Consider the following 72,089-nt stretch of genomic DNA (forward strand, 5'->3'; position numbering starts at 1 on the left):
CTCTGTTCTGGATTTTAAGTTGACATCCAGTTTTTTCAAAGTTCCTAGCTAAGTGCTTCATAAATATTGGCTGATAAATCGGTGTCTGTTCTTTAGGTGATAATAACATCACCTGAAATGGTTAAGCTGTACATAAATATATTTATACTGACACTGACTTCTAGTTTAAAATGATGCGAAATGAATATTCATGTTTATTTCTCTTCTTTCCCCGATGCCACTGAAACGACAGTAATTTTCTTCAAAGGCATAACAACATAAGAGAATGTCACTGGGTCAGTTGTTTGAATGGTTACTGCTTTAGCAAAGAGGAGAAACCTAAGTGCCCCCACAGGGAGAAGCACGTCTGTTTATGCTGAAGAACCTCAGAAAAGCTGAGAAATTGGGGGCACCAAGGACCTCTGAAGGTAAGGGTGAGAGTTTGTGCTGAAAATGGGGGAAAATGTAGAAAAGCTATGCAACATAGTTACATCCCAAGGACTCTTCTCATACGCAGAGAGCCCAGGTGACTATCCCATAGAAGGCACAGGGTATTAAACGCAAAAAAATCATTTCAGAGTAATTCTCAACTGTAGGATACTAAGGGGAAAGATTTTCAAACTAGAAAGTATGAAACAGATATTATTAAAATGCAGTTAAGTTGTAAGAAGCTCAAGTAGAATACCTGCTTCTTAAAAAATTGAATTCAAAATACTAGATTCGAGCCACTCATACCCCAGAATAATCAAATGTTTTGCAATTATGATCTTCAATCAGCTGATAGGGTTTCTTTTAAGATGAAAATAAAAAGGGGCACCTGGGTGGTTCAGTTGGTAGAGCGTCTGATTCTTGATTTCAGCTCACGTCATGTCTCACAGTCGTGAGATGGAACCGAGTCAGGCTCTGCCCTCATAATATGCCTCCTGCTTGAGAGTCTCTCTTTCCCTCTCTCTCACTCATTCTCTCTCTCTCAAAATGAAGAAACTTAAAAAAATAAAATAAAATGAAAATGAAGATTTCTAGAATTAATAGTAATATATGCTCAATATGGAAAATAAACACAAGTAGAAAGAAGAAAAAAAATCAGTAAGCTTACCCTCCAGATATATCCATAGTTAACATTTTGGTTTATTTTTTTCAAGGTCTTTTTTTTTTAATTTTTTTTTTTAACGTTTATTTATTTTTGAGACAGAGAGAGACAGAGCATGAATGGCGGAGGGTCAGAGAGAGAGGGAGACACAGAATCTGAAACAGGCTCCAGGCTCTGAGTGGTCAGCACAGAGCCCGACGCGGGGCTCGAACTCACGGACCAAGAGATCATGACCTGAGATGAAGTCGGCCGCTTAACCGCCTGAGCCACCCAGGCGCCCCTCAAGGTCTTTTATATAAAGCTTATTTCTGTGTTAATACATAGTTAGATTGATTATCATATTATGTGCAAAATTTATCATTTTCATCTTATTTGAGTAATTAACATTTTAATGAAGCATTTCATAATCCATTACAAATATATATGTGAACATACCTCTTTTTTGGGAGAGAGAGAGCACACGTGCATTAGCACGAGCAGGGGAGGGGCAGAGGCAGAGAAAGAGAATCCTAAGCAGGCTTTATTCATGGAGCCAGATGTGGGACTCGATCTCACGACTGTGAGATCAGGACCTGAGCCGATCTCAAAAGTCGGATGCTCAATAGACTAAGCCACCCAAGTACCCCTGTAAATACAACTCTTAACATCAGTAATGTGAGCCTGTGTCCTAAAAGGTATTTAACCTAATATAATGATACGTAAGCACATTCTAAATGTTCTTCTTACATAGTGTAGTATCTTTTTGCTTAAAATCTTTCTTCTGTGTTGTGAATTACCTCCTTAGGCTACTTTCCGAAATAACAACCTTTATGGAAACCAATGGAAAATGAAACGTGAACAGTTTAAATATAACTTCTATTTAAGTGAGGATGAAACAGTTAAACAGCAAAACCTTAGCAAGGCATCAAAATGACTGTTTTCTAACCACACTGCTGCCCCTGAAGGACAACTGATAATGACTCTCGGGAAATAATCATAGCATAGAAAATATCTAAGGAAGCACAACTAGGGCTCATCATGAACGGTAGAGGCACACTCTAGTTATATCTATATTTGTGTGGTTTTATGTTTCACTTAAATGTATTTACATGTATCGACGCTTAAGTTAACTGGGAGTATGGACATCGTACATTCTGAAGTATGGTCGTTAATTTTTCTTAGTTCATCGTGTTGTTGTTTTAAATTTTTGAATTTATAGAAACGGTAGACGTTATTAAGAAGAGATACCGGAGCCAGTTAGCAGCGCCTGGCTCTCATAGCGAAAATTCTGGTGCCAAGTAACCAGGCTAGGTACGCAGCACCCTTTACTAGATGGTGCCTGTAGGGGTTGGCTTTGCTTTTTGCGGTATGTTGGAAGTGTGAGTGGCGAGCCGCGCAAATCGCAAAATCTGCAGTCAGATGATTTGGGTTCAAGTTTCAGCCTGATCATTACCAGATGTACGACTGTGGACTAGTTAGGTAATCCTTGAAATTCACTTGGGAGATGGTCCTGATACCTACCTCACAGACTGGAACTGCGGATTAACTGAGATGTCAGTGAAAAACACCCCAGGGGCAATAAAGTCCTGTGCATACCTAAATTGTTGCTGTCATTACTTCTGTCCTCTGCATCGTGCCAGCACAAGGTTTAGTGGGGACTGAGCAAGGGAGAGGTCATTGGGAAAAGAGCCAGAAACTCTCCTCACTAGCTCTGAAAACATACTCAGCTGGAGTGTTAAGAGCAGACTGGGGTTGAAACCATCTGGATCATGGAATCTCTTTGGTTCTTCTTTGGTGGAAGTCACACTGGAAGGTCCCCTGGTTGCCCTGGCAACGGTGAGCATTCTGATCTGACCCTGTGCCTCTCAGAATATAGTTAACAACCAACATTATGCCATCCAAATCAAAAGGTTGATCTAACATGCTTGTAATTATTTTTAGGGGCACCCAGGTGGCTCCGTTGGTTAAGTGTTCAACTTTGGCTCAGATCAGGATTTCGCAGTTTGTGCGTTCGAGCCCCGCATCAGGCTCTCTGCTGACAGCTTGGAGCCCGGACCCTGCTTCAGATTCTGTGTCTCCTTCTCCTTCTGCCCCTCCTCCTCTTGCACTCTGTCTCTGTCTCTCTCTCTCTCAAAAACAAATAAACATAAAAATTTTTTTTTAAAAAATAATTGTTTTTGTCCTATCAATTTCCTGGTATATATGTAACAATTCGGTTTTTTTGGAAGCCAGTAAAATGCACTAACATTGTTCCATATAGGCTAAGATTATTTCACAAGCAAGGTTAATACTACTTAAAACTGATCTACTAAATTAGGAGGCAAAAAGGGGAAAGGTATGTTTGACTGTGCTATCCTTGGCATAATGGCTTATTTGGATCTTTGTAGCTAAAGCCCACAAACTCCAGAAGTGAAGTCTTTGATCTCATTTTATGGTTTTTAATCAACTTTAGGTGTAATTTACATAAAACAATAGAAACATTAAAAACATACATTTTTTAACTCCAGTAGGGTTGACACACAATGTTAACATTAGTTTTAGGTGTGCAACACAGTGGTTCAAGAAGTTTATTCATTATGCTATGTTCACAAGTGTGGCTATCATCTCTCACCATACAGCACTATGACAATATCATTGACTACATTCTTTATGGATTTTATCCCCACGACTCATTTGTTCCATGACTGGGAACCTGTATCTCCCACTCCTCACCCATGTTGCCAATCCCCACCACCCCACCCCTCTAGCAGCCATCAGTTTGTTCTCTGCCTTTATAGTTCTGATTGTGCTTTTTGTTTGTTTGTTTGTTTTAGATCCGACATATGAGTGAAATCACGTGATATTAGTCTTTCTCAGTCTGACATATTTCATTTAGCATAATACCCTCTAGGTCCATCCGTGTGACCACGAATGTCACGATCTCATCCTTTTTTATGGCTGCATAATATTCCACTGTATATAGGTACCACATCTTCCTTATCCATTCATCTACCAATGGATGTTTAAAGTTTTCAGTTTGATGTGTTTTGATAAATTTATACACGTGTCATGTAACCCAAACCCAATCAATATAGAGAATATTTTTGTTGTCCCTAAAAGCTCCCTCTTGCCCTTTTGGAGTCATCCCTCCCACCCCTCTGAACTCCCTATTCTAGACAGCCACTAGTTTGATTTCTGCCATTGTAAATTGGTTTTGTCTTTTCTAGAACCTCACATAAATGGAACCCTATGGTATGTATTCTCATCTATTTAGCTTCTCTTGCTCAGCATGTTTTTAAGATCTGTCCATATTGTGTATGTAGCTAATTTGTGTCTTTTCACTGCTGAGTAGTTGTATGGAAATTTCAATGTATGGAAGCATCACAATTTGTTTATCCTTTCAGCTGCTGATGGACATTTGAATTGTTTCCACTTGTGGCCGTTACACTTACGCACAAGTCTTTTGTAGACAGGTTTTCATTTCCCTGCATCAATCCTTAGAAATGGAATTGTTGGGTCATAAGGTATCTGTTTAATTTTATAAGAAGTCACCAAAGTGTTCTCCAAAGTGGTCGTATTTTCTTTTTTTTTTTAATTTTTTTTTCAACGTTTATTTATTTTTGGGACAGAGAGAGACAGAGCATGAACGGGGGAGGGGCAGAGAGAGAGGGAGACACAGAATCGGAAACAGGCTCCAGGCTCTGAGCCATCAGCCCAGAGCCCGACTCGGGGCTCGAACTCACGGACCGCGAGATCATGACCTGGCTGAAGTCGGACGCTTAACCGACTGCGCCACCCAGGCGCCCAAAGTGGTCGTATTTTCTTACATTCTCACTAGCAATGCATGAGAGTTGTTTCCGCTGTTCTATATCCTTACCAACACCTAGATTTTTTTCAGTCTTTTTAAATATTAGTTGTTCTAGGGGGTGGTCAGTAGAGTCTCATTGTGCTTTTGATTTGCATTTCCCTGATGAATAATCATGTTGAGACTTTTTCTCCTCACTGTGCTTCTTTTGGCCATTCCAATACCTTCTTTGGCAAAAGGTCTTCAGTCAACAGATGTGGAGACATCTAGGTGTGGGTGGAGAATGGTTCCATTCTTTGAGGTAAAGCAGGTTTGAATTAGAGACAAAGATGAAGAGAATATGGAAGTGAACTCACTTCTATATATTTCCTATATAAACTCAAAATCATCTTATCTAGGTCTTTTATTCTGGGAAACTGGTTCCTCTCTTTTCTACCTATTAAAATTCAGATCTGGTATAGAGGTCAGGGAGAGTTTACCTAAACCATAGAGTAAAAGACAAAAAGAGCCAAAGGTTGAAACAATGTTTTCAGTGCTAATGCAGGATCCTGTCTGCAGGATTTATTGAATGAGTGAGTAAGTTCTAGGGTCACAAAGAAGGCAGACCGATAACTACCATTTCACAAACATTTATTCAGGGCCTCCATTAGGCATGGTATTGCACTGGAGAGTAAAAGACACAAAGACAAAACTCCACATTACACCTGCCCTCAATAAATTCATATCTCCCTGGGATTTAGATTTGAGCTTCAGTTGGCCTAGATATGGCAGAACAAACTAAGAAAGTACCAAAGGAGAGTCCGAGTGCTCTGAAACACAAGGACTGGCCTTCAGGAGAGGGCAATAAAGGGTATCGCAGAAGTCTTTGATTAGAGATGGAGGTGGTAATAGATGGGGACCTTGAGGAAGAGAGTAGCATTTTCTAAATTTTTTTTTCAACGTTTATTCATTTTTGGGACAGAGAGAGACAGAGCATGAACGGAGGAGGGGCAGAGAGAGAGGGAGACACAGAATCGGAAACAGGCTCCAGGCTCTGAGCCATCAGCCCAGAGCCCGACGCGGGGCTCGAACTCACGGACCGCGAGATCGTGACCTGGCTGAAGTTGGACGCCTAACCGACTGCGCCACCCAGGCGCCCTGAGAGTAGCATTTTCAAGAGTAATTGCAACTATTGTGTTTTTTTGTTTTTTTTTTTTTTCAGGTAAATTGCCTTCTTTAAAGCAGACTATTTGGTTTTGTACAAGAAATTACAATTTATCCTAGGGAAGTGCTCACCATTTGGGTAAATGGCTTTGATTTGACAACTGAGAGAGAAGTGTTAGGAGAATATTTACCCATTAATGAATAGTCCAGAGAAATATCAAGGAAACATTTACTTTTAATTATGCACCAACAACTATAAGGGGACGCACGTAGTGGAAACAGCATGATTTCAGAGCTACTTAGACCTGGGTTCAAATCTTGGCTTTGCTATCTATATCCTTTGGTCCGGTCATTTCCCCATCTGAACCTCTGTTTCGTCAAGTGAAAATGGATGTTATAATAGTTTAAAAATGGCACTGATGTAATGGCTGAGCAGGAAGGGTTGGTCTCAAACTAAGAGCACATGGTATGTGATCCTTAAAGGCAAATTTCTTTCTTCTGTCCCCACCCTTATGCGATTCTCATGAGTGCAGTTCTTCTTAATCTGAAAGATCATAAGTCAAGGCAAACAAAATGCAGATGGACTGGAGGGAGGGAAAGAGGACAATGTGTAAACAAATCTGGACACTTTGCAAATCATCTAATCTTTGCCAAAGAACATATTCCATTGGGTGGGGAGAGAATGGAGAATAACCGAATGATCTCAACTCTATTAGCATCTCCTTTGGACATTTTCCATTTCTTTTATAGATTTTTTTTTTCAGATGCTGCATCACGACACGTCCCTTTTTATAGATTACATGAAAAGTGGGCAAGTTCTGGTATATGATGTGTTCATTCATGGCCATCATTGCCATCAATTATCGCTACTATTTCTTGGGTATTTACAGTGGGCCATGCCATGTACCAAATGCTTTACGTATATCATCGAATTTATCCTTCATGGAAACTATGAGGCGGGTAATACTATCACACCTGTTTTAAGAATGAGGAATGTGTGGTACGGAGCAGTTTGAAAACCAAGCCATACAGAAAGGAAGAGGGCAATGGAGTCAGTATTTCTGCCTAAGTCAGTTAGACTCTCAAACCTGCCCATTCAGTCCCAGTGCTATGTTGTCACTCACCACACACACACACACAAACACACACACACCATACGCTCACATTTACACACATACATACACAACACACACACACACACACATACACACACACACACACACCATACGCTCACATTTACACACATACATACACAACACACACACACACACACACACACACACATACACACACACACACACACACCCCACGTAAGTTTTCTGGCTCCTGCCACCACTTCCTCCACTTTGGCAAAAATTCACTGCAATCTCAGAAAATTAGGGCTTGGCAAAGAAGCGTTTGCTCGTGTGAGTCAGGCATTGCCCTTCTGTTTGGCCCGTGAGCCTTTCCTCACATACCGGGAAGCCAGAGGGAAGGCAAGATGCCATCAAGTCAGGTGAAGGTATCACATGAGAGGAGGCCATTTTACTAGGTCCCGCTACCCCTTTACCTCGTGAGGAAAAAAAAAAAAAAAATACTGTATTCAATGAAGTACACTGATAACTTGATTAGTGAATTCCTGGAGAATTAAACTTTCCTTACGAAAAATAGCAGTCTGCTAATTTGTTTTTCAAAAGTACACCACACCTATTCTGCAAAGTACAACTGCCCTCATTTGCAAACATACCTCGGTTAAAAGTTTTTGTTTGTTTGTTTGTTTTTCCTTGGCCATGTCAAGATTAGTTGGGAATAATTCTAGGCTGAGCTCTGAATGCGAGTATGAAACAGACGGATGTCTTAGACTGGAAGACTGACGGACGCATAGAGTACTCTGGGAGGGTAGAGGAAGGGACAGGGTCTGATGTCGTAAGCAGGGAGGCTTCCTGGAGGAGGCGATGCCTGAGCAATGTACCAGAAGGGGTAAGATCTTAAGCCTAGCTCCACCTCCACAAACCCTGTGGTTTGGGGCTAGTTACTTAACTTCCCTAAACACAAGTTGCCTCACCTATAACTGGAATGATAACATTTGGCTCACTATTTCATATCCCTGGGCTTTAAGGAAATTGCACTACCCTCCTTCCTTTTCCACTACCCTCTCCTTCTGCTTTATTGTCTGAACTCAGTTCAGTGTGGTTGTGGGGAGTACCCAAGGCTCACCCTTTGGGCCTCTTTGAGTTTTGGTTTACACTGTCTCCGTTGGTCACCCTGCCTGTAGCCATATCTCATCCAGGCTCCAACTGAGTCTGCCCACGTGTCCATCCCATGCTGTGCATCTGCACACAGACACCTGCCAAGCATTTTAAATTCAACAAGTGTGCAGCCAAATTTGCTATTCCTTCCCTAAATCCTTCCCTTGACTTTGGAATGGATAGTTCTTCTAAACAGGGCCCCTGGTCTCACAGACACCAAACTTCTGAGTCATCTTGAACACTTCTCCCCCCCACTTGTTCCTTATCTAATCAGTCACCGAATTCTGTGAGTTCTTCCTTTGAAACTTCTTTGATCAGAACAGACGCAAACACTTCAATGGCTATAGTAATCGTGTCAGGGGTTTTATAGAGTAACAAGGCTATTTCCTCATTATAGATGTATTAGTTTGAAGACGAAAAGACATTTCTATTCTCCAATCTTAACAGCCTGAACTATTGCATAGTTAGTAAAATTGGGTCTTTGCTCACGGTCACCTTCACTGCTGCATCTTGCACATGACGTCCAACCTGTCCTTGGACTTCTCTGCTGAAGATGTTCAACAGTCCATCAACACTTCTGAGTAGCAGAAGAGGAAGAAGCCTTGTGTTTAAGGCTCTCACGTCTCTTGCCAGACCATCTCTTGCCCTCTTCACCACTTCCTCCATGGTTGTAGTTCACTCCCCCGTCTTCTCCGTAACCTTACTATTCTTGGAAGCAACTAACCTTGTTCTGACTGCAAACATGTGCTCATACCATCCTTATCACCTCTCATATTTTTTCCCTATTGCACTGATGATATTCATTCGTCATATTTAGCTGAATCACTAGGCCGTTGGCCTCCTCCACCCTGGTGGCCATGGTCTTTTCTCTCTTTTTGATCCCACCCCCCACTGTACTGGCTCTGGTATTCTCATAGCACTTGTCCCATAACACCTCCGTTGTAGATCATAGCGTCTTGAACACAAGTTTTGGCACTTTCTTAACGAGCTTCGGAATACTACGAGCACCTCAGTTTATTAAACGTCTTTGATTTAGTCATTGTATGGTTTCTGGGACAGAGTGACAGCCATGTTCCCTAACCTCTGCCAAAGTCACAGACCTATGCGCTATTTTTCAAAAATGTTGTCGACCTACTGACACAAACCCACCATTTTGGAATTGGAAAGCTCTGCAGAGACTATTTCATTTCCACTCCATGCTCTTTCTAAGTCAAAGTGGGAATGAGGCCTTAAGGGGCAGAGTGACTCATTGAGAACACACAGCCAGTTTCAGGAAGATCAGTTCTGAAGACTTGAGTCAACTGTTGACACCAGAAGCAGCTGGATTCCCTAAGCACCTCCCAAAGGTCCTAATTCAGCGTCCTCTCTTTAGAAGAAATCTTTGCCAACTGGTCCCAATAAAAAGAACGTTGTGTGGTAGAACTGGAGAAGTACAGGTTTTGGAATCAGACAAACCGGATGTAGATTCGGGCCTGGTCACTCGTTGGCTGCATGGATTCTGGAAACTTACTTCACTTTTCAGCATCTGAAAAAGTGGACAGTGATTTCCACTTCTGGAAGTGGTGTTAGTAAAATGGGGTAATGTGTATGAAGCGTCTGGAACACATTTATGTATGTATGTATGTAGGTAGGTAGGTATGTTTATTTGTCTTTGAGAGGGAGAGACAGAGTGCTATCGCAGAAGGGGCAGAGAGAGAGAGAGAGAGAGGGAGACACAGAATCCGGGGCAGGCTCCAGGCTGTCAGCACAAAACCCCCAAACTGTGAAATCATGACCTGGGCCAAAGTCGGATGTGTAACCAACTGAGCCACCCAGGCACCCCTGAAGCCATTGTTTAAAAGAATCCTTGTAACTTACCAAATTGCATATTTCATTTTTCTCAATGCATAGGTTTTTATAGCATCTTTTTTCTAAATTGAGTAAATGGGTACTGGATTCCTTTCTTTCTCTTTGCCCTCAAAATGTTGAAATTTTGGGTGGTCACAGTATTACCCAGTTGTTCTTGGAAAAGTTCCTTTTTTTTTTTCTTTTTTATCGAGAACAAAATATTTTGGAAGGTGAGTGTAGCTAAACTGGGTGTTAAAGATCTTTTTTTGATGGGGCGCCTGGGTGGCGCAGTCGGTTAAGCGTCTGACTTCGGCCAAGTCACGATCTCGCGGTCCGTGAGTTCGAGCCCCGCGTCGGGCTCTGGGCTGATGGCTCAGAGCCTGGAGCCTGTTTCCGATTCTGTGTCTCCCTCTCTCTCTGCCCCTCCCCTGTTCATGCTCTGTCTCTCTCTGTCCCAAAAATAAATAAACGTTGAAAAAAAAAATTAAAAAAAAAAAAAAGATCTTTTTTGGAAAACCCTTTTCAGAGCTCATTGTTTTCCTGGATAAAAAGGTATTACGTTCACTTAATAAACAGAAAGTTCTAACAGGCCTCAAAGTTTTCTGACAGGTCTTAAGGTAGTGGCCTTGACCTTCAGATCTTTTTCATGATGCCACCTTGCCTTTCACACCAATTTGCCTATAATTGTAGGACAGAAGGGGATGGTGGTTAAGGTCACGGGAGCCTCTTAGGGAGAATACACAAAGATCTGGTATGAATTCCAGAACACTGCTGGGCCCTGATATACTTTGTTTTTATTTCACATATGGGAGTAAAACCAAGGTGTTTTAATATCAAGTGTGAGGGTCACGGTAGATAATTTTAAGTGTCCCTGCCCAACTTCTAAACTCTACAATGTTTGGGCTTTTTTTTTTTTTTTTTTAAGTTTATTTATTTTGAGAGAGAGAGAGCGAGAGAGCGAGAGAGAGTGCAGAAGCGGGGGAGGGACAGAGAGAAAGGGTGAAAGGGAGAATCCCAATCAGGCTCTGCACTGTCAGGACAGAACCCAACTCCAACTCAGGGCTTGAACTCACAAACCAAGAGATCAAGAGTGGACACTTAACTGACTAAGCCACCTGGGTGCCCTTAAACTCTAGAATGTTTTAATACTGATAGGTTTCCGTGAAAGCCTACAGGACTTCCTTTCCTGGAATGCCTATACAATTGGTTCTAGCACTGGGTGACACTGGGTTCATCCAGTTCACTACACTAAGCATGAGCCAGAGAAACTGGTATTGTCGAAACTTGTTTTCCTTCTTATAAATCTCGTACTAACATAAAAAGAGTGATCAAAAGCATTTAGGAAAGAGTATCATGACAGGATGCCACAAATACCCCCCCACAGCTGGTCCACGGACCAAGGCACATTTCCAAGTCAAGGATTTCACCTAACAAGGTAAGGTATTTGAGGGAATAGGAAAACCTAGGGTAGACCTCTGCTAACCAGATCCAGGTGAATTACTAAAGGAAAATGTTCTTGGGGTTACTCTCCATGAAGAGGAGTAACCAGCCTTTCCATCAATGTCCTTTCTTGTTTCTGACAGGGACAGTGCTGGCCAGGCGAGGGTGGGAGTCCGGGGGGGGGGGGTCATTACTCTGACCACCACCATGTAGATTTGTGTTTCTCAAACTGCTGCCCAGTGGAATCAACTGGAATGCTCTAAATCATCCTGCTGCCCCCTTCCGATCCCCAGAGATTCTAATCTAGCTAGTCTGAGGGGCAGTTTGAGCATCTGGAATTTTTAAAAGCTACCCACGTGATTCCAATGTGTAGCTAGTATCGCAAAGCACTGGCATATACGTAAAGTCTTCCAACAAACTTTCCTCTTAAAACCACCACCCTATCATTTCGTTTTCTGGCGTTTGGTTTCTGTTTCGGCATTTTTCTCCCCACCCAACACACACGCACACACACACACCCGCAGGATGGTGAATTTCTCCCAGCAGTCGGACTGAAATCGTCCCAAAGTGGAATTCATGAGCTGTCCTTGGTAAATGAGAACGCTGGCGAAGAAAGTGATTCCCGCCCAAGCATAGTATGAACAATGGCCACTCCTTGCTGTGCTGCTCGACCTTTCTTGGGCCATTTCCCACTTGCAGTTTTCAGATTAGGGACTGTCCTGGGAGACCACACAACATTTTTTTTTTTTTTTTTTTTTTTTTTTTCCTTTTCTGGTTGGCATTTGACAGACCTCTAGTTGAAGGCACCAGGTCCCTGGGCGGGCACTCTCTCAGCCTCCAAGAGCTACCTCTGAATCCAAGGCACCTTCCTTTCCGCCTCAAGACCGCTTACTTTCCTGGTAACCTAACTGAGATTCCTGGGGAACCAAGCCAACGCCACTCGCTTCTCCTCCGTTCCCCCCAGTTTTTTACTTGGAAGGCAGATATTTACATTTGCAGATGGGAGCTCATCGCAGGCCCCACCCCAGCAAAGAGAAAAAGCGAGCCCCTCTCCCGGCCCCTTATCCGCCTTTCCAAGTCTGGGATCCCTGGGGGCGGGTGACGCGAGAGCCCCCGCCCTCGCCCTCGCCCTGCCCAGCACCTGGTGCAGCAAACTCCCCCACCCGTCTCTTTGCCCCACCCTTGGTGATTCAGAGCGCCAGCCCCGCCCAGGCGCTAATTTAACTCGCCCGGCGGAACCGTCGGGCGCTGCTGCTACTTACGGCTCCTTGCTGGAGCCGCTTGCACTCGCTCCGGATCCCCGTCCCCGTGCGCCATGGGTCCCGCGCGGCGGAGCGTCCCCGCAGCGCTGCGTTTCCTTGGCGGGCTGAGCGTGCCGCTGCTGCTGCTGCTGCTGTGTCCACCCGCCGCGCAGGGTGAGCGGGGGACCCGGGTGGGGGGGCAGCCCCCCTGGGTGAGCCCTTAGTCCGCGTGGGAGGGGCTGGATCCGTCTCCGCGGAGACCGGGAAGTCTGCGGACCCGGGGGAGGTGAGGAATGCGGGCACGGGTAATTGTTCCCGTAATCCTCTACCCTTGAGGCTCAGAGCTCCCACTAGCACGACCCCTTGGGGACAGGGAGAGGATCGCCGCTGCTAAACTGCAAGTTTTGGGGTCTTGCGGTGCCGGCCCCCAGCTCGCGTGGCTTTAGGAGTGAGGCGTGGACGGTTGAGGAAGCGCGGGCTGAGTCTGCGGAGCAGCCGAACACGGGGAACCCAAAGGGCAGGGCTCAAAGAGTGAATGCTCAGCCTCCCCTCCCCCCCAAAACATCTCTTTAAGGGTGGGTGGCCAAAGAGTTGACCACTCTCACCTCTTACACAGTTGGGTGCTAGCTACAAGTTTGCGCGTCTTCTTTGGGTAGCAACGTCCGGAGGGGGCGTCTGTCTTCATTGTGCGCTTAGCAACTGTATGCGTGTTCTAAACCACTTTACAAACAAAATAATGAAGGGAAGGGGTTCCTTCCTTATTTTAGCACTGAATTAATTGACAAGAATGGCAGCCTATCAAGTTCCTGGATGGAACTTGGAAGTTCAGCGCTGGATGGAACTGTTACATGTGTATCAAAAGCCCTTGCAGCTTCTCTTACTCCTCTGGGAAAAGGTATGTTGCTGTGAATTGAAAAGTATTAATTCCTTCAGTGCTTTTTTTTTTTTTTTTTTTTTCTCCCTAGGTGACTGCAGCTTGCCCCCAGAGGTACCTAATGCCCACCCAACTCTGAGTGATCGTGATCTTAAGAGTTTTCCTGAAGGAACCACAGTAACATACAAATGTAATGAAGGCTTTGTAAAAGTCCCTGGCAAGCCAGACTCCGTGATCTGTATCAGTAACAATCAATGGTCGGAGGTGGCAGCATTTTGTAACCGTAAGTTCTTAATTTTTTTGTATGTAAGTATGGGAATGGAATGTATCTTGTTAGTTTAATTTTATCCCTCTTCGCAGTGACTGGTAATTGATAGTTTTCAAGCATTATTAAACCCCAGGGTATAGCTGGCACTTTACCCTGCAGCTAATTGACTGTCATTACTTCCCAGAATAGGTCCTGCTTCTTCGTTAACAGGTTTGGGGTTTCTGTTGTTTTTTGTTTGTTTGTTTTGTTTTTTTCTGTTTTTTTTTTTGTTGTTGTTGTTGTTGTTGTTTCCCCCTAATGCTGTACCTCCTGAAATAATAGAGAAAATAAACAATAGGTACAACGTAGGAAGTAAATTATATATGTTTGGCAATCACCTTGAGACACGTAACAGAGGTCTGTTTTCTTAAATTTCATTTTGGAAGGTAGGACTTAGCGAATACCACTCTGTGGTGGTGTTTTAAAAAGTTCTCTGTTTTTACCTCCAAATCTATCATTAGAGGCATAGTCCTGCATTAGCTTTGACATATACAAGTAAACATAAAGGTAAGACTTGGTTCCTAGCTTTGGACAACCTGCAGTAATAGAGGTGCATAAATACAGGACCTGCCGCAAGTGTTTTTTGCAACCAGGTGTGAAATCAGCCTTAACTTTTTGTTTTTACGTATCCGTGATTTCAGAAGGCAGTGTGTTGAAGTAAGTAGGCCTTTGAGCATGTGTCAAGTTTTAGAGTTTATAACCCTTCTACGTATATTGAGTTGGGTGGGGACTCTTCCCCCCATTTTACAGCTGGGAAACAGTCCCCCAGAAGTGAGATAACTTCTTGAGATCAGCAGTTCTAATGCACGAGAGCCAGCGTCTGAACTTGAGCCTTTGGACTAGACATCCAATGTCCCTTCCACGATCCCATGCTTCTCCAAATTCACAATTGCCCAGACATTTACAGTTAATACTTTTATGTACATTATTGGCCCATCTGATCCTTGGCCTCCTGGGTTGTTAGGATTAAATGAGTTTTTACATGTATAAGACATTTAGAAGTATTCAACAAATATTAGCTATTATTGTCACTGGTATTGTCATTGCCCAGGACATTAGCCCAGGAGTCTGGAAATGCTGGTTTTCATCTGATCTCCTCCCCATCCTCCATAGGGCAAATAAGCTTCAGTGCCAGAACTGTGTCAGCAATTTAAATGGGTTCTACTTTCTGCATTGTGGGCATAGTGATAGCTCCATACCCAATTTACTTCATAAGCATACGTGTGAATATGCTCGATGTGCTGTAAATGTCATAGTCATATTAATATGGTCGAATACCAAATATGTACAAAGAAGTACCAAAAAAGGCTTGATGTAAAGGATCAAATAATTCTGGATAATTAAACATAGATTGTAAAACAAAGTGATGTTACCTATGTTGTTGCTTTTGTTCATACTTTCAGGTAGCTGCGATGTTCCACCCAGGCTACGTTTTGCATCGCTCAAGAGGTCTTTTAGCAAACAGAATTATTTCCCCGAGGGTTTCGTTGTGGAATACGATTGCCGTCCGGGCTACAGAAGGAACCAACCTCTCTCAGACAAACTAACTTGCCTTCAGAATTTTACGTGGTCCACACCAGATGAATTTTGTAAAAGTGAGTATAATTTTACAGAGTATTCACAATCATACGGTATTTGGGGAAATAGTATTTCTTCCTTCATTCATGCCAGAAGTCTACGTGTGCCTGTCATTTAGAATTTCTGAAAAGAACCATTAATTTTATTTTAAATTAGGCAAACTAAATACTCGTGAGATAGGAATATTAATTAACTCACACATTTCACATTTAATTAGTTTAAGGCCACCTCAGATGTAATGAGTGTATATTCTAAATATGTTATTTGAAACTTACCATATGAAAGCAGGGTATGAAACGTCTACGGATAAGAAGTGACAATGCATTTGCATAGATGTGCCTGATAATCTAATGAAAAAATAAATTTGTGCTCTCTTCTAGAAAAATCCTGTCCTACTCCTGGAGATATAACACATGGGCATGTCAGTGTAACAACTGACATATCATATGGTGCATCTATTTCCTTCTCGTGTGACACAGGGTATGTCTGGGCATAGTTTGTATTTATACTCTGTATTTAATTAGTGTGAAAACAGGATGGAAGGTGTAAGTGTTTACATTTGTGGTCAGTGTTTTCAAGCTAGTCTCCATAAAACGAGTCCTCTGCTCAAAGATCTTTTATCATGAGCTCATCACAGTTACGTGTAATAAAATGGGGCAAGAAAAGACAATTTCTTGTAACATCAAATTCCCTCAATTGCTAGATTTCAGTACGTCTATGATTCACTAGAACGTTTTAAATGTGATTGGCAAAGGAAGAAAAACATGTTTGCACTTGTAGAAATTAAGTCCTTCAATGGTTCAAAAGAAACCAGTCCTTAATTTGCCTAAATTTACCATATTTTCTTCTATATGCAAATGGCCTGTTAGAAAGTATGATGTGTTAAAGACATTTATTCCTAGTGTGAAAATACCATTCTGCCCTGAGGTCTTTTCTAAGTCCCATATGTACGAAAGAGGAACTCACTCATTGAGTATCATCAGTGTCTCAGACACTTCTGGAAACTTTATGTTCATTTTCTCATTGAATATCTGCACATTGAATTATGATATTTTACTCCGTGTGTGTGTATGTGTGTGTCCCTGCTCTTTACAAAATAAAAATACCAGCATCACTTGTCTCTTGTACGAAACAGAGACGTTCGGATCATTAATATGATTAATATCAAATCTGGGGAGTACTTTGAACCCTTAAAATATGTTCTGTTATTCTGTGAACGCCTTATTGATCGTTTAGCATTCAGAAATATAAAATATCCAAACATTGGGGCGCCTGGGTGGCGCAGTCGGTTAAGCGTCCGACTTCAGCCAGGTCACGATCTCGCGGTCCGTGAGTTCGAGCCCCGCGTCAGGCTCTGGGCTGATGGCTCAGAGCCTGGAGCCTGTTTCCGATTCTGTGTCTCCCTCTCTCTCTGCCCCTCCCCCGTTCATGCTCTGTCTCTCTCTGTCCCAAAAATAAATAAACTTTAAAAAAAAAAAAAAAAAAAAAAAAAAATATCCAAACATCTGTATCACCGTAAAATGTTTCAAAACACTTTCATGTTTTCTCACACGGACTCCACCCAAATCAAAAATGTTTTGCCTGTCTCCTACCTTTTTTCATTTGCATATCACCTTTTTCAAAGTAAATTTTTCTTTTCCTTTACACTGCCATGTAAACTTTGATCAACTATTGTCTCGTCTCCATCTACGGGGATAGTAAATATTTTAAGGTGATAATTCTGGAGAATTTAAACGAAGTCAAACACATGTGGATGAGACCTAACTTTTCTCTCCATTCATTGTTTTAGGTATAGGCTAGTAGGTGCAGCTTCTAGTTACTGTTCCCTTGCAGACCAGGCTGTGGAGTGGAGTGACCCATTGCCAAAATGCGAAGGTAAGACTGAAAAAAACCTAAGTGCTCTGGTGGTAAGGCTGAATAATCAGTGGTAAATTACGCTCTTATTTCTTGAAGTTTGTTTATTTATTTTTGAGAGAGACAAAGACAGCGCAAGTGGTGGGGGTGGGGTGGGCAGAGGGAGAGGGAGAGGGAGAATCCCAAGCAGCTCTGTGTTGTCAGCGCAGAGTTGGATGCGGGGCTTGAACTCATGAAACTGGAAGATCATGACCTGAGCTGAAACCAAGAGTCGGTGCTTAACCGACTAAGCCACCCAGGCGCCCCTGCGTTACTTTCTCTCATTAAGAATTATCCACAGTGTATATTTGTAGTACCCTTACTTTCCAATGTAGGAATGTCTTAGCTACTTTATCAGTAATGTTTCTTACTTTATTAGTTATGGAGATAAAGGATTAAAAACCCAACAAACTCCAAAACAAACACACACACACACATACACACAAAAGCCAACAAACTGAGATATGTATTGTGCTCAGTCGTTCATTATCCTACCTTTCCTTCTAACAATCAAGCAAAATAGATACAGAGTTTTTCTTCCCCCACAATTTTTAATCTTATGGATTAAAATACTTTTTATCAGAGAATCTATATGATCTGACCCTACATCCCAACGTAAGTGGCAAGAGAAGGCATTTAACCCAGACTTCTGGATTCAAATCCATTATTTTTCTAAAACCCAGTGTTGCCTATCTGCCTCTTTTGGGATTATGAGCTGAGCTAATTATCAATAAATGTTTTCAAGTGTGATTTATTTTTCATCATTAGAGAAATAAGGTTATACAATATAGAAGAAATACGATTTCTGCACTTGAGGATCTTATCTGCTAAAAGGGAGGTAGGGCATAGAAATAATATCATAAATACATGTATCAAGCCAAATTTATATCCACTCTAGACATAGGTCTTCTGAAAATTGAGAGGGGTAAAATCCGTGGAACATATTTCTTTTTTCTTCTTAAGAAAAAATGTAGCATTTAAAAATGTAGACTTGAGGGGTACCCGAGTGGGTGCAGTTGGCTGAGTTCTGGCTCTTGACTTTGGCTCAGGTCATGATCTCACGGTTCGTGAGACTGAGCCCCACATCGGGCTGCATGCTAACAGGGCACGGCCTGCTTGGGATTCTCTCTCTGCCTCTCTCTCTGCCTTTCTCTCTCTCTCTGTCTCTGTCTCTATCTCATTCTCTCTCTTTCTCTCTCTCTCTCTTTCAAAAATAAATAAACATTTCTTAAAAACTTTTAAAATGTAGGCTTTATTTCTCCCATCTTTGCTAAAATCATTGCTAAGTTCAAGTTTTTGGTGTTATTAGGAGCAGGAAACTGGAATAGGCTTAGCATAATTTGTCCAGCAGGTATTGATGGGCACACTGTAGGAAGCAATGTGTGGGGTCAGTTGATATCAAGACAAATAAATTGAAGCCTTGCCAACCAAGAGCTTACAGGAGTGAGCTGATCACACCCACACCCTCCTTGCATTCACTCCACCCTCCTCTCTCTGCTACATCTTTTTCTCGTTGTTATTACTTGGAAAATTTTAGCATTACTGCCCCCCACCATCTTTCCCATTTCCACCATCCAGCAGGGGATGTTGTACATGATACTAGAGTAAGTTTGGACGGCAAAGAGGAACCAGACTGTATTTTTTCCCCGACACAGACAACTTGTCCAGGAGTCTGGACAAGCAGTCTCCCAGTCTGAGGCTGCGATCTTCACAAGCAACTGCTGTCAGGAACTTCACAGACATGTGGACACCAAGCACGTAACCCAACACAGTAGAGCTTCTGCACTGCAAACACACTTTCTCTTCATGTTTGGCTGGGGCTGGGCCACAGTCCTACTCCCTGTCTGGTAACTTGAACTCCATTTTCCTCTTTGACTGGGGTTCCTGTTTTCCTCTTTGTTCTATCCATTTCACAGTTCAGCAACCACGGACACCTGTGTCTTGCAAAAAAGGAGCCCTTTTTCCTAAAAAAAACTGTGCCTTCAACTATCCCGATAAAGCCCAGTTCTTTTAGGCTCTGATTCTGATTTTCCACGTGACTTAATTTTTCTGTTTGGACAATGCCAAAGGATGAAGTGGAAAATACACATTTTTAAACAGTGAGCTGCCTCACCTTAAGTACACAGCCGTGGCCTCTGGACACACCAAAGTGCTTTAATGTCAGCGCGTAGATTGAGGAAGGAAAGAAAAGGTCAAGATGTGTCCTTGGTTATACATCAAACTTCGGTAGTGCTTGGTCCTTTCTGAATGAAGCCTCAATGTCAGAAGGATCTGTTTTCCGATCTTTCTCCCAATGTTTTCTTTTCTTTTTTTTTTTCTAAATTTTTATTGTTTATTTATTTCTGAGAGCGAGAGAGAGAGAGAGACAGAGTGTGAGCAGGGGAGGTGCAGAGAGAGAGAGGGAGACACAGAATCCGAAGCAGGCTCCAGGCTCTGAGCTGACAGCTCAGCCCGACGTGGGGCTCAAACCCAAGGACCGCAAGACCATGACCTGAGCAGAAGTCGGACCCTCAACCGACTGAGCCACCCGGGTGCCCCTCCCAATGTTTCCTTTTTTCAGAAGTACCTTTAGTGAACTGCTATCCCCTGCAATCCTGGAATATATCTGTATAATATCTGCCATCCCAGACCCATCCCATTATCTTCACCTCCCACTTCTAATCACTAAATCGTTTTGCTTTTTCTCCTTAATATACTTCCAAACCTGTGTCTTATCCTCCATCTGTATGACTTCTATGTGGTTGATTATCCTTCATCTGGACTCTTGAAGTAAGGGCCACTCTTAACATTTTCAAGGGCCCAGAGCAAATCTAAATGGAGGTTCGTGACCTAAGACCCAATCTGTCTCAAATAGGTATCCCCTTCTGTCACTGTGAGAAGTCTCTGATGCCTGTCAATGGACCACTCGGCCCACACACCCAAGCCATGCGCCCTGTGACCTTTTTTTAACACTCCACTGAACTTTGGGCTGCAGATGTACACATCAACAGTATAGACCATTCTCAACAATCGGGACCATGTGATTGCTTCCACAGCATATGTACTAAAATTGGGACGATACAGAAATTAGCGTGGCCCTTGCTCAAGGATGACACACAAATTTGTGAAGTGTTCCATATTAAAAAAAAAAAAAGAATACAGACCAGGAGAAGGGACCTTTCAGGCCCTGCAAAGGGTGCTGGCACAGGGAATTCTGGGCCAGGTCCTAGAGCGTGATTTACAGCGGGAGTGGAGGGGGAGCTCGCAGTGAGCACGCCTTTGTGCCCTGCAGATATCCCACCCGGTAGGGAGAGGCACAGTCAGAGGAGGGCCACAGCGTGGCATTTTAAAGTGTGGGAGCCAGGGGCGTCTGGGTGGCTCACTTGGTTCAGCATCCAACTTCGGCTCAGGTCATGATCTCGCGGTTCGTGAGTTTGAGCCCCACATCTGTGCTGATGGTGCAGGGCCTGCTTGGGAGTCTCTCTCTCTTTCTCCCTCTCTCTCTGCCCCTCCCCACCCCATCTATCTCAAAATAAATAAATCTTAAAAAGAAAATAAAGTGTGGGAACTAGGGAAAGAGTCCCCATTTGCCTGAGCTCAAAAGTGACACTGTTCGCAATGGCCCCATCCTCTATTCTTGTAATATTTCTTTCACACGCTACCCAGAGTGATGCATCTGAAACACAAATGTGTCTCATCTCTTCCTTCTTAAAGCTGATCCTTGTCTCCTCGTCACTTACAACATCCAGACTCCTTGGTGAAGCATACAAGGCCAGCCGTGGCCTTCCTACTTCGTGCTTATGTCTTGCCCTCATACTTCCCGCTGTACCCACGCTCACTGCCCTCCCTCTTTCCTTCTGTGACTGCCTCTGCCTGGAGTGTCCTTTGGCCCCTTCAATTGCAGGACTTCTCTTTTTTTTCTTATTGAGGGTTTGCTTTGATAGTCCTTCTAGAAGTTTCTCCTGACCTTCCAGCTGGTTAACTGTCCTTCTTCTCTCTTTCCACACCACGGAACACACTTCTGCTGAAAGTCTCCTTATCTTGTGTTAAAATTAAAATCTTTTGTATTTAATTAAAGATCAAATTAAAATCTTTTTTGTCACTCTGCTTGAAGACCCAGGACTTAATATCTTCTTTAGTTTTGCAATTCTGTTTCTAGAACAATGCCTGGTATGCATTAGGCACTCGGAAAATATCTGAACTGTACCGATGGTGATATGTGTTGTCATCAGACACCCAAGCCCAGAGCAAAGCAGACTAACTTGTTTTTGCTCCTTGCTTTGATCGATGGCCTAAAAGTAATTTATAAATTTTCTAGTATTCTCTGGTTACTTAAGGCCACTCGATGTATACAGGTGATCACATTGCTTTCCTGATTCAAGGGGAAAAAAATAACAAACAATGTCACAGCTCTAGAGAATGTGGAACCATTGCATTGTTTTTTTAATCAGGGCAACTTATAGAGAGAGGTCTCTTTTTATAGTATAACCAGAGAGACTCTGCTTGTATTTGTTTGACATATTCCGCTGCTCTATAAATTTACGTGAAGTAAAAGGCTGTGAGTCAATACATGCTTAAAAAAATTTATCCTAAAGGTTAAAATGTAATCCTGACATTTAAGGTATTTTACTCTGTCAAAATGATCTATTCGTATTTCCCAAGTATGCCACTTAACTTCTTTATTTTTTTAAGGTTGATTCATTTTTCAGAGACAGACAGAGCGTGAGTGGGGGAGGGGCAAAGAGAGAGGGAGACACAGAATCTGAAACAGGTTCCAGGCTCTGAGCTGTCAGCACAGAGCCCATTGCAGGGCTCAAACTCACAGACCATGAGATCATGACCTGAGCTGAAGTCTCAAAAGCTCAACCAACTGAGCCACCCAGGCACCCCGCCACTTGACTTCTAAGCTCCTTTCATTTAGCATTATTTTTCCCTGGAATAAAGAGCAATGCCCTCTTCTCTGCTGTCTTCGCAGAAGGGTACATCTCAGTATTAAATTCAAGTTCCATATCCTCCTTAAAATCTCTGTCCTGCTTTCACTTCTGAACTCTGGCAGTATTTACTTTTTTCCAGCACAATTTGATCTGGAATATGTGCAGACTTTATTGTAATTTTTGCTTTACATATATGTTCTAAATCTTCTTTCTTTCTTTTTTTTTCTATATTTTAAGAGAGAGAGAGAGCAGGGAAGGGGTTTGAGACAAGGGCAGAGAGAGAGAGAGAGAGAATCCCAAACAGGCTCCATGCTATCAGAGCAGAGCCTGATACAGAGCGAGATCCCACAGACTGTGAGATCATGACCTGAGCCAAGATCAGGAGTCAGGTGCTTAAATGCCTAAGCCAACCAGGCACCCCTGTTCTAAATCTTATTTCTATACATTGGTCTCAAAGTTAGCATTCATGTTTTACAACATTTGCATCCAAAGCTCCAAATATATTCTCGTTACTTAATATGTATTTATAAGCATCCCTTGTTGATAATGCTGAATTTAGAGAAATGGTAGATTTTTAATTCTTTAAAATAATTTAACATATCTTAGTCTTATGTAAAAATACCTTGGCAGTTTTATTAATTTAAAATATGTTGGAATTTTTTAAAGAAATTGTTTGTCCAGAACCACAAGAAATTAGCAACGGAACCATTCAAAATCCACGGAAAACCTATGTGTATCAACAGTCTGTAAAATATCAGTGTAATCAAGGCTTTACCCTGATCGGAGAGAACTCTATTTATTGTACTGTTAAAGATGACCAAGGAGAATGGAGTGGCCTGCCCCCTGAATGCAAAGGTAATCAGTTTGCATAGTTATGTTTTTGTTTTATTTTTACCTTTAGGACTATATGTGGGCTACAGAGATTCCATGAACCCCCTGAGAAATGAATGTACGATGTTGTACGTGTGCATATCTGCATTTTTCTGGGGGACACAGTTTTTTATCAGATCCTCAGAAGAGTCTATGGGTTCCAAGAAAGAAAGAACCACTGATATGGAGAACATATGATAATGTATAAATAAATACATACATATACACACACAGCATATACAAATACACACGCGTACACACACACACACACACACACACACCCCGTAATGTCTCATGCTATAGTGAATTAGCTTAAGTTTGCTACTTCTTACCATATTACTTTCAATGAGTTAATATTAATACAAAGGTCCATAGGGTGGCTTATTTTATTCAGTTAGGAGGGAAAGTTAGAGTTAACTGAGGGATCTAGATAGTAGTCCCAGTAGGTGGTATTTGTTTTAGCAATGTCATGTTTGAATGCCGGTATAACTCAAGCAAATGCTACTTTTATAATTATACTTGGAATTGCATTGGCATGGATTTTTAAATATCAGTGTTTGTGAAAAGTAGGTTTGTGTTATAAATGGTGTACATTAACAGAGCAGTAATATTAAAACCATGCAGACTAATATAAAATGAGAAGTAAACCCTGAGAAGTGACCGCTGTTCACAAATTTTCGTGTTCGATTCTAGAAAATAAACATACATACGCATGTTTTTTTTTTTTACAACATTTATTTTTTTAATCATAGCTGTTGTATGGATGTATCATTTATTTAACCTGTTGAGGGGAATTTAGTTTTTGATTCTAGTTTGCTTTGTAAATTATTATGACAAAAGATGCTGCAAGGAATATTATACATCTGGAATTGCACGTGTGGGCAAGTACATTTTGTACAATAAATTCCTTGCAGTGTAATTACTGAAGCAAAGGTATACGCATTTGAACTTTTGATAGATGTTATCAACACTGTTTCCAAAGAAAATGTAGCAATTTACTCTCCTACCCATATCGCATCATTGTGCTGGTTCTCTGCACAGTTAATGAGCATGGTTATTATGATGTGGAGATGAGACAATATAAGCAGTGAACATTTCATTTTATTGTTTGAGTTAATTTAATTATGGGTGAGGTTTGATATGTGGTTTTTTTCCCCCTTAATCTATTTGACACATGTCATGGTTACTTTACCCTGCTTTATTAAATCATCAGTTATTTAGAGCTTACAACTCTAGGATAGTGCCCAAGTAGGCCATGGTAGGCTAATGTTTCTATTACCATAACTGCCAAATCTGGATCCATTTTTTTAAGTCATATTTTTTAAATTCATTTTTATTTTTTGAGAGAGAGAGAGAGACAGAAAGAGAGCAGGGGAGGGGCAGAAAGAGAGAGAGGAGGAGAGAGAATCCCAAGCAGGCTCCACACCAAGAGCACAGAGCCTGATGCGGGGCTCGAACTCATTAACCATGAGATCATGACCTGAGCTGAAATTCGAGAGATGGCCACCTAGACGACCCCTTTTAAGTCATATTTTTAAAGGCATAAGATACAAGTCCTGGGAACAAGGAGGACTGCATGAACTCGAATTCCTGGGGGTGGCGAGTGAAGGCAAGATGTTCTGAGGTACACCTGGGCTGGGGATTCGTCGCAACTCACATAAAAAAACCACTGCCAGGTAAGAGAGAAGTGGGCAAAGCTTTTATTTATTTATTTTTAAATTATTTTTTAATGTTTACTTATTTTTGAGAGAGAGAGAGAGAGACCAAGCATGAGCAGGGAAAGGGCAAAGAGAGAGGGAGGCACAGAATCCGAAGCAGGCTCCGGGCTCTGAGTTGTCAGCCCAGCGTGGCTTGAACCTACAAACCACGAGATCATGACCTGAGCCCAAGTTGAACGCTTAACTGACTGAGCTGCGCAGGTGCCCCAAGAAATGGGCAAAGCTTTTAATGGTTCTGGTGGGTTAGGAAAATACACGGAAAATTGAGGTCCTCACATGCAGTGCTGGTTTCTCCAAAAGGTCATTTGCTGATTTCTGGGCTGCAGGGGAGACTGGGGTGTTAGACCCAAAGCTTCCAAAGTACAAAATGAAATTCCTCAGATCTTAATGGTATTTGAGCAATGAATATCTATCTGAGGAAGAAGCTTGGATCAAGCACACAGCCAGTCTCCCCCTTAAGATATTTGTGACCATTTTGAAGCTGTGTGGGGAAGGAGGCTGGATTGTTGGGCTGGGGACTCTGAAGGACAGACCTGGGATCCCCCACAGTTTCCCAGCGATGAGGAAACAAACATCCTCCAGGTTGTCCAGGAAAAGCCCACAGGGGCCATCCCCAAGGATCGGAGGCATTGGTAGAATAGACTGAGTCTTACTGAGGCTGAGACCCATCTCAGTTCCTCATAGGCTGAGGAGGTGATCACCTCCATTACCAGTCTGCCTATCAGAAAAGGGGACCTGTCTTTGGAAGATCATAGCTTCTGAATGTTTTAGATACAAATATCTATAATACAATAAAAAAGTTATTAGGCATGGTGAGAAGCAAGAAATTATAACCAAACCAGGGAGAAATAAATCCAGATAAAGGAGATCCAGATAATTGAGTTAGCAGGCAAGGACTTTAAAATAAGTGATTAATATGTTTAAGGTATTAAAGGAAAAGATAAATAGAGAATTTCAACAAAGAACTGGAATCTGTAAAAATGGAGTAGACTTTCTACAGCTGAAAAATACAAAATCCGAAATGAAGAGCATGATAGATAGGTTTCACAGTGATTTGGACACAGCGGGAAACAGTGTTAGGAACAGGAAGGAAGATTCATTAATAATGCCCAGAAGCACAAAGAGGGGGGAGAATGTAAAATAAAGACACAACTTTAGGAGATATTTGAGACATGTGAAACTGTTCTAACCTAAGTTAGCTAAGGAGGAGAGACAGAGAAGGAGATAAATAGGAATAGAAATATTCAGAGAAATGACACACTGTTCCAAAACTGATGAAATACATCAACATATTGCAAAAGTTCTCCGGACTCTAAACAGAATAAAAATAAAACCATTTCCAGGCATCTCATAGCAAAAATTTTTGGAAACTTAAAATAATGATAAAAGTACCAAGAGACAAAGAGACACATTATCTTCAAAGGAGCGACAACTGATCACGACTTCTCGACAAAAATTATGGAAACCAAAGACAACAAGAAGAAATCCTTCAAGTAAAGGAGAACTGCTCACCCTGGGCTCTTTCCCTGGTGAATACATCCTTTAAGACTGAAAGCAAAACGGGTATGTTCTCCTATGAAAACCAAAGGAACTTGTCTCCAGCAGACCAGACCTGCACCAAATGACACAGTAAAACTAGTCCTTCAAGCAGAATGAAAATAATCCCAAGTAAAACACGAAAATGCAAAAGGAAATGAAGAACGCTACCAAGATTATATACACGACCATGGACTCTACAAAACAGTAAACGTAGTGCCTCCTGGGATGTGACTTCTATGTCAAATACAAATGTGTAATAGCAAGTGAGCAAAAGACAGAAGGAGGTAAATTGAATTCAAATGTTACAAGGTTCTGGCAATACTAAAAAGTGGTAAAGATGTTAATTTGCATAATTGACCTCTAGTCTAATACATGCCATGCTCTCTAGGGCCATCATGAAAATAATAGTGACAGAATGTAGAAATCATAAGCTAATAAGGGGATGTTAATGAATAGTTCGTCCAAAAGGAAACAAGAGAGGAAGAGAAACATAAAATGATGGGTGGAATGGCAAACTAAGAGTAAGGTGTTTGATATAAACCCAACTATATCAGTAATTATACTTAGTGTAATTTAAGTAAGATTGCCAGACCGGATTAAAAAAAAACAACAACAACTATCTGCTTTACAAGAGACCCAATTTAATGATAAGAACACTGAATGGTCAGACGTAAAAGATGGAAAAATATACTTTGCAAACAATTACCAAAAATAAATAAATAAAAACAGCTCATGCAATTCTATTAGTATTAAGGCATACATAAGGTAAGAGAGTGCATAATGACAAAGGGGGTCAGTTCAGCAGGAATCTATCACAATCTACGATCTATGAACACTTGAAAAAAAAGCTTCAATCCACACATTGTTAAAAATGGACAGAAAGAAAAGTAGACAAATCCATGATTATAGTTTGAGAATTCCACATGCCTGTTTCAATAGCTGATAGAACAAGCAACCAAAAGGAATATAGAAGCAACAGGTAAACTTTAAAAAACTGATATATTTTCATATAAGCATATTTCATTCAGTGCTCTTAAGAGCACGGAACCCTGAAAACCTTTTTTTTTCAAGGGTGCATGGAACATTGACCGTATTCTGGGCTCTAAATCACAGTATATCGCAGCAGACTGAAATAATTCAGAGCGTGCTTTCTGATGGTGAGGGAATTAAACGAGACACCAAATAACAAAGAGGTAACCGGAGAAGCACTTTCCAGGAAACTTAAGCTCCACTAGCACCTAAGCCCCCTGGGTCAAAAATGAGAACTAACATGGTGGAACAAAGGATAAATTTTACATATGAGCATCTTAGAGGAAAAACCCATGTAAAAGCTTTACTTACACTAAGAGCACCGTCTATCATTTTTGGAGTGCCTAAGTACTGTGCCACTGGCTAGGTATTTGATGTGCCTTATCCTTTTTCCAGCGTCATTTGAGGTAGATACAGGAAACAGATGTAAAAGACACACAACCTGTGAGTGCATGTTGCAAAATGCGTGTTGGTGGAACTGGCACTGTGCTAAAATGTGTTGCTTCAGGGACAAGAACTGTGGGGAATAACTTACCTCAGTTATACCTCTCCTTCCTTACAATAATGTCATAAAATCTGCTTTGTTTTCATCTTCATTGCACACATGAGAACACCGAAGCTTAGCAGCATTAGAGAACTCGACCACGGTTTCTAGTGTGTGGTGAAATGGGTCGCCCTCCTCGGCGCTGCCTTAGGAAGGAATTTGCAAGCCACGCGAAGTCAAAAAGGCACTGAAGACCTAAAATTGTGCCAAGTTTTTAGATTTGTGATTCTCGTGATAGGATCTTAATGGAAGCTGCAAATTCAGATATTTGTTACCTGACCTAAAATCCAAGGAGGAACTAAATTAGGATATGTAAAGTTGGTAGCCAGCACAAGAGGAAAAAGTTATTTTATTCAGGTTGACTTTATTATGTGAAAAAAGAAGTAAAGCAAAGACGTTTCCGAGGTCGCTAACATGCCAGAAAGCATTGGAAAAAGGAACTATGTTGTGATTATCTCTGTCTGTCCAGTGTTGTTCTTTGGTCTTGGCATAAGCAAAGGAAGACATTTTGTGAGAGAAAACATCTCAATTTGGGGTGTGTCACAGGCTGAGATTACTACCAACTCTGACTTTGGTTTCCTTTCTTTACACAGAAAACAGTTTACGAACCTCAGTACTGCTTTGGTGCAAACCCACTTTAACTGGCTGTGGGTATCATTTATATCAGAGCAAAAACAATGTGGCATTTCAGGTCCTTGGGAAATTCACAATAAGACTTGCTTTCCTAAATGTCAAATTTAGGTGTTTTTAGGAAGAAAGGGAGAAGTCACAGAGCAAGAAGTTGGTTCCTAAGTCTTAACTTGACAGCATTATTTAGCTAATTTTTGTACAATTCTCTTCCACAGAAAATTCCCAGATTTCTAAGGGCATGCCAACAGTTCAGAAGCCGTCAGTGGCAAGTGTTCCAAGTACGAAAGTCCCATCAGCTCCTCAGAAAACCACCACAGTGAATGTTCCAGGTACTGAAGCCCCATCACCTCCTCATAAAGCCACCACAGTGAATGTTCCAGGTACTGAAGCCCCATCAACTCCTCAGAAACCCATCATAGCAAATGTTCCAGGCACTGAAGCCCCATCAACTCCTCAGAAACCCACCACAGTGAATGTTCCAGGTACTGGAGCCCCATCAACTTCTCAGACACCCACCACCACAAATGTTCCAGGTGCCAGAGTCCCATCAGCTCCTCAGAAACCCACCACCATAAATGCTCCAGCTACAAAGGCCCCATCAATTCCTCAGAAATTCAACACAGTAAATGTTTCAGCTACAGAAGTCCTTTTACCTCCTCAGAAATCCAACACAACAAATGCCTCAGCTACAAAGTCCCCCTCAACTCCTCAGAAACCTGACACAATAAATTCTTCAGCTACAGAAACCCTACCAACTCCTCAGAAACCCAGCATAGTAAATGTTTCAGCTACAAAGTCCCCATCAACTTCTCAGAAACCCAACACAATAAGTTCTTCAGCTATGGAAGCCCTACCAACTCCTCAGAAACCCAACACAATAAATATTTCAGCTACAAAGCTCCCATCAACTCCTCAGAAACCTGACACATTAAATTCTTCAGCTACAGAAACCCTACCAACTTCTCAAAATCTCAGCACAGTAAATGTTTCAGCTACAAAGGCCCCATCAACTCCTCACAAACCCAATACAATAAATTCCTCAGCTACTAGAGCCCTACCAACTCCTGAGAAACCTACCACTGTAAATGTTCCAGGTACAAAAGCCCTACCAACTCCTCAGAAATCCACCAAAATAAATTCTTCAACTACAAAGTCCCAACCAACTCCTCAGAAACCTACCACAGCAAATGATTCAGCCACAGCCAAAAAATTCCCTGTATCAAATGCTGTGTCTACAGAGACCCCACCGAGAGCCCAGAAGCCCATCATGGCAAATGCGTCTGCTACACAGGCCATACCAGCAACCCGTAGATCCACCACAGCAAAAATTTCATTTACACAGAGTGTTCCAGCAACACAAAAGTCCACCGCTGTCCATGCCCCAGCGACTAAGGGTTTCCATACAACAAAAAGATTGACCTCTGCTCATATTACAGCAAAACAGACTTCAGCTGTTGTTCCCAGGGCAACCACGCACTTTCGCTCAACAAGCTCGCATAAAGGAAGAGGAACTCCTTCTTCAGGTTAGTTAAGACTGTTCAGGTTTTCCTGAGTATGGATCTCATGTGCTACAGTAGAAGGAGTTTTTCATGCTAGCGCTCTTGACTTTCTTCAGAGGCAGATTTGGAGTATGCTAGGGCAAGTTGTTTAAAAAGACACATTTTACAATAACATAGAAAAAGATTGTGGCTCCATAAAAACAATGCGAAATTAAGATTGGTGAAGAAATTCTGTTTTCCATGTTAGCTTTAGGGAGTCGTTGACTTCTTCAAGACCCTTCTGAGAACCAAACATGTACCATCCTTAAGGTTGATTTCTGGGTCTGGTTGATTGATAGAGGTCCATCCCTTAAGCATGCTAAAGGGTGTTCCAGATTCCCTAGAGTTGGTAAAGCATCTCAACAGTGTCTTCTAAGTAAGTGAAAACAGAATTCTTTGAAATAGTCTATATTAACACAAGGCTCTTTAAATGACAGTTTTTATCAAAGTGGAGTAAAATAGGCTGTAGACTTCAGAAATACCTGTTGAGTGAACCAATGAAACCCTTCTTACTAGTTACTGCTGCTTCAGGCTACTGGGATGTCCTTTTGTCTCATAACTTGTCTAATGTGTAGCCAAAATTTTTATGGACGTTCTTGTTCCGTATGAGAGATGTCTATTTTTTTTCGGTTCCTTTGAAAATCTCAATAGGACTGTGAGCCAAGAGATAATTTTTAAAAAATTGTTGTAAATTTTTGTTTGAACAAATACACACACACACACACACACACACACACACACACACACACTGCATAAAATACCCATGTGTGGCTCAATAACTTTTCTAAAGCAAATATTTCTGTAACTACCACAAACGTCAAGAAATAAAATCGTAGAAGTCCCTCATATTTGCCCCTCCCTTTCCAGATGCTCTGTCGATCCTGAACTCCATCCACTGACTTATCCAGCCACTAGGCCTCTGGCATTCTGCTCCTTACACCACATGGCCAGGGATTTCCTTCCCTGCAAACACACAAACCGCGTTCCAGGCAGTTCTTCTCCCTCTTTTGGTCTTGACCAATTTCTGCCTGTCTTCCTGTGCCCTCTGGTGCCATCAAATCACCGTCATTATGTTTTTGCATATTTTGTTCAGGTTTTATAACTGCTATGATGAGGTCTATTTTGCCATCACCCCAGACGATTTTTAAGAGCTGAAAACATTACAGATATCATTGTTGAAATTTCCTTTGTATATTTCTTGATTCCATTAGGTAAAAAGCCAAATACGTGCAAATACACAGAATCTTAACCCATTCCTACCTGCTTTGAGTCATTCCTCAATGGCATCAAATAACTGTGTTTTTTCAAAGACAGTTATACACATTGTGACCATATTTTTGTAACAATTTCATACATTTCACGGTTGTTATCTTGAAGTCTTTCTTGCCATTACCTGGGTATTTTTAAGAATTTGAACATTGCAGACACTGTTCTATGTCACCATTTCTGTCTCCCTCAAGGCGATTACTGCCTTGAGGTCTGTGTGTAAGCATCCTATCTACGTTCTAATTCTCGTGTTGTATGTGTATGTCCATTAGTAGTACATGATATTGTTTTGTATGTTTTTATAATTTATGTAAGTAGTATGGCATATATTTCATCATCTAACTTGACTTTTGGTACTCAATATCGGTTTTATAGCTTACGTTGACACCTTTATATTTAGTTTGTTACTTTCAACACTTGTAGGAGGTTATTTGGCGTCTTCAGCCTAAATGGTTTAGGTTGAATACATCTAATTTTTCACAGAGCATGGAAAAGAGAAATGTTTCACTTTATTTTTAATTAAAAAAAAAAATTTAACATTTGTTTATTTTTGAGAGAGAAACAGAGCATGAGCAGGGGAGGGGCAGAAAGAGAGGGAGACACAGAATCCGAAGCAGGCTCCAGGCTCTGAGCTGTCAGCACAGAGACCAATGCGGGGGCTCAAACCCCCTAACTGAGAGATCATGACCTGAGCTGAAGTTGGACACTTAACCGACTAAGCCACCCAGGTGCCCCTTAAATATTTTTTTTAAAGTTTTTTGTTTATTTTGAGAGAAAGAGCATGAGCAGGGCAGGGATAGACAGAGGGAGAGAGAGAATCCCCAGCAGGCTCCGCACGGCACGCAGCCCAAAGCAGGACTCTATCCCACGACCTGAGCCAAAATCAAGAGTCAAACACTTAACCAACTGAGCTCTCCAGGTGCCCCATAAGTTTCACTTAAAAATTTTTTTTTTAATTTTTTATTTATTTTTGAGACAGAGAGAGACAGAGCATGAGCAGGGGAGGGAGGGAGACAGGGAGACACAGAATCCGAAGCAGGCTCCAGGCCCTGAGCTGTCAGCACAGAGCCCAATGTGGGGCAAGAGCTCACGAACCACAAGATCACGACCTGAGCTGAAGTCAGACGCTTAACCGACTGAGCCACCCAGGCGCCCCATAAGTTTCACTTTATATAAATTTGTTATAGAGCTAACTTTGTTGAAATATTTCTTTCTGCCAAAAAAAAAAAAATACAAGATAATTTAACAAACTTAAACTAAACCTGAAAAAAAAAAACTTACTCTTTAAATATCATCTAACACTTTTTGCTCATATGGAAAAAGAAAGTAGCTGCCGTCACTTAACTGGGCACCTACGATTACAGCATGTACCATGCACTTTCCATTTCTGGACACTAGTCCTTATAACAAGCTTGCAAAATAAGTCTTTTTAGCTTCGTTTTATAGATGGTGCATTCAAGGCACAGAGATTAATTTGTAGGATTCAGAGTGTGCCTAGTACTAGGGAGAAAATTGGGGGGGGGGTGGGTATACACCTGTTTGCCAGCTCCCAGTCCTGTGCTTTTTCTGCTGTGTAATATTGCCTGTTCTCAGTGGTCCCGTGAGTATATTTGTTCACTACTTAAGAGAGCAGAATATTACTATAAATATATTTACTTGAAAGTAAAGTTTGCTTCATTGCCTTCACTTGCCTCATTCACAGTCATTGAAAGGTATAAAAACTAAGGTGCTATGGTAATTTGAGTTTTGATAGAGTCTGCTGAAAGAGACTTCAGTTTCTGATAGTTTCTCGGTCAGAGGATTGGATTGCAGTTTACTGTTTAAGCTTTCAAACTCGCTTCTTGCCATCAAGTCTCAAATTATATGGTGTTTGTTGCAGTATTCTTAGTCATGTTTCATATTTACAGTGTTGACTCTGCTGAATAGATATGCACTGTGGTATATGTCGTTTGATTAAGTTAATATATAACTGTTTCATAAATTTACTGACAATTACTTCTTTTAGTTATGAAAATCTGAGTTACTTTTGAACTTTGAAGTGCATTTTGTTGATAAATAAAATTGCTAGGAAATCATTGACTTTATTTTTTTTGTAATTCTTTTGTTTTTGTTTTTTTTCCTTCTTCAGATGCTAACATCGCTGCAATTGGTAAGTTTGGTTCTTCGGCAGTTAAAAGAAATTGTCGTCACTGTGGGATGTACAATCCATATTCCTGGAAGAGAATCTTGTCTTTTAAGTGTCTTAGGAATACTATTAAAATGCAGTGTTTAAGGGTATCGAAGAGAAAACAGGTAAATGCATTTTATCGACGTATTTGGTGGACACCATTAGGTACTCGGTATGTTCCTAAGTATTCCCAACCGTGTTCTTGTTCCAAGGTAGTTTTAGGGCAACTTCAAATCATGTGGCCAGTCAATCAGGTATTATTGAATGCTTATTGTCTCAATGCATCGTCAGGCTAGGGGCCAAAGAACAACAAAGAAGAGGCAGGTACCAATACAGTTTTCAAGCCTCTAGTATTCTACAAGTAGTCATAAACTACTCCTTGACTGTTTCTAGACTTCTGTCCCATTCCAGAGACAGCAGAGTACCTTTGGTTTATCCTCTTCCATTTCCCTGCCCTGTCAGTGATGTAAAGCAAAGTTAGCTTTAAAAAATATCCCGTTGGTGTAGACCTAAGGACCTACTGTGTCGCCATTTATTCTAGTTTTTGTTTGTTATTTTTTGTTGTTCTTAAATATATTATCTGATGTTATACCTTTTAACAAGAAGATTAATAACGCCTAACGAAGATGGTAAAAGAAATGTTTGTTCAAAAGCAATACAGCTAAGTTGGCATATTAATCATACCCACTAGAAGATATACTCTTATAAAGAAAGTATTTCAAAATTATGTCCTTATAAGCCAAAGTCTCCTATCTATATATGCATTAGTGAGACAAGGGGCTAAAGCTGAAAGCAGGTATTTATTATTATTATTTATGGTTCTTTTATATTTTGAATGAACCTCTCCTCAGCTAAAGTATTTATCTTGAGAGATTTGAACAGTTGGAATTCACTTTGTCTGTTTGATATTTTAAATAGAAATAAATGTATTCTAAATGAAAATCTCACGATTTCATGATTTAATGTGAAGAATGATGAGTCTAACGGGTGGGCTTTTTCTCAGCTGCCCAGTAGCATCGGATGTAGGTCTGAAGGGCTTATTTTCTCTGACATTCTTGAACTGTGGACTGTGCGATCTTCCAGAGACTTTCTCTCGGGGGTAGTTGTAATCCCAACTTGTGCTCAAAAATAAAGAGGAGCTCTTCCCTTCTTAAAGAAGATCTGCAGTGCTCGTTCTCTTTGTGATCCTAGCTTTGTAAAATATAAACCTACACGTTATCCTTATTTCTTCAAAGTGTTCTGTGAATCGGGCCGCTTTTCTCATTGTTTGTTATTTATATTTGTGCGTTGTATTTATTTGAGTGTAACAGGCACTCATCTTCCCTTAGTCTCAGGTGTACAATACAGCGATCCCGCAAGTGTATACGTTATGCTTGCTCAGCACTCGTGTAGACAATCTTTTTTTTTTGTTGTTTTTTCCATTATTGCCTTCTCTCCCTCAAGGAACAGTTTAGACGTTTCCCCCCACTAATGATCTCCCCGTGACATTTTACTACCACAAATATAATGCAAATCTATTTATATACTGCATTTATATCTTTACTTTATACATAAGAAAGTAAGATTTTTTTCAGCCTCTTGGGATGATACTACACCCCACTGAGAATACATGCTCTTCATAGTTGTATTTTGTTTTCGCTCTTGTTTCTGGTTTTGTTTTTTATGCCAACATTGTACAGAAGAAGACAGGCTTGGGCTTTGGAGTCAGGCAGACCTTGGTTTGAATCCTGGTTTGTTTTGTTTTGTTTAATTTAGTAATTATTCAGCCCCAAGGATTGAGCTTAATCTGAGTCCGGTTTTCTCTTTTTATGATTCCTATTTAAAGTCTTTGAAGCCAAATGAGATAGTAGGATTTGAAAACTCCCGGCACGGTGTTCAACATTGAATAAATAGTAGCTTAAAGAAGCCCTAGAATGCAGTCATGTTGTTTTCCTAAGATGGTGTTCTGACAGTTTTAGCAATTCCCTCTGGCCACACCAAAGAATAAGAACAGTCCTTTATTAAAGTAATATTTGCGTGTTGGCTGTGTGGCAAGTCCTGTCGTGAGATTCTTATATGTATTATTTTATTTAGTTCTCAAAACATCTTACAGTGTCTCTATGTCCCAGTTTTTTTTAGCGGAAAGAACTGTTTTTGCAAGACTTGTAACTTACCCGAGGTCACACAGCTCTTAGGTGCTTCAATGGAGGCTTGACTTGTTTCTCCAGCACTAGGTACTCAAAAGGATAGAAAGATTCTTGTCCTATACAAAAACCTGCACAACTCAAATTTGAAAATTAATGTGGTCTTGGTTCTTTACTTTTTTCCCCCGTCACTGCTGAAATCCCATATTGTGACATTCATAGATTTCTCATGGTGGTGAACAGGTCTGCTGAAGGAATATTTAAGAAAAAATTAGAGACTACCCAGTGAAATATCTAAAATGCTTTTTCTGTATCCTTTAATATCACATGCTTATTCATTTATGCTTTATACATATCCGCCTGCATACGGCATATGTTATAGACTAGCCCAAGTGGAAGTGTATTTCCAAGACTTGTGAATCACCAGTAGTAACTTGAAAGGCATCGGATGCTGTGATACGAGGTCTTTGGTGTGTGCTATTACCCGTCTCTGTGTACGACAAACTTAAATCCCGTTATAAAAAATGACTTCAATTGTCTGTAAGTTACTCAAAGTTAAGAAGTCAGGTGGCATAATTATAGCATTTTTCATTGATCTTCTTAGGCTGGCAAGAGAAGTGTGAACGTCTCCCACTTAAAAAGTACGGAGGCACAGAAAAGCCATTGATAGTAGCAAAACCCTAACAGGGTCCTGTGGATGTTGCTGAGGAAGCAGTGTTGAATTCTGGTTTCTCAATCTGGAAATGAAAATTTAAGGTTTAATCAAGCACATTCTTTTTCCACCAAAAAAAAAAAAAAAATATCTTTCTGTTGTGACTTCACTTGTCCGCAGACGTCAGTTCCTTTATTCTGTTTTGTTAAATAGGATTAGAAGGAAGAACAACCCATTCACAACTTTTTAAGTTTTTTTTTTTTTTTTTATAGCATCTGGACTACATTTCCACTTTATTAACAATATAAGTGAGACCTTTTGAAGTGAGGAGACAAATTCACATTTCTTCAGAAAAAGCATCACTAAATTAACATCAGATCTTGTATGTGGAATCTGACTTGGGTTCTTCAGGAATGGAGAAGGTACTCCATCTGATATAAATTGGGCTTGAGTAACTTCAGGTATTTTTACTGAGAATACTAGAAACAGTTAAAATCATGACCAGAGCCTGGGGTTAGAAATACGTTTTTCTCCAGTAATAAACCGATCACCTCACCCTTTTTTGGTCTCGGTTTTCTCTTATGTAAAAAGAAGATCCATCATTCAGCGTAATTTAATAAATATTTACTAAACACTTCCTACTATTTGCCAAGTACTGCACTAGTTATTGGAGTAACGGGATACAAGGTGGCAAACTGCTTTGTGATGTTTTAAACACGAAGTATCATTCTATACAATGAGGACCATTGCTAAAACACTCCTTTCACTTGGCAGAAACCCATTTTGTAAAATTATATAATTTTCCTACCTAAAAACTCTTCAGTTAATGACTAAGAATGTGGCTGTCATAATCATAATCTCATTGCCTCATTTATTCCAAGTGGTAAGCCTTAACACCCTTGGGTTGGTTTTCTGTAGATACCAAGTGAATTTTGAGAACGTAACTATTGCCTTTATACCTTAAAGTTTTCTTTGCTTATAATTTGGAGGGTAATACTCTTATTATTTACTAAAGAATCATTTATGTAGAATCCTGTTTCTCCTATTTCTGTATTTTATTCTAGTCCCCTGTGAAAACATGAGTCTCCACACACATTGTTCTAGAGTTACATGCGTTGATCAGTGTTCTAAGAGTAAGATTTTAGTTCTGTCGTCCAGATACTCTGGATCACTTTAAAATTTTCTAGCTTCATTTATCATTCAAATTGAAAATGGGATGGTTTTTCAACAATTGAAAATGACAGAGGTTATGGGGAGTGACGGAGGGAAAAGAAACCCCAAATTTTTGAGGAGCCATGATATATTTTATGAATACAGTCTTTCCACGCTAATGATGTGCTAGAGAATCAGTTAAAGAAATTGATTGGGTAAAATACTATAAAAACTTACCTGTGGTAGAAATAGCTGTTTTGTTAAATCATGTATCGATACGACAGTGCGATTGTGTGACATCTGTATTTTGCTGATTTGGAACTGATTTGTGATTTGGCCACATTTAACCTCACTCAGTTGCTTTCCTTTTGTTATCTGTAGTTTCCTATGCAATACAGATCTAAATAATAGATTTCAAGGACCCTAGAGGGTGAAGTAGGGAGGAAAAGGGAGACCAAGAATGGCATAGACAAAGGGCAAATGGGTGGGTTTTGAGAAGAAAGATTATGTGTAAAAATCAAACTAAAAAGTATTGTTGACCAATTTATTTGACCAATTGTTGTTCTATCGTTCAACTCAAAATAGTGTGTTTAATCCTAAAAGTAAATATTAGCTTTCCTAACTGAAATTTTATCTACAAAAGACTAAACACTGGAGGGCTTATTCTGTAAGCAAAGTAAATATGTTGTACCCTCCATGCACAGGTGATCTTACCTTTCCTGTGATGGAGAAAGGCCTACATCTCTTATCTTCACTATGAACTAAGTGGCCTTCCCATTAACAACCACAGATGTATCTCTCACCTTTCTGAGACTCAAATTACTCATCTGCAAAAAGAGAGTGAACTTCAAGATACCTCCTAGTGCTAAAATTACATAAGGCAGTCATCATAAAATTGAACATGGTCAGGTTGAAACACTTCATTATCCTCTCCAACCCGTTAAACAAATTTTATGTGAGCACGGTGATACTTTAAATATTTTATTTCATTTTGCTTTGAAAGAAAGCAGGATAAGTGCCATGCAATTTTTACTGTCAAACATGACATAAAAAAGCTATAGACAAACTGTCATTCATGGTCTCCTATTTTTCTTTAACTTGTCTCATATCCAATGTATTTGTCATTGTGAAACTGCATTGTATATGTAATTGTTCATGTTTCTATTAACTGTGTTACTAAATTTTTTCCTCCTCAAGGACTTGTTGCTGGTACTGTAATTGGTACCCTAATTCTAGGCAAAATTGTCTGGCACTATGGAAAATCAGGGTGAGCAGAAATTCTGATGATTTCAAAAAAATTGTTCTTAGCTTCTTTCCAGTAAAACCTGACACTCTATCAGAAGGTAACTTTCTTAGCTTAATTGTATGCTTTGAAATCTCTATTCCTTTTCTCTGTAATTACAACCCTGGGTCAACAGACTTTGTGTCTTTTTTTTTTTTTTTTAATTTTTCAGTAAATTCAAGGACATTAACATTTCAAAGGCAAATGATTTGAAAGCCAAATTCTCACTTTGCCATCCATTAATCAAATCCCCTTGTGTCCCTACTCAGTACAACTTATGATAGGATCTGTGTTACACAGAGCAAAACCCCAAGAAAAGTCAGACTCTAACATATTACTAACGTTGTCTGTGGGTAGCCTTTTTCTGAGTCGTATTTATTAAAACACACCAAAACAGCTAAAAACAGCCCATTGGTTAGGAGGGCGGGCTCAGGAGCCTGGCCACTTGCTCTGAATCCACCTGGCTCTACACTTTATGCGCCATGTGACAACGGGTAACTTCATCTCTCTAATGCCTCCGTTTTCTTATTTGTGAAGTGGGAGAAGCATAGTACCTGCCTCAGGGGATGGTAGTAAGGATCAAATGAGTTGCCCACCGTAAAGAAGAAGGTAGAATGTTGCTTGGCACGAGGAAAGCCCTCAGATGGTAAAACAGCAACACATTAAAAAAAAAAAAAAAAGTCGGTATGATTTGAAACATCTGACCTGCACTAAACGTATTTTAAGTATGATGCCTTGGTTGGCTCTGACATTTCCTGTCAACAGAGGATTATTTAACTTGACCCTCCTCTGTTCAGAAACCTTACTGTAGAGTTCATATAAACTTGAATTATTTCTAAACTGCCCTAATGCCTATCTATTTTTTTATCAATTCAAAACAACCATATATTTTTTATTAATTCAAAACAACCCTATATATATGTATATGTGGTATATGTATATATATACTTATGTACATATACGTAGATACATATACATTACATATGTATATATATACATGTACATATGTATATATATACATATACCACATATATACATACCATATATATACATATTACCACATATATACATATATATACATGTATATATATACATGTATATATATGTACATGTATATATATACATATACCACATATACATATATATATGGTTGTTTTGAATTAATAAGAAATATATGGTTTTGAATTGATAAAAAAATAGGCATTAGGGCAGTTTAGAAATAATTCAAGTATACATATGTATACATGTATATATATATGTATATGTATATATATGTATATGTATATACATATACATATATATATGTTATTTATTTATTTTGAGAGAGAGAGTGCAAGCAGGGAAGGGGCAGAGAGAGAGGGAGAGAGAGAATCCCAAGGAGGCTCTGTGCTGTCAGCACAGAGCTGGATGTGGGGCTCAATCCCATGAACTGGGAGACCATGACCTGAGCCAAAATCAAGAGTCAGATGCTTAGCCGACGGAGCCACCCAGGCCCCTCAAAACAACTATATTTTAATGCTGTTACTAAATGGCTTGTTTTAATTTGGGGGTTGATGTGAGCTATCTACTGTTTACCCTCTGTAACTCTTACCTTTCTCCTTAAATTAACAATATGATTTAAGCCTATTATAAGCTAAATTATGTAAATGTTCTTTAAAACACTGAATGGTTCAGTCTTCCGGTAAAATTATCTGACCACTGGGTCCTGGGCTTTGTGGGTTTTTGAAATAGTTTGTACAGCTATTTGTTTACTGCCAATAAAGTATTCTAGATATATATATATACATATATATATGTATATATATATGTATGTATGTATGTTTTATTGCTATAATAGCAAATGTAGTAAAAAAGTTCAGATTTTTCAGAAGCTTTTTAAGAACGTGGTTTAGAGTCCACCAAAAACACAGAATTCTAAGACCTGTTAAGTGAGTTGCATTGGTACAGATGCTTTAGCAAAACTACTGTGGAAAAAACAGTAGACTGCCCATCTTCTGTACTTCTTTGCCCTCATTCCAGCTCTCCTCTTGAATTAGAGCATTATCAGTTTGCCTTCCAAAGCCAGTGCTTGGTAGGTGAGAGGGGTGGAAGGGAAGGTGGAGTGTATTGGGCGCTCTCTGGGCTGCTTCAGTTTCTTTACCTACTTTAGTAAAGTAATCAGCCATGATGGTTTTAATAGGATGAAAAGTGCTGAGACATAGAAGGAGAAAATACCTGTTTTGAATTTCACTGGGGTTTTGCAATAAACCTAGTTCCCCTATTTCTGAATCAGAGAAATTCGCGCAAACCCCTGAGGAGGAATTTGCCTTTTTCAAGTGCCCTTAAAAAAACACTCCACTTGCCTAGTTTTGCAAGTATAAGCTGTTGAAGGTAAGAGCAAAGTTCATACATTCCTGGTTACACTCCAGATCTCATACTGATTTAATTAAACATTGGATCTTAATAGGGACTGGGAAAAGGGTTAATGAGTACGAAGGTGATAATGTACCTTTGCCTGGTGATCCTTCATGTTTGCCTATCAAAGGATTTGCTTACTTCTTTTTAGAAATGTTGGGTTTGGGTGATGAGTTTTAGTTCAAAAGAGGGACCCGGTTGTAAGGAAATGCTGATCTTGCTTTTCGGTTGAAATTACCATTCTATAATTCAATTGGTGTTTTCCTTCTCTGCTACTCAGCTCTTATTACATACATGAAAACAGAAAAGCATGCAGTTGTCTTTCGTAATTTCACCGTGATTGGTGATACCTCAGAAGTAAGACCTCTGGTCAGTTCTAAAAGGTATATGGTTTTATAAAGTCTCATCTCTGTGTCTTGCAGAATGTCCATCAGTACACTGGGGCGGGACTTAACTTGTGACTGTTCAAGGACTTGTCAGAATTGGTTTTCATTATTGAGTGACTAACTCATTGAGTCTCTCATTCGCGTGCCGTGTCCTCCATTCTGTGTTCATCGTCTCGCCTTGGGTTTTGCACTCAACTTATTGTAATGACTGGATGCTAGCAAAACCGCAAATATCTCGTAAAACAAAAGGTGGATGCATTAGGACTTACAAATAGGAATGCCTTTCTTATGACTATTTGCATCGTGAGATGATTGGCTTATAGTGTATTTGTATTTGTATTTCTCCGGTTTGGTTGGTGGCTTTTAGAATTTCCAGTGTGTAGGAAATATTAAAATTGGTTTTACGGTATCTTTCATAAGTCACGTTTATAGATCTTATAGCCCTTTTATATTATACAAAATTATGATGCAAAAATACCATAATATAAACGTATCTGTGAAATTTTCTGGGCGTCTTTTTCTAGGTGTCTTTTGACGAAACTTTCCTCTATTGCACATGTAGCAGGGGTTTTCATTGACTTTTATTCTGAAAGTATCTTCATTGAGTCTAATTTGACTGCTTATTTTCAAGAAACTAAAAAACTCAGGTATCCTATTTTAGTTGGTGTTGCTATAGCAACTAAATACTAAAGTCTACCCTGGCTGAAGTTGGATAACTTACTAATTTCCATTTGTTTTGCATGCTACATTAACGGATTAATTTTCATCATTTGTCACATAATAACCAAAAGATTAATGTGTATCATCAGTCAATAAAATTATTTTGATTTTAATTTTCTTTTTTAACTTTCAGGACACACATGTATAACATTGACAGTTTTGCTTATGACGCTAGTAACCATTGGCTAGCTGACTTAGCCGAAGAAGAGATCAGAAGAAAATATACACAAGTGTGCAGAATATTTCTAGTTTCTTAGAACCTTGTGGAGGAATGGACACAATAAATGTAATAGTGCTCGTCGTTTTTCATGTTATCACTGTCTTTACGGGGCGTAGGAAAATCAATGGAGCAAGTCTGTCCTAAACCTCTTGAAAATAGAACCACTTGCAAGATTTAGAGTGATTACTTTCCTTAAAGCGTAGGAAAGTGCAGAGGTTTGTTCATGCTTAGAACGTGAACGTGAATGTGAAGGAAATAAGTGAGTTTTTTCACTAGATGTGTAATGTTACTTTTGTTTACAAAGAAAATTAAATATTAAAAACAGTGATTGGATATTGAAAACAAAAAACCCGAAGTCTCTTCTGAGCAGACTTGCCAAAGAGAGATGAACCGCATTGTAAAATAACTCTTGACTATTAGGCATTGTCCTGTTTTCTTATTCCATTATGATGAGGCTGAAGGCGTTGGCAAAATTTTTTAAAGGAAAACTATGCTAATGACCCAAGAGCATTGATTTTTCTGGGGTTAGTTGGTGGAAATGGGGGAACACAGAATGAAGAAGTAATTCTTTGGCTATAATTTTGTTTAAAAACAATCTTTCTTTTTTTTTTTTTTGGAGAAAGACCCCTGTGAAAGGTTGAAAGGTATCTTCATTGACTTAATGCCTTTAAAAGTATATTACAATATTAACATAAGAGTCTATATTTCTGAAGTAGGGGGTGTTCATAGCCAAATCCTAAATCTTATTCTTTTGTAATATTAAGATTAATTTATTTATATTTATTCATGTCAGTGAACGCATTGATTTTACATGTATAGCAAGAAAAATTCAAGAAGATATGTAAAGAAAAATTTATTTTCCCTAAATGGAAATAAATAATGGATTGCATTTTTGTCTCATGTAGTACTTGAAATTTATTTTCTTAAATATAAATATTTATTTCTAAATAGGAGATTATTTTCCTGCATCTCATAAGTACTTAATAATGCTATCATTTGGTTCTCCTGGTGCGAAACATTTTGTTACTTTTATTTGCTTATTTATTTATTTAGAGAGCGAGCGTGAGCAGGGGAGGGGCAGAGTTAATTTCTTTTAACATTTTTTCATTTTTGAGAGACGGAGAGAGACAGAGCATGAGCGGGGGAGGAGCAGAGAGAGAGGGAGACACAGAATCCAAAGCAGGCTCCAGGCTCTGAGCTGTCAGCACAGAGCCCGAGGTGGGGCTTGAACTCACGGACCGCAAGATCATGACCTGAGCTGAAGTTGGTCACTTAACCGACTGAGCCACTCAGGCACTGAGAGAGAGAGAGAGAGAGAGAGAGAGAATCTTAAGCAGGTTCCACACTCAACACAGAGCCTGACTCGGGACTTGGTCTCATGACCCTGGGATCATGACCTAAGCCAAAATTTCAGCAAGAGTCCCATGCTGAACCAACTAAGCCACCCAGGTGCCCCTTAAGTTACTTGTAAATTATGCCATATTGTACTACCTCAAGCATGTCATATTCTCATATAAGAGTTGTGTCACTTGTTATTAATTTACCTAAGGACAATCACATTACTTTCTAGATGATTATCCATTCTTCTCATCTTACCGATTATGTTTGAAGGGCTGGAATAGACTAGCATATACATATAACTAAATTTAACAATAATTATTTTGCCATATTGCTTCATCCATTTTGTTGTTAAAGTATTTTAAAGTAAACGTCATATGCATCATGGTATTTCCCTATAAATACTTCAATATGCATTTCTAACAAGAAGGACATGTTTTCTACCTAACCACAATCATCACAACTAACGAGATTAACAATAATTTCCTAATAGCTTCTAATATTAGGAAATTTTTTGAACTTTCCTAGAAGTTCTGCATTTAGCCACACATAGCTACTAATCCATTTGTTTGTTAAATAAGGGGGCCTGCTCCGCCTACTTTGTGACAGTTTGGTGCTTCCTGGGGTAGCAGCGAGCATAACACCGATTCAGTTATTTAGAAAAACACCTGAGCGCCTACTATGTGCAGGTCACCATGTGCTAGGTGTGTGCTTACCAAGATCTACAACACAGTGGCTACCCCCAATTTGCTTATGTTCTATCACAGGAAAAGCAAAATTAACACAGTGAGAGAAGAAGTGTAGAATTACAAATATAGCAATCACCTATACAGAATACAGGGAGTATCTAAGCTATCTTTGCTACACGAGCGCGTGGTGGGCAGGGAGGCGTTCGAGACAGGATGTGAATTAAGGAAGGACAAATAGATGAGATTCACGTAGCAGGAATGGAAAGTGCAAACGCAGTGCGCCCAAAGTAGGAAAGGCTCACGGAGAAGACTTGTGTTCAGTGGAGAAGTAAAAATGGAGGGGCGCCTTGGTGGCTCAGTCGGTTAAGCATCCGACTTCGGCTCAGGTCACGATCTCGCCGTCCGTGGGTTCGAGCCCCGCGTCGGGCTCTGGGCTGATGGCTCAGAGCCTGGAGCCTGCTTCTGATTCTGTGTCTCCCTCTCTCTCTGCCCCTCCCCCGTTCATGCTTTGTCTCTCTCTGTCTCAAAAATAAATAAAAATGTTAAAAAAAAATTAAAAAAAAAAAAGGTAAGTTCCGCATAATTATTCTGTATGATTAAAGTGGAGTCAATGGACACAGGTTTATAATAACAGGAATTTTAGATATTGGGAAATATTGAACTTCAGCAATACAATACACTGAGTTAACCTTTATATCTTATTATTTAGATAAAGGTAAAGCTGAAAAAATATTTAATAGTTACCTTGAAGAAAATAAACAGTAGGCATATTGGGGCTAATGGCATTGTCTTACAGGATTTATAACTACTTTGTGTCCTGTTGTCATGAACTTCAATAATTTTATGTTTTTTCCCAAGGTAAGCTCTCCTTTGAGATGATACTTTGATTGCAAAGATGGTATTGCCTTTACCCTTGACACTGTTGCTGATAATCCATGCAGGAAATTATACTTGCTTACCACAGAAATTTGTGTAGTATGATATTTAACCTACTATCACTATCACGTTTCTTAGAACACTTAAATATTTTTTGTCTTATCACACCCTACTACTTTTTGTTGGTTAATGCCCAAGGTGGAAATGCCTTTTTTTTCTACTCAACCAACTTGAGCGTCCCCTCCACCCCCTTGCCTAAATTAAAAAACGGCTCCCTCCATGGGGCACCTGGGTGGCTCAGTCGATTGAGCAGCTGACTTCAGCTCAGGTCACGATCACGTGGTCTGTGAGTTCGAGCCCCACCTCAGGCTCTGTGCTGACAGCTCAGAACCTGGAACCTGTTTCACATTCTGTGTGTGTCTCTCTCTCCCCCTCCCCCACTCATCCTCTGTCTCTCTCTCTCAAAATAAAATTAAAAAACTTAAAAAAAAAAAAAAAGCCTTCCTCCCTAAAGTCAATGCTTCTTTTGCAAACTAGTCCAGTGGTGGCTGGTTCGTTTTCATGCTCCTTGTTGTCTCAGTGTTGAGAAGTGGTGGTATTCTTTTCCTTGCTTCCCATTGCCTCTACTTCATCCATCTCAATATATTCCTTAAATTTTCTTTTAGTGTGTATTTATTTTCAGAAAGAGAGAGAGCATGAGCCGGGGAGGGACACAGAGAGGGAGACACAGACTCCGAAACGGGCTCCAGGCTCTGAGCTATCAGCACAGAGCCCCACTCGGGGCTTGAACTCATGAACTGCGAGATCATGACCAGAGCTAAAGTGGGATGCTTACCTGACTGAGCCATCCAGGCGCCCTTCCCATATATTCTATAAAAGTGTATCTGTTCTTTACTCCAGTAGGACAATTTACTAATATATTAAGTTTTTTCCCTATAGTTTTCCCTTTCTCAACTCCAAGCGGGTAGCAAATTTTGGTCTTCCTTGCTCTAGGGGAACATCCTGACTTATGGGAGCAGAACCACTAAAAGACATCTCTCTTCCTTGCTGTTCTCTGAAATCCTATACTCTCATCATAGACTAACTAAGCTGGTGGGGCGGGGGTGGGGGGTAGGTAGAAACAGAACCAGAAAGAGGGAAGATTCTGTGAATAATAAGACAGATGTTGCTAACAACCTCAAAGTCTCTGAACCAGGCATCCTGACAGCTTCTGGGGTGAAAAGGTAAGGACTCAGAGGTATATGATGGGAAGCATAATGTTATATTTTGAAGTTGAGACTAGCAGGATTTGTTAAAGGATTAGGTCTGCAGTTAAAAAGGCAAGAAAGGAATTAAGGATGACACTAAGAGTTTTAGCCTGAGGGACAGAAAGGGGGAGGTTGCGCTTACTAAACTTTAACTCCCTTGGGGAAGACTTTTGTAACAGAAAGGTCATGAGTTTGTGTTCCTACATGTAAGTTTGAGATGCCTTTTGGGCATCAAAGTAGAGATGTTGTATAAGTAGTCAAAAATACAAATCTGGAATTCTGAAGCGGGGGTCTAGGCTTGAGATGTATATGTGGGAGTCATCAATAAGAGAATATGTGTCAATGAACCCAAGTGATGAAAGCAAGAGGAAGACAGATTCAGCATTAAGGTTTACGATATGGACATCATTGGTGGCCTTGAGCAAAGCTCTTTCAGTACTGTGGTTGTGAGTCCAAGCCTAGGTTAAGAGGCCAAAAAGCGACTGGGACAAGAGAGATTAAAGATGGCCAACGCAAGTGAATACAGACAACTTTTTTGAGACGTTTTGCAGAAAAGTTTGGGCAGAGAAATGTTCGTTGGAACATACTAGGAGCTTAAGAAACATGCCATTTTAAAATATGGGGAGAAGTATATCATGGTATACGCTGATGGGTATGATGCAGGAGAAAGAAGGGAAGATTTCTAGCTCTTGAGGAGGCGAGAGGTAATTGACTCCATCCGGAAAAGTGGTATAATTAGTGGTCAAGGGCATGAATTATGGAGACAACCTGCCTGCGCTCAAATCAAACTCCCACCATTTAACAACTGTGTGACTTTAGGAAAATTCCTTGCCTGTGTACCTTATTTATCTATCTATAAAGTGCCTTTCCATCTGTGAAGTGGTGATACATAGGATGCTGCGAGAAGTAAGTTAAACATAAAGGGTTTAGAATAGTGCCAATCACATAGGAAGTGCTCAGGAAGTTTTAGCTGTTATTAGTGCACAAATGGAGAGCCTGGCCTTAGATAGAAGTAGAATAGAGCAGATCATCCATAGTTAATAGGAAGGAAAGTAGCATATAAAGGTTCATCTGCAGAAGCGTGTGGGATGCCATGGTGGCAACTTCTGCAAATTTCCTTCTACTTTTTTATCGACATAGAAAGCAAGGTCATCGCGAGTATGAAGTACGTGAGGAGGTGTTATACATTTGAGGAGAGGAAGAGAAGGAAAAGACTGGAGAAATTTAGTAAAATTAGTGGGCCAGTTGGTGTGAGTGCTCGTGAATCGAGACTGCAACCATTGAGCTTGGAGTGGCCCAGACATCTAAAGATGACGGCAGAAAAGAAGGTAGCAGGTGATGTATTCTGATGGCATGAGATTCGAAGGAAGGGGCTTTGTGGTGAGGGAGGAGGGAGATTGGCCTACAAGTATCAATAATGAAAAACATAGGGCACCAAGTTCACATCCAGGCCTGGTAATATGTGGAGTGAGGGAGGTCAACAAGAGATGCTTTTGCCCTACCAGAGATTTGTGTGCAAGTTCAAGTGCAATGTACATTCCTCTTCCACTCCTTGTTATCATAATCTGTCTACTTTCCCATCCCTCACTCATGTTTACTGAGGGTCTTCTACGTGTCATACATTAAGTATACATTAGATCTGTCTGCTCAGAAATCCTAGGTGCAATGAGACTCCAGAACTAGACTTCTAAATATCATCGTCCAATAAAATAAATCCCAGTTCCTTGGAGAAAAAGGCCAATACTAGTGCTGGGGCAGGGAAAGTAGAAGATGACCCTGAAACATCTTGTAGTATCCGAAATTAATGGGTTCAGAAAATAAATGCTCAAAAAATGATGGCAACCTGTCAAAAGGACTCAGAAGCCAGCTTGAACAAGCTCCCTTTGACCAAATCTGGGACAATTAGAAAAAAAAATAATGGCAATGGATTATAATACATAGGAAAAAAGTGGAAACTTGAGTGCATGCTGGTATAAATAAATAAATGGGAAAGAAAATTCCTTTTTTTTTTTTTTTTACAGCAGAATTCCAATGAATACATGTACAAGGAACGATTTAACTAGAAAATCAGCATTTGGCAGCCGTCTTGGTAACAATACTTTCAGGCAAGAATCCTCAATGGGTTCTGCAATTAGTGAGTGAGGGAAAGCCTGATGAGAAATAAGAGAAGTATATAGTCTCCAAATTTTCCTCACAAGACACATTACAATAACTTCCTCACGAGTAACTTTGTAGTAGAGAAACCTGACAGACACTAATTCAGCCAATTGGTCAAAATTAACATTCCCAGTAATGGACATGAGGTTCCTCCTGATAGGACATAATGAGAAAAATGCAGCATCATTTCTGGGTTATTTCTGCCAAACATTGCATAATCTGGATCGAATTATGAGGGAGCACCAGAAAAAAAGTAATTTGAGGGACATTTTTACAAAATGGCCTGCCTGTGCTTTTCCAAAGCGATAAGGTGATGAAAATCAAATAGAAGAAAGAAAAAAATGAAGATAAATGTAAAAATCATTGAAATGGAAAACAGAAAAATAAGAGAAAACCAATGAAACCAGAAGTTAGGTCTTTAAAAAACAATTGATGAACTTCCATTTGGCTGGTAAAGAATACAGAGAAAAGACAAAAATCACCAGTATTAACAATGCAATAGAATACATCACTCACTACAAAGCCTGGTCATTAAAATAAGCAAGAAGAGCCCCCTCAGTGGCTCAGTCAGTTAGACGTCTGGCTTCTGCTCATGTCATGATTTCATGGTTTGTGAGTTCAAGCCCCCACATGGGGCTCTCTGCTGTAAGCACAGAGTCTGCTTCAGATCCTCTGTCACCCTCTCTCTCTCTGCCCCTTCTCCGCTCGCTCTGTCTCTCTAAAATATATTTTAAAAAGAAACATTTTAAAAAGAATGTATAAAAGAACAATAAGAGAATATCAACTTTATACCAATAAACTTAACTTTATACCAATAATTTAACAAATTAGATGAAGTGAGCAAATTAACTTGAAGATATTAATTACAAAGTCTGACCCAATAAGAATAGAACACTTGAATAGACCTCTATTAATTGAAGAAATGGAATTTTTAGGGGCGCCTGGGTGGCTCAGCCGGTTAAGCATCGACTTCAGCTCAGGTCATGATCTCATGGTTCGTGGGTTTGAGCCCTGCGTCGGGCTCTGTGCTGACAGCTCGGAGCCTGGAGCCTGCTTTGGATTCTGCGGTTCCCTCTCTCTCTGCCCCCTCCCCACTCACGTTCTCTCTCTCTCTCAAAAATGAGTAAACATTAAAAAAATTTTAAATAAAAAATGGAACTTTTAATTAAAAATCTTTTCAAAGAGAATATTTCATGCTCAGATGGCTTCTTCACTGGTAAAGTCAAACATTTAAGGAAGAAATTATACCAATCCTACACAAACTCGTTCAGAAGGTAAAGATACTTGCAAACTTACTTTATGAGGCTAAAGACATCCCAAGAAAAGAGGACTATAAACCAATATCCCTCATAAACATAGACACAAACATCCTTAAAATTTTAGCAAAGCAAATCCCACAGTATATACAAGATTTATGGTACATCACGATCAAATAAGTTTTTTCCAAGGAGTAAAAGGTTGGTTTAACATCCAAAAATCAATGTAATTCACATACTCATAAAATAAGAAAGAAAACCACATTATCATTTCAGTAGATGCAGAATGAGCATTTGATAAAGTCCAACAGAAATTCATGTTAAAATCTCAGCAAACTGGGGCGCCTGGGTGGCTCAGTCTGTTAAGCGTCTGACTTCGGCTCAGGTCATGATCTCAGGGTTTGTGAGTTCGAGTCCCGCGTTGGGCTCTGTGCTGACACCTTGGAGCCTGGAGCCTGCTTCGGATTCTGTGTCCCCTTCTCTCTCTGTCCCTCCTCCACTTGTGCTCTGTCTCTATCAAAAATAAACAAATGTGATTTTTTTTTTTAATCTCAGCAAACTAAGAAGAGAAGGGAAATTTCTTAATCTAATTAAGGGCATCTTCCATAAACCTACAAATTTCATCATACTCAACAGTGACAGGCTCAATGTTTTCTACCTAAGGACAAGTCATGGATATCCACCCCTTCTATTCAACAGTCATCTGGAGGTTTTAGCCAGTTCAATAGGGAAGAAAAAGAAATGAAAGTCAATGAATTGGAAAGGTAGAAGTAAAGTTGTCTTTATTGGCAGATGGCATGATTATGTACCTAGAAAAGAATCTACCAGAGCTAATAAGGGAATTTAGTAAGATCACAGGACACAATGTTAATACACAAACAACAATTTTACTTTGATATATTAACAATACACAATTAGAAAATGAAATTTAAAAACAACTGTTTCCAATAGCGTCCAAAAACGTGAAATATTTAGAGATATATTCTTTAAACCATGTCAAGAACTCTACAAAAATTATAAAACTTTACTGAGAGAAATTACAGACCTAAATAAATGTTATGAATTAGAAATTAATGAATTGCAAAACTAAGTTTCATGTCTTCAAAAAGTCAATAATGTTAAGATATCAATTCTCCACACATCAATCTATAGTCCCAGCAGGGATTTTAAGAAACTGATCCTAGAAGTGCCTGGGTGGCACTCAGTCGGTTAAGAGTCCCACTCTTGATTTCAACTCAGGTCATGATCTCACAGTCTGAGATTGAGCCTCATGTTGGACTCTGCTGGGCAAGGAGCTTGCTTAAGAGTCTCTCTGTCCCTCTCCCTATGCCCCTCCCCTGCTTGAACACCCTCTCTCTCTAAAAAAAAGAAAAGAAAAAAGAAACTTATCCTAAAATTTGTGTAGAAATGTAAATTTCCTGTCTTAACCCTGTTTTCACAGTTGTTTTTTAAAAAAAATCAGAAAACTAAAACCTATATTTCTCCCAGTCCATGGAAGCTAGGAGTCTAATTGGGTCTACCATGTAAAATAGTCATATAATATTTGGCAGAAAATGGCATGGAGACAAAGAAGCCTGATTCACCCCAAGTGGGAACAATTAAGAACAGATACTTCAAAAAGATTTGTGGAACCCTTCCTCACAGCAGTGTTCTATACTCTCTATCTGACCAATTTATAAATATCTTAATTGGCACTGGAACGAGATTCATTGTTAAATTATCTTCCACAGCACTTGGAGCCCTGCCGGCCCAAACATGTCTATCTACAGAATATCAGTAAGGATTTAGGAATTCCGTATGCTCTGCTTTCCCTCTGATTCCTATATTGTAAGTCTCATTACAGCCCACACCATTGGTCACTAGTATTGTGGATCTGCCCCAGGGAGGTTGCTTTTTATTCATTTATCTCCCTGGTCACTTCAGAATGACCGTGAATGGAGATCGGGGGCTCTGTTCTCTTTGACACATACAGCTTTTGCAACCCACTTACTGCCCATGAAATCTGGGGCACCCAAAGGCTTGAACAGCCAAAGTTTTTCTAAGTTCAAGATCTTTTTTTTTTTTTAAATAAACTCCAAATGGTTTATTTATTTTTTTTTAGTATATGATAATGACAGCATTTTATTTATTTATTTATTTATTTATTCAATATATGAAATTTATTGTCAAATTGGTTTCCATACAACACCCAGTGCTCATCCCAAAAGGTGCCCTCCTCAATACCCATCACCCACCCTCCCCTCCCTCCCACCCCCCATCAACCCTCAGTTTGTTCTCAGTTTTTAACAGTCTCTTATGCTTTGGCTCTCTTCCACTCTAACTTCTTTTTTTTTTTTCCTTCCCCTCCCCCATGGGTTTCTGTTAAGTTTCTTAGGATCCACATAAGAGTGAAACCATATGGTATCTGTCTTTCTCTGTATGGCTTATTTCACTTAGCATCACACTCTCCAGTTCCATCCACGTTGCTACAAAAGGCCATTATTTCATTCTTTCTCATTGCCACGTAGTATCCCATTGTCGTGCAGAAGATCGATTCAAGTTACGTCTGAAGGGAGCTCTCTATGCCTCTTGGATTTCAGTGCCTTTTTCCTTCCCCAGATCAGGGAAGTTCTCAGCTATGATTTCTTCAAGTACAACTTCAGCACCTTTCCCTCTCTCTTCCTCCTCTGGAATACCAATTATGCGTAGATTATTTCTCTTTAGTGCATCACTTAGTTCTCTAATATTCCCCTCATACTCCTGGATTTTTTTATCTCCCTTTTTCTCAGCTTCTTCTTTTTCCATAATTTTATCTTCTAGTTCACCTATTCTCTCCTCTGCCTCTTCAATCCGAGCTGTGGTCGTTTCCATATTATTTTGCAGCTCGTTTATCGCATGTTTTAGCTCCTCATGACTATTCCTTAGTCCCTTGATCTCTGTAGCAATAGATTCTCTGCTGTCCTCTATACTGTTTTCAAGCCCAGCGATTAATTTTATGACTATTATTCTAAATTCACTTTCTGTTATATTGTTTAAATCCTTTTTGATCAGTTCGTTAGCTGTTGTTATTTCCTGGAGATTCTTTTGAGGGGAATTCTTCCATTTGGTCATTTTGGATAGTTCCTAGAGTGGTGTGGATCTCCAGGGCACTTCCCCTGTGCTGTCTTGAATAACTCGCGATGGTGGGCGGGGTCGCAGTCAGACCTGATGTCTGCCCCCAGCCCACCGCTGGGGCCACAGTCAGACTGGTGTGTGCCTTCTCTTCCCCTCTCCTAGGGGCGGGATTCACTGTGGGGTGGCCTGGCATGTCTGGGCTACTTGCACACTGCCAGCCTTGTGGTGCTGGGGATATGGCGTATTAGCTGGGGTGGGTAGGCAAGGTGCACGGGGGCAGGAGGGGCAGACTCAGCTCGCTTCTCCTTCGGTGATCGGCTTCGGGAGGGGCCCTGTGGCAGCAGGAGGGAGTCAGACCTGCCGCCGGAGGTGTGGATCCACAGGAGCCCAGCGTTGGGTGTTTGCACAGTACCAGCAAGTTCCCTGGCAGGACCTGGTTCCCTTTGGGATTTTGGCTGGGGGATGGGCGAGGGAGATGGCACTGGCGATGTTCCCTGCCAAGCTGTGCTCTGTCCTCCGGGGCTCAGCAACTCTCCCTCCCGTTGTCCTCCAGCCCTCCCGTTCTCCAAGCAGAGCTGTTAACTTATAACCTTCCAGATGTCAAGTCCCTCTTGCTGTTGGAACACACTCCGTCCGGCCCCTCCGCTTTTGCCAGCCAGACTCGGGGGCTCTGCTTGGCCGGCGGGTCGCCCCTCTGCCCCGGCTCCCTCCCGCCAGTCCATGCAGCGCGCACCGCCTCTCCGCCCTTCCTACCCTCTTCCGTGGGCCTCTCGTCTGCGCTTGGCTCTGGAGACTCCATTCTGCTAGTCTTCTGGCGGTTTTCTGGGTTATTTAGGCAGGTGTAGGTGGAATCTAAGTGATATGCGGGACGCGGTGAGCCCAGCGTCCTCCTACACCGCCATCTTCCTCTAGTCCCTAAGTCCAAGATCTTAATTTTCTTAACTACACAATTCCCTCAAAAACTCAGAAGGCTTTGGATCTATTTGCTTCCTGTGCATACTGTGGGACAGATGCCTCTGCCAAATAATTTACTAAATTGAATTCTTTTTCTTTATGTTTATTTATTTCTTTTGAGAGAGAGAGGAAGAGAGAGAGACAGAGGCAATCTCAAGCAGGTTCCACCCTCAGTGTGGAGCCCAATGTGCAGCCTGACTTCACGACCGTGAGATCATGACCTGAGCCAATATCAAGAGTCAGAGGCCCAACTGACTGAGCCACCCAGGTGACTCTTTAAATTGAATTCTTAAGCCTGATCTATTTCTCTGACTCCTATTCACCGTGTCATTCTTTCCCTTGTTTCTGCAGGTCTTATTCATGGGGGCTTATTTCCTTATGTGCCCAGTTGCCTTTGATTGTGCTACTCATTAGTCTTTGCAAAATTACTTGCTGGGATTCTCTAAGGCATAGGGTGAAGGTACTCTCTCCAGAGATACTTGGTTTTCCATCTACCAAATTTATTTTTTACACTATCATTTGGGCACTACCTTAAACCACGTTTAGGGCGTGGGGTTTCCTGACCCACTCAGGTCTCGAGAACTTGGGCTGTGAATCCTCGCAATGACTGAGCAATGGTCACAAATTCTCAGGGTTAAGTGTGTATATTTCTATTCATTTTTAATTTTTTCTGCTTCATTCAACACTATGGCAACTTTCCCTGCAATCCTCTAGGGTTGGGTTCAGAAACAGCAAGTTGCCTTTTGGTTCATTCTAAGCCTGAGGGTAGAGTCCTTTGCAAGACCAGGGCAAAGCTGGGACCACATCTGGTAAAACTTTCCACCTTGGATGGGCCTTGGAAAATGACTTCTGTTCCTCTTGCCCCATGAAATTAAAAAGATAAACATAAGTTTCCTGCTATCCGTAAACAACCCTAGGGCAGATGTAATGTTGTTGCCAATATTCTCCCTTTCTTTTCTGGGTTCAGGTTTTCTCCCAGAGTTTTCTCTGGTAATCCCCACTCTATTTTGTTGACTTATCAATGGGTGTAAGATAATTTCTAATGCTTTAAATCCAGGTACATTAGTTTCTCCTCAGAAGGTAATTAGCCCCAATTTTAGGCCACCACTATTGAAAAATAGAATTCCTAAGCACAATGTATGTTCTTGTCATACATTCCTATGAAAACGGAAACGTTGAAAGAAAAAAACGGACACGTGAGAATAATACAATATAAGTAAATTTAAAGTATTAAGTCAAAGAAAAATATATATGGTAGACCCTTGAACAATATGGGCTTGAAGTGCAAAAGTCCACCTATATGTGATTTTTTACAGGACACTACTGCAAATGTATTTTCTCTTCCTTAGGCTTTTCTTAAATTTTCTTTTCTCTAGCTTACTTATTATAAAAATACAATATACAATACATATAGTATTCAAAATATGTGTTAATTGGCTATGTTATTGGTAAGGCTTCTGGTCACCAGTAGCTTGTTAGTAGTTATGTTTTGGGGCAGTCAAAAGTTACATGCAGATTTTCTACTGTGTAGGGAGTCAGCCCCTTACCCCTGCCTTGTTCAAGGTCAGCTGTAATTTAAAGTGTTTTAAACTGTTCATAGTTGGGAAACCTGGGTGACTCAGTTGATTGAGCATCCAACTCTTGATTTCAGCTCAGCTCACGATCTCACAATTTGTGAGATCGAGCCCCACATTGGGCTCTGCGCTGAAAGCATGGAGCCTGCTTGGGATTCTCTCTCTCCCTCTCTCTCTCTGCCTCTCCCCCACTCATGTGCCCTCTTTCTTTCTCTCAAAATAAATAAACTTCAAGAAAAATAAAATAAGAAAAATGAGAAAAATAAAATTTTTAATAGTTAAAAGCATTTCAAATTGTACAAGAAAATTTTCTCATTGATAGTGACCATCAAGATTTTCAAAGGGTCATTAAAGAATCATGATCAAGAATTATGTGGTACATTTCAAGAACAAAATTCTATATAAAAGTTATACAGGGATACCCTTGTATAACGTGTATAGCCACCCTTGTATAGCCCTTGTATACCCTTGTATAGCCTTGTATAGCCACCATTGAGTGGCTCTGTGCCTTAAGCATTCGACTTTGGTTCGGATCATAATCTGATGGTTCGTGGGTTCGAGCCCTGTGTTGGGCTCTGTGCTGACAGCTCAGAGCCTGGAGCCTGCTTCGGATTCTGTGTCTCCTTCTCTTTCTAACCCCTCCCCTGCTTGAGCTCTGTCTCTGTCTCTCTCTCTCTCTCTCTCAAAATAAATACACCCTAAATTTTTTTTTAATTTAGACAAAAGCTACAAGAGTGAGAAAGCTGACGTTTCTAATTTAAAAATTTGAAAATATTCAATTTGGTAACTTCACATATACTCAATATACAAGGTCTTTCCTAATTCTTGTATTTTTATTATTCCTACCATAACAATGTGGTATTTTAATGTAATGAATTTTTTCATCACGCCCTAAATAGAGGCTCCCAGATACCTTCAGTTTATCATAGGATGACTAATGTTTTCTATTCATGCCCATATATTAAGACAGTTGAAAGTACTGGGAGAGAAATCAAGACCACAGGAACATGCTAGTTAATAAACAGAGAATGAGCTGGTTTTATTTTTGAGTAAAGCAAATATAATACAGGTAGGAACACATGCAGGTAGCCAACAAATGCCCACAGAGCTGCAGAGGATTTTCGACTCCATTTTACACAAAACTAAAACTACTGTGGCTACACCGTCCTAGTTGTAGCAAACAGCCCGCAGGGATTTATTTTGTGTCACTGGTTACATGGCACGTATTCGGACACTCCAGTCTTTCCTAATTCTTTATCGGGCTTGCTCTGATGTTCTGATCTTCATACTTGATCAAAGTCTCCTACTTTTGCCCCTAACGGTAGAACTCATTCATCTGTTTCGTCATATGCTTCAACATTCTTTAGTGAGGTCAGATGAAGCCCAGTTTCCTCGCCGAGGCACTATCCGAGGCAGCTGTTCTGAGCCCGGCAGCGCAGGAGAATAGCAGGACAGGGTCAACTCTGACTTTGAGGAACATACGTCTCTAGAGAGCGCTATTATTTCCACCCACGGTTTAGAGATTGCTGGGCGCATATCTGCTGTATAATCTGCTGTGTAACTTGGATGAGGTGCCAACACCTGCCTGCTTCAGTTTTTAAGTTGTTTGGAAGGTAGAAAGCCTATGGGAGCCTAATAGGACTGATGCAGTGCGGCGGGGGCGGGGGGGGGGGGGTGTTGTAGCCTCAGCTGTGCACAGAGGCAGCATAAAGACATGGAGCCATTTTTTCCTGCAGAAAACTAGAAAGATTCCCACACTGGAACTGGCAAGCACGGAGATAGGGACTGGGAAATGGAGCCCAAATGAGGCTGACCCATGAAAGGAGCCTCTATGGATCATGACGCTGGTGATCCCCCTTCTCTACCCCACCAAGCTTCAGGGCCATGGGCAGATGCAGCATTTGCCTTCCTATAAACAGGGCTGCACCGAGGGTGTGCAAGACCCCAAGCAATTTTTTTTTTTTTTTTGAGAATCCCTGTTTATAACAACAATCTGGCTTAAAACTGCATTACAAAATCCATGGTCCCCGTGTAAGGTAGAGTCATTTATTGATGGAAATCTAGAATACTAGGTAGAGAAAAAGTATGCATTTATGTGTTTGTTGTCTAATCAATGCACATGGAAGTTATTCATAGTGCCTAGGTACCGTCTCTATTGGTTTGGATCTTAGATCTCCCACATTTTTTTTTTTATTGCTAAATGTGCCCAGTGTGCTATTTCTGGGTAATTTTATATCTCCTAGTGGTAGGAAAACGATGGCTCCATTGTTACTATTCACAATGCCTAGTTCTTTAGAACCCATTTATATTGATATTGGTCATCTGATTCCTGTGGTTCCCTAATACTATTTCCTCATTTTTAATCATATCGTTATTTGTTACGTTGATCATTCATCGGGCTACCCGTGAACACTGGCTTCCAAGGATGTTCAACGGTTGTTCCTGTGCTTCATGGATGATAACCACAAATGCAAGAATTATCCATTTCCCAGGCAGTGAAAATGCAAACAAGACTTCATTTTCCAGTTGTCCTGCATTTACTTTTTGGAGTTGATGGTGTGCGGTATGTCTTAGCCTATGGTGCAACTCATAATCACTGCATTTGTGGAATGGGGTCTCTTTCAACGTGGACCGCATCTCTGCCTTCCAGACCTTGCCACCTGTGGGGAGGACCAACAAGACGCCTGTGGATGGAGTGAAAAAGCAGCCCACTAATGCAAAGTTCTCCCATCTCTTCCCAGCATGCCCTGGCACTGGCCAAAGACAGCATGGCATCTCCACGTGAGTTGAAGGTAAGAGAGGACATTGAAAGAAAGGGTCATTGATCTTGTGGAGCAACAGTCTGGAAAATTCTGAGGGGGAGACAGAAGTGGTCATCCCTGGAGATCTGCCTTCGCACGGGCCAACAGAGGGTGTGGGTAATGGTCCTGGGTGCCACAGACAGTGGCACGGAAGACAAAGGTCATCTACTACCACTCTAACCATCCTCAGGTGCCATATTCCAAAGGTGCCAGAGGTGGCCCACAGTTGAAACAAAGGGGTGAGAGCTGTCCCAGGGGCCCACAAGCATATTCGCCAGCCCCAGGGCTGGTGACGGTTGGTAGTCCAGAGCCTTAAACTAGAAGGATGTAGATAATCTCTGGTAGATCTAATCCAAAAATTGTACAAGCCCAATTTCTTCAATGCAGTATTATAAAAAGAAATACATGAGCTGTATAGTTACATACAAACTTTACCCACAATAATCGGGCCTTTACTGATTCAGGAGGAGCTACAGAACCCGGTAGAGGCCCAGTGGTCACGTCACTGTGGGCGTGTCAAATTACCGCTTGCAAAATAGCTGCTATGGACTGGATTGCGTCCCCTCCAAATGTCATATGCTCAATCCCCAACTCTCCAGTGTGATGCTGTTTGGAGATTGGGCCTTTGGGAGGTAATTAGGGTTAAAGATGTCACAGGAGAGGGCCCTCATGATGGGACTGATGGCCCTTATAAGGAGAGACAGCAGAACGCAAGCACTTTCTCGCTCTGTCTCCCTCACTGACCGCCACCAAATGAAGACACAGTGAGAGTGGCCAACTGCAAGCCAGGAAGAGAGCCCAACCATGCCAGCGCTTTGATTTTAGGCTTCCAGCTTCCAGAACAGTGAGAAAATTAATTTCTGCTGTGTGAGTCTACGGTATTTTGTTATGGCAGCTCCAGCTACAAGAATAGCTAAATATACTATTCGCTCTCTATTTTGTGTTTGTTTCTACAACACTAGATAAATTTACTTTAGTTGTATTTTAAAGGGACATTTTATATATGAATTATTTTTAATTTTTTAATGTTTATTTCTTTTTGAGAGAGAGGCAGAGGGAGAGCGGGGGAGGGGCAGGGAGAGAGGGAGACACTGGATCCTAAGCAGGCTCCAGGCTCTGAGCCGTCAGCACAGAGCCCGACACGGGGCTCGAACTCATGGACCGCGAGATCATGAACTGAGCCGAAGTCGGACACCCAACCAACTGAGCCACCCAGGTGCCCCTATATTAATTTTTAAACTGAAAAAGTATATTGAGATCTTCATCAGTGTGATTCTGTGCAAGTTTTTTTTTAACCTTCCTGTTTCCTCATCTATAAGTCTTATAGCGGAACCTTATAGGGTATTTATAACGATGAAACCCGTCAATATTTGTAGGGTGCTTAGAGTACTGCCTGCCTGGCACAATATGCTATGTGTTTATTAAATTAAATATAAGTAAAAATAAAGTGCATTCTTAGCATTATTTATATGTACATTATATTTTTAAATGTTGTCTTTTTACTATAAAAGCCAATTTAGGCCTAATGCCTTCCATGTTTGTTTTTCTCCTTCATGACTATTAATTATTAGAGTATTGCTGATTAATATATTATTTTCAGTAGAAACACCAAAGCCTTTAAACCATAGATTTTCCTTTTCCTCCCTCAAAACTCCTAAAATATAGCAAGTATTTATAGCAGGACAGAAAAACATTTTAATTTTTTAAAAATATAATTTATTGTCAAATTGGCTAGCATACGGTGTGTGAAGTGTGCTCTTGGTTTTGGGGGTAGATTCCGTGGTTCATCGCTTACATACAACACCCAGCTTACATACAACACCCAGTGCTCATGCCAACAAGTGCCCTCCTCAGTGCCCATCACCATTTTGCCCTCTCCCCCACCCCCCATCGATCCTCAGTTGGTTCTCTGTATTTAAGAGTCTCTTATGGTTTTTAAGTTAGATTTTTCTGGGAACGCAAGCTGGTGCAGCCACTCTGGAAAACAGTATGGAGGTTCTTCAAAAAACTAAAAATAGAACTACCCTACGACCCAACAATTGCACTACTAGGCATTTATCCAAGGGATACAGGAGTGCTGTTTCAAAGGGACTCACGCACCCCCGTGTTTATAGCAGCACTATCAACAATAGCCAAAGTAAGGAAAGTGCCCAAATATCCATCCATGGATGAATGGATAGAGAAGATGTGGTATATATATACAATGGAGTATTACTCGGCAATCAAAAAAAAATGAAATCTTGCCATTTGCAACTATGTGGATGGAACTGGAGGGTATTATGCTAAGTGAAAGTGGTCAGAGAAAGACAAACATCATATGACTCCACTCATATGAGGACTTTAAGAGACAAAACAGATGAACATAAGGGAAGGGAAACAAAAACAATATAAAAACAGGGAGGGGGACAAAACAGAAGAGACTCATAAATATGGAGAACAAACTGAGGGTTACTGGAGGGGTTGTGGGAGGGGAGATGGGCTAAATGGGTAAGGGGCACTAAAGAATCTCCTCCTGAAATCACTGTTGCACTATATGCTAACTAATTTGGATGTAAATTTTTAAAAATTTTTTTAAAAATTATTTTTGAGACAGAGAGAGACAGAGCATGAACGGGGGAGGGGCAGAGAGAGAGGGAGACACAGAACTGGAAGCAGGCTCCAGGCTCTGAGCCATCAGCCCAGAGCCCGACGCGGGGCTCGAACTCACGGTCCATGAGATCGTGACCTGAGCTGAAGTCGGATGCTCAACCGACTGAGCCACCCAGGCGCCCCGGATGTAAATTTTTAAAAAAATTAAAAATAAAATTAAAAAAAAAAGAACATAGCACTCAATAAATAGTAGCTATTAAAAAAAGAAATAACAACTAAAAAACAAATACAAACACGGATAATATTTTGAACAGGTCTTTCAAAAAGAATACTCAAATGGCTAATAAATATTTTTTTATTAAAAAAAACAAAAACCAAAAAAACCAAAACAAAGAAAAAATTAGATTTTTCTACACAGTTAATGTTTATTTTATTTCTCCTCTCATCAAAGCATACTATTATCATTAGCCACTGATGTTAGAACATTTGAACAAGTCAATATTTTTATTTGGAAGGCAACATTTTCAAATAGAAAAAACATTGTAAGGTGTCATCCCCTGAATAATGATTTCTTTATCATATATAAATAATTATTGTCTTTGCACACAGTGACTAGAAGGCAGTTACCTCCATTTTCTTCAAACTAGACAGGTTTGTGCTTGTTTTATTATTTTTGCTTTTCTTTCAGAAATAGCACATTTAAAACATTAGGAATATTATCTTGATTTCTCATGTTTTTTTGAATCCTTAGAGACTCTACTCCCACTTATATATCATTTAGTGTTCTTTTTGTACTAACATACAATTGCATTTGAAAAACATTACTGTCTTTCTATTAAAGCATTAGGTACATAAACTTTTCTTGATCAACGTTCCCTCCATGGGACCTGGGTTATATTCAGAATATATCAGGGTTGTCTTCAACATGTCCATTTCACTTCTCAAGAAATATGTGGATTCTGAAAGCAAAGTGCTTCTAGAAGGCTGGAGATCCTGTTTAGGACTTATGAATTTCACCCGGATTTCCCATTCCCTGTCTTTTAATTCATGGGCTTTCATTCAGGGAAGAAACAACGGATCATCTTCAGTAGCAGAATTTCATCAAATGCTTGGGCAAAATGGAGGTTTTGGTCATCCTTTTTGTCCAGAAAAGAAAAGAAAAGAAAAAGAAAAAGGTAAAGAAAAAGAAAAGGAAAAGAAAAGAAAATAGCGAACTATGAACCAGGGCAGGGAGAGCTTCTGTTCAACCCAGAGGTGCCTGTCACTGCCCTGAGTGAGCTTCAGGGAACGAGACCATCATGCAATGAATTTATCCACCAGGGGATGGTATTTATCCACCAGGGGATGGTATTTATCCACCCTGTATGTCCACAGAGGTCCAGAGCTCCACTGCTCCACTGCTGGGTTACCCACATCACAGAAATAAACCTCCCTCTGTTGGACCCTCACTCAACTCCCCCAAAGAAAGCAACCTGTTTCCTGCCCTTAACCAAACTAGGGTTCTAACCAGTTCACTAGGTGAAGTATCAAACCAGAAATGGGGAATTAAGGAGTTTAATCATCTTTTTTTTTTTTACCTTTTATTTTTATTTATTTATTTATTTATTTATTTTTTTTTTCCTTTTTTTTTTAATATATGAAATTTATTGTCAAATTGGTTTCCATACAGCACCGAGTGCTCATCCCAAAAGATGCCCTCTTCAATACCCATCACCTACCACCCCTCCCTCCCACCCCCCATCAACCCTCAGTTTGTTCTCAGTTTTTAAGAGGTTAGAGTGGGAGAGAGCCAAAGCATAAGAGACTCTTAAAAAAGGAGTTTAATCATCTTTAAGTTGAAAGCCTTGCAGACAGCCTCATGTCATTAAAAACAAAACAAGACAAAAAGGTCTGAATCCTGTGGATCCAGCCTCAGTAATAACCAGTGGCTGGGACAGATGGCAGAAGACAGTCTTCCCTCTGCATTCCAGATGGAGATTAATCTTACCTCTGTTAGCATGCACTCCGCCTTAGCTGAATCATTCAATCCCCAAACAGTTATTAATTCAAAAGAGACAAGGATTCCTAACTCTCTGTTTGAATAAAGAATCCAGCAAGACTGTGGATTTTACTTTATCTTTTGAATAATGGGAAAAAAGAAAATTTCAAAGCTCTTCCATAAAAATAAGGCTCACACGCATTTATATCTTTGGCAAAGCAGATATATGAATTTAAGCATTACAGCCAGGGCTAATATTATTAAAACAACCAATCAAAAGCCCATACTTTAAGGGAATGGGTTCCAAACCATAGGATGACTTTTACATAACGCAGTTCTGAGACTCTTTGTAGGAGAGATTGGGAGAAATACATTCCAATCAGGCGAGCATACAGTCAAGCAGCTGACACAGGCTTTCCCCTACTGAAAGTCCCACTCAGAGAGAAAGGTCTTGCTAAGTGAAGGCAATTTATAATAGGGGACAGTCTGCCATGCTGCTCCGAGAAAACAGTTATTTACTGTAAGGAAAAAAAATTCAAATCAAGACAATGGAACTATTCATCACGGAAAATTTATTTTTTAAAAAAGCCCTGTGTTGTATTTAGGTTTCAGGAAAACTAGGAATCACCAAGATTTATCCTCAGAAAGAGGAACAAGTGAAATTGCTTATTCTCATTATCAGGAGTGCATTACACTGATTTTGAGAGTTACTGTAATTTTCACAATAACCATTGCTCTATTTCTTTAATTATTCAAAACAAGATTTGTCAAATTATAAAATTAAATTCGTCATAAAAAGGTACTAATCTATATTTCAGAATAGATAGACCAATATAGTGAAATGTTTAAATGCAGAAACAGATCTAACATCATATGGAAACTTGATTTAAGATGAATTTGATGTCTTAACTCCGTAGAAAAAGAAAGGTGTATTAAAAAAAATTTTTTTTACATTTATTCATTTTTGAGAGACAGAGAGAGACAGTGCACAAGTGGGGGAGGGGTAGAGAGAGAGGGAGACACAGAATTCGAAGCAGGCTCCAGGCTCTAAAGTGTCAGCACAGAGCCCCACGCGGGGCTCGAACCCATGAACCGTGAGATCATGACCTGAGGCGAAGTCAGTCGCTCAACCGACTGAGCCACCCAGGCAACCCAAGACTAGGTGTATTTTATAAAAATGAGGCCAGCATAGGGGCGCCTGGGTGGCGCAGTCGGTTAAGCGTCTGACTTCAGCCAGGTCACGATCTCGCGGTCCGTGAGTTAGAGCCCCGCATCAGGCTCTGGGCTGATGGCTCAGAGCCTGGAGCCTGTTTCCGATTCTGTGTCTCCCTCTCTCTCTGCCCCTCCCCCGTTCATGCTCTGTATCTCTCTGTCCCAAAAATAAATAAACGTTGAAAAAAAAAAATTTTAAAATGAGGCCAGCATAAATGCATATTGTTCTGGAAGAAAAAAAAGATAACTGCATACATCATTTACATAAGTAAAATCCAGGTAGATGAAGTATCTACCATTTAAATATGCATATATCATTTTATTATTTTTTTGTGAAAGCATACATATATCTGGTAAGAATTGAGAATAACAATTGAATAAACTTGAACAATACTAGAAAACCAAAAATTCTAAAGAAAAATATTTGATTAGCTTTGAAATTACATATGGCAAAGTCACTATAAATGTACGCTAGAGAGAATATATTTGCAACCAATATAATAGATAAAAAATTAATATCTAACATAAAATTAACTCTATAACTAAAAAGGCAAGCACTCAAACAAGAAATTGGATAAGCCAACAAATAGGCAATTACAGAGGAAAAGTTCCTTATAGCCAATAGCAATATGAAAAGAAGTTCAATCTCATACGTGTTCAAAGATGTGCAAATAAAAACTATAAGTTGATTTGCATTAATCAGCCTGGCAAAATTTGAAGCATTCAGAGTTAAAAAGATTTTGGTAAAGCGAACTTATACATCAGTGACAGAAGTGTCAGTTTCAACAACTAGATAGTAATCTGGCAGTATATGATCACATTTAAATACATTTAATATTTAACCTAGAAATCTTACTTTTATGATCTATGTCCTATAAAAAGATATATATATATATTAAATTATAAAATCATATATACACAGGAGTGCCTGGGTGACTCAGTTGGTTAAGCGTTGGGCTCTTGAATTCAGCTCAGGTCATGATCTCATGGTTCAGGAGTTTGAGCCCTGGGTTAGGCTCTGTGCTGACAGCTCAGAGCCTGGAGCCTGCTTTGGATTCTCTCTCCCTCCATCTCTGCCTCTCCCTTCCTCATGTTCTCCCTTTCAACCTCTCTCTCTTTCTCTTAAAATAAGTAAGTAAATAAATAAATAAATAAAACTTTAAAAAAACAAAAAAACATATATACGTATATAAGCACATAGTAATGTACTTAAAAATACTTTCATTGTAGACAATAACTAGAGAAATAATAAAGGAAGTTGCTTCTGGTTTGAAAATTGTCTTAAATATATAGTATGACAATAGTTACAGAATTTTAGGCAGAATTGATGGAGAAATGCATCCATAGAGGCTTATTCTGAAAAAAAAAAAAATTTTTTTTTTTAATTCCAAGACAGAAAGTAGCTCTATATAATAGCTTTTATTAGCCTGTTTACCAATGTTAAAGAGAAAACTAGGTTCTAAACACAACTGACCATCTTCTGTTATTCAGTCCCAGAGATTTGAGGCAGTAATATGGCATCTGGAAATTACCTGGAACCTTTACATGTGTCAAGCTTTAGTATTAATTACGTATTAAAAATTTAAACCAGGGGCGCCTGGGTGGCTTGGTCGGTTAAGCCTCCGACTTCGGCTCAGGTCATGATCTCACGGTCTGTGAGTTCAAGCCCCGCGTCGGGCTCTGTGCTGACAGCTCAGAGCCTGGAGCCTGTTTCAGATTCTGTGTCTCCCTCTCTGCTCCTCCCCTGTTCATGCTCTGTCTCTCTCTGTCTCAAAAATAAATAAACGTTAAAAAAAAAAAAAAAAAATTAAAAAAAAATTTAAACCAGCATATTAAAATATCAAAGAAAATTATCACATTGTATTAACCAATGTATATGTCTCTTATCTATAAGCAATTATTAGAGGATGAGGGGTTTTTCCTTCTTTTCAACAGGCAAGTGAACTTTGATCTCTTATGGTTCTATCTCCCTCTAGTGGTAGAAATGTATTTCAAATATTTGCACAATAAGGAAGGCCATCGTCCCACCATGAAAGATCAGAAGTGTCGCATACATAGGAATTACTGCGGCTGTTACTGTGTACGTGTCATCAGGGAGGAAATAATATTTTCTACTGTGTGACAACTTTATTTAAATTTTACTTTATTTGAATTAGTAGCGTCAAGTTTTCAAATGGTAACAAGATCCTTTTCTATAAAGTCTAAAATTCTAATATAAAAACATATTCTCAGGTCGGTCTCAACCTAAATTGTAGAGCTGAGGTTATTCACACTTACATATCGCTCTCAGACTTTCTTAAAAATAAAAAGCTTTCAGTATAAAATGTAGATACCTTTGTAATGACTCTCCTTCATTTACTAAGTGAATCTTTCTGAGCCTTCATTTCTTTATCTGTATCTCCAATCCTTCCTGCATTTATGCCCAGGATCTCACTCAACACCTCCCACAACTTTGTCAGGAAGATAGGAAAGGTGTTTAATGTCTTTGTCTTATGATGAAGGAAATGTGGTGTCAAAAGATCTTATAGTTTATCCAAACTCAGTAAACAAATGTCAGAGGTGGAAATGTACCATAGATTTCCTGATTCCAAATTCAGTGCTTTTTATAAGACCTCCCCTCACTTGCAATTATGATAATGAAGGGAGCTAATATTTGCACAAAGGCTTAAGTCCAATAGGAATATGTCATTATAAAATTACATAATAAAGAGAACAATGAGGTTTCTGAATGTGAGAAAGTAATGGGGAGATAAGAGAAGAATACTTCATGAAACTATATACATCAGGGGCACCTGGGTGGCTCAGTCGGTTAAGCGTCCGACTTGGGCTCAGGTCATGATCTCACTGTCCGTGAGTTCGAGCCCTGCGTCGGGCTGTGTGCTGACAGCTCAGAGCCTGGAGCCTGCTTCGGATTCTGTGTCTCCCTCTCTCTGACCCTCCCCCCTTCATGCTCTGTCTTTCTCTGTCTCAAAAATAAATAAATGTTAAAAAACATTTTTTTAAATAAAAGAAAAGTATATACATCAGGCTGAATTGAACTGCCCATCAAAATGAAAAATATCCAGGGGCTCCTGGGTGGCGCAGTCGGTTAAGCGTCCGACTTCAGCCAGGTCACGATCTCGCAGTCCGTGAGTTCGAGCCCCGCGTCAGGCTCTGGGCTGATGGCTCAGAGCCTGGAGCCTGTTTCCGATTCTGTGTCTCCCTCTCTCTCTGCCCCTCCCCCGTTCATGCTCTGTCTCTCTCTGTCCCAAAAATAAATAAATGTTGGAAAAAAAAAAAAGAAAAGAAAAATATCCAGAAATCTGGGAGGCTTTATATACATACAATCTGTACAAATATATATTATTCTACCTCCCCACACTTTTTCTACACCTTCTTCTTAAAACACCATGGGAGTGAATTACTGTCAAGTTAAGATTTCTGCCATGGATTAGAAGAACGACAAGGAGATGCTGCATAGTCCAACAAACATTTGGTTATAATGGCAAAAAGAGAGAAAGAAACAGGCTGAGCATATAGATTTGTTGGTTGTATTTATAAGGTGCCAGCTGTATGGAGTGTGCACGTGGGGCTGGAGGGTAGCTGCGAAGACCAGCTTGGGTTCTTCCTCTTTAAAAGTTCTTATTTCTCCTGTTCCTATGCTTCCCTTTCCTGTTTCATTCTGTTCCCATCAAAGCAGTTGTGGCCTGGGTAAAACAGTGAGACAACAGGAAAGGAAGAGAGACAAAGCTGGGTCACACCTTCTGTGATCCCGTCAAGGTTCTCCAACATCTGAACGAGTAGCCCCAAGCCCATCTGAAGGCCCACTGTACTTAGGAACCTGCCATACGGATTTGTAAAAAAAGCATATTCAGAACATATACTCTCCGTGGAAGAGTAACTGAATTGTAACCTCATTTTCTCTTAACTTCTGCCACTGCCCCCCCACCCCCCCTACCTCATGCCCTCCTTTAAACCATAATGAGAAGCAAAACCCAAAGATCTCATCTCAAGCTCGGTCTTCCCTCTCAGACGGTACTGAACACAGAGCGACTAGAATTCCTCGTGCTTCTCTTAATTCAACCAGACTCACTCAAAATTACTCACAGACTTTTACTTTAGAATAAATAGGAGGCCTGAAAGGGAGTGTGGAAACTTAAACTTTCTTCCTTCTTATCACGGGGAATAAGTAAGTACAAACTGGTCCATATCTATTTTCCTGCCTCTGGACAGGTTCCATTATGTCGGAACAAGTCACTTCCCAACCGGAAGTCAATACCTTAGTCAATTACCTTAGTCAATTACCTAAGTCAATTACCTTAACTGTCTTTCACAGGTGAGCCAGCTCTGAGCATGTTCTCCAGCCCAGCAGAGCTTTTGGGTTGTTCTGAAAAACAAAAACAAAAACAAAAACAAAACATTAGTTTTGGTGTCAGGAAATAAGATGGCAGGGCCAGCTGTCACTGACTTGTATGATCATCCGTCTTTCAGGACCTTAAGGCCCTTTTCTGCAAATGAAGCGAGTTAAACGGAAGAATAGCAAAGGTTTCTTCTAGAACTGGTAGACTGACTCTACAGTCTAATCAAGAGCTGGAAATTAATCCCTAGCCTTTCGTTCAAAAGTCCCTGGTACTAGAATGACTCAATTCTCTGGGCAATCTCTGCAGAAGAACCTGCTGTAAAAATAACTGAAACAAGTTGATGTAAGTTCTTCTGAGAAAGGATCCCTCCTTTCCTTTAGTTTAACATTCTGTCAGCAGAGTTAAGTTTCTGCCTTACAAGTGCCAAAAGGATAGACTCAACTCCAGGGACATCTCTACCTGCATCTGGAGAATAACCATTATCATTGCTGGTTTCCTTCTTTCTTTTTTTTTTTTTTCACATTAAAAAAAGCTTATTTATTTATTTTCAGAGAGAGAGAGAGAGAGAGAGAGAGAGAGAGAGAGAGGAGGAGAGAGAATCCCAGGCAGGCTCTGCACTGTCAGCGCAGAACCTGACTCTTGATCTCACAAACAGTGGTATCATGACCTGAGCTGAAACCAAGAGCCAAACACTTAACCGACTGAGCCACACATGTGCTCACCTTCTTTCTCAGTAAACTTTAATTTAAATTTTAAGATGTCCTGATACTCACAGATGTTTGGGTGCTTTTAGCTTTTTTCAACATACAGCTTGAGTTTTTTCTTTATGATTTCCTCTAGAAGCCCTCTCTGAAGGAGGGGTTGCCCTTGGGATGGAACACTGTCCTCAGTTTGGCAATAAGATCCGTTAAGTCTGTTCTGCTCAGCGCTGAGCCCGCTTTGTTCCTAAACCTGTCCTCACCCCTTGCTACTGCCCTTCCAGGGATCTTGGATCCTTTTGGAGAGAGGCTTTCCTAAGATCCTGATGTAGGAAGCAGGCAAGCAAATAAATGATTCCCCGGCTGTGCTTCTCGGGTTTTTCACATTAGTGTCATGCCCCCATTCTCTCTGTGCCCGCCTCTCCTTAGAAAAGTCTTCCGAGGGAATATCTAGAGTCCCAAGTTTTCCAAATGATTCATTTCTTTGCAAAAGCAACAAGAAGTTCCTCCTCCTTCGGGAAGTCTGGGGCAATCCAGTTGCATAAATCCCTAACTAAGGGTCTCTTGGGGATTTTCTAAAACTGAGGAGGAATGGGGTGCCTCCAACTACTCCTAAAGTCCTTGGCTGGGAGGTCAACCGGGGGCTCTTCTAGTCCCCACTCCATACATCTGTCCAGGAAGCACCGCCCCTTGTGGAGCTATAAGCAGCAAGTGTAAGGGGGTTTCAGAGCATCTTCCTCGCAGAAGGAGCCCTTGCACCCACATCTCACTCTGCTGTGGCTCCAGATCCCAAGGCTGTCCCTGGGTGGTTGAGTAACAGACTCCCAAGAGAGAAAGTGCCACCACTCACTCCTTCCAGACCCCCTACCCCCATTGGGAAGGCTTTGTTTCTTACACTGTTTGTTAGACATTTATTAGGCATTCTCTCTGCATCTTCATATAGCTAAATTATTTAACGACAACCAACAAAATTTAAAAGGATTGAATCCGGGGCACCTGGGTGGCTCAGTTGGTTAAGTGTCCGACTTGGGTTCAGGTCACGATCACAGATTGTGAGTTTGAGCCCCGCGTCGAGCTCTGTGCTGACAGCTCAGAGCCTGGAGCCTGCTTCGGATTCTGTGTCTCCCCTCTCTCCCTGCCTCTCCCCTGCTCATGCTCTCTCTCTCTCTCTCTTAAAAATAAATATTTAAAAAATAAATAAATAAAAACAAATAAAAAATAAAAGGATTGGATCCATTTTGTCACTTCCTGCTTTAGCTAATTGAAGCATTGCTTCTTTGAAGAATTATATTTTTATTGAGCTTTTTTCTAATGCTGTATTTTCTTATCAGATTAATAGAGAAAATAAAAGATAGCTACCGGTTGAGGGGTTGTCTACCTACTTCAACATTCAACAGTTATCTTCAGTCAAATAAAAAGGATGAAATTTTGTCTTAAGTTTCATTTTAGAGAAGTTGAACTTAACAAATACAAGTTCTTAATAAAGTTTCAGAACTTTTCCTTCTGTTCTTTTCAACAGATACTTACTCAGCAATGTGTTAGGCTGGTGCTGTATCACGAGTCCGGGAGTATAGAAACTAAAATAACACAATCTGTGCTTCATATGTATTTTATAATCAAACAATGAATTCGGCACTAGCATCTAAATTGTCTTTGGAATGAAGCATGGGATAAAAAGTACATTCATTAAAAGTTAAAAAGGATCAAAATTAGAAAGGCATTTCAGTATAGGGGGAGGGGCCGAGATGGCCGAGCAGCATGGAAGGTTTTTTTTTGCCTCTCTCATCCCTGAAATGCAGCCAGATCAACACCAAGCCATCTTGCACACCTAGAAAACTAAGGTGAGGATTAACACAACAATCTGCACAACTTCAACCACAGAACTCAGCAGGTAGGTGGCATGGAGAGGTGAACTGGGGGAGAGAGAAGCCACAGAGGGTAGGGAGCTGTTTTTGCTTGTGGGGAGAGGATGGAGACAGGGGGGAGGGTACAGGACAAACACCCCCCATGAAAACAACTGGAGAGAAAGAGAAAGAGTGGAAACACCCACAATGAATTGAACAAGAAAGGGAGAAATGAGAAAAGAGAGTACCTAAATACCATTGAGAGTACCATTAAGACTCTATAAACCGGGGAGCACAGAGTCTGAAACTCTGCAGCTTGATACTAGGTGGAGCTCTGGTGGGGAGGGCAAATCCCCAGGAGCAGACAGTGAGGTCTGAGGGGTCCTCGGGCCACATGGGGAGACGCAGTTCCCCTGCTGGGAGGACATTTGGTAGAGGCTGTGTGGCATCCCTACAGGCAAAAGTCCCAGCAGAACCTGGAGAACAACCATGTTCACTGGTGTTGGAACAAGGACATTAAGGATGAAGCCTGGTGCCAGATATGTGTTGTGATTTACCATAATTCCTGAAATGCTGCTGCTACACCATTGTGTGAATTTTTTCTGGGGTGAGCTGACACCCAGCCGCAGTCTCTGGGCATCTGCAGCAGCCCAGTTGTGTAAATGTTCCTAGGGGAGGCGCGGGCATCCAGCCATTGCTGGATGAGACCCTCCCCCAGAGGGTCTGAGCATGTCAAAGCCACAAGGCCTCAGAAGTAAGGAGTTGGGAAAGACAGTCCCATCTGAGATAAAACTCGGGAGGGAGGTGCCACTTGGCAGGCTGATGGCTTGGTCACAGACAGTGTAGAAGCATGGAGTGGATGGAAGCCAGAGACAAAGGAGGGGTGGCTTGACTGCTGGTGGGCGAGAGCACAGAGTTCTGATACTAGAGACTGAGT

The 72,089-nt window shown here is 40.5% G+C and overlaps 1 protein-coding gene, 1 long non-coding RNA gene and 1 pseudogene across 14 annotated transcripts; 2 read left to right on the top strand and 1 right to left on the bottom strand.

Annotated features, from left to right (window-relative positions):
• The first annotated feature begins 12,590 nt into the window (after positions 1–12,590).
• Positions 12,591–59,284, top strand: CD55 (CD55 molecule (Cromer blood group)). Of its 13 annotated transcripts, XR_006707070.1 has the most exons (12): positions 12,700–12,885; positions 13,677–13,868; positions 15,296–15,487; positions 15,851–15,950; positions 17,260–17,345; positions 22,943–23,131; positions 28,822–28,935; positions 30,043–30,129; positions 33,539–33,559; positions 38,702–38,771; positions 41,461–41,563; positions 42,420–42,530. XR_006707070.1 is itself a non-coding variant. In XM_045456747.1 (10 exons), exons 1-10 carry the CDS (start codon positions 12,786–12,788, stop codon positions 42,473–42,475), a joined length of 1,137 nt encoding a protein of 378 aa, XP_045312703.1. In that variant the 5' UTR covers positions 12,603–12,785; the 3' UTR covers positions 42,476–43,395. The 13 variants fall into 13 exon arrangements, 11 of the variants coding, with proteins under 11 accessions (XP_045312693.1, XP_045312703.1, XP_045312702.1 ...); XR_006707068.1 differs by having other exon boundaries at positions 12,698–12,885; positions 28,822–30,129; XM_045456747.1 differs by lacking the exons at positions 38,702–38,771; positions 41,461–41,563 and having other exon boundaries at positions 12,603–12,885; positions 42,420–43,395.
• Positions 20,387–20,486, top strand: LOC123587055 (annotated as a pseudogene).
• Positions 59,285–67,778: 8,494 nt separating the features above from the next.
• On the bottom strand, positions 67,779–69,154 carry LOC123587016. Its single transcript, XR_006707077.1, has 2 exons — positions 68,568–69,154; positions 67,779–67,956 (listed from the first exon to the last, which is right to left on the bottom strand). It is a non-coding gene; the product is annotated as an uncharacterized LOC123587016 (long non-coding RNA).
• Positions 69,155–72,089: the final 2,935 nt, after the last annotated feature.

The sequence above is a fragment of the Leopardus geoffroyi genome, chromosome C3 (genome assembly GCF_018350155.1).
Source record: "Leopardus geoffroyi isolate Oge1 chromosome C3, O.geoffroyi_Oge1_pat1.0, whole genome shotgun sequence".
In the NCBI taxonomy this organism is placed as follows: domain Eukaryota; kingdom Metazoa; phylum Chordata; class Mammalia; order Carnivora; family Felidae; genus Leopardus; species Leopardus geoffroyi.

Excerpts from the sequence above, each read along its gene's own strand:
- CD55 (XM_045456737.1), top strand. The coding sequence starts at position 12,786 with ATGGGTCCCGCGCGGCGGAGCGTCCCCGCAGCGCTGCGTTTCCTTGGC. Across the intron at positions 13,869-15,295 it reads GGTGGCAGCATTTTGTAACC|GTAGCTGCGATGTTCCACCC; the intron begins GTAAGTTCTTAA and ends TCATACTTTCAG. Across the intron at positions 15,951-17,259 it reads TCCTTCTCGTGTGACACAGG|GTATAGGCTAGTAGGTGCAG; the intron begins GTATGTCTGGGC and ends TCATTGTTTTAG.